The following is a 72,089-nucleotide window of genomic DNA, read 5'->3' on the forward strand; positions in this document are numbered from 1 at the left end:
AAAGTTATTTAGGGTGGCGCCTGTGGCTCAAGGAGTAGGGCGCCGGTCCCATATGCCAGAGTTGGCAGGTTCAAACCTAGCCCCGGCCAAAAACCAAAAAAAAAAAAAAAGAAAGAAAAGAAAAGAAAAGTTATTTAAGTTGGATAAAAGGAAGTTAATTGATCTCTCTCATATCATAAATGACATGACTTCATATATAGAAAATCAGAAGACCTTGTCTAAAAAATTATTAGAACTGGTTCAGCACCTGTAGCTCAAGTAGCTAGGGTGCCAGCCACATACACCGGAACTGGCAGGTTCGAATCCAGCCCGGACCTGCCAAACAACAATGACAACTACAACCAAAAAATAGCTGGGCGTTGTGGCAGGCACCTATAGTCCCAGCTACATGGGAGGCTGAGGCAAGAGAATCACTTAAGCCCAAGAGTTGGTGGTTTCTGTGAGCTGTGATGCCACGGCACTCTACCCAGGGCAACAGCTTGAAACTCTGTCTCACAAAAAAAAAAAAAAAAAAAATTAGAACTAATAAGCAAGTTTAGAAAGGGTGTAAGATACAAATAAATGTACAAAATTAAAGTGTATTTCTATATACTTGCAATGAACAATCCAAAATAAAGAGAACAATTTTATTTAAAATAGTATGAAAATGACAAAATACTTAGGAATAAAGTTTTATAAATAAGTACAAAATTTATACTCTTACAGGGCTGTCCAGCTTTTGGGCCACATTGGAAGAAGAAGAGTTGTCTTGGGCCACACATTAAATATAAAACACTTAGGAAAGCTGATGAACAAAAAAAGTTCTATGCATAATTTTCATGATATCTACTACTATATATAAGCAAAAAAAGTCCTCATATAATCTACATGGGGCCCATGGACCACAAGTTGGACACCCCTGTGAGTGAAACTACAAAACCTTTTTGAAAGAGATTCAGAAATTCCAAATAAATGGGGAAAGCAATTCTATGGTCATAAATTGAAAGATTTATTATTGTTAAGATGGTCATTGTTATAAACTGGATTATGCCTTCCCCAAAATTTATATATTGACATCTAATCTTCAGTACCTCAGATTTTAACTATATTTTGACACAGGGTCATTAAGTTAAAATGAAATTATTTTTGTGGGCCTTATCCAATATGAGTGGTATATGTACAAGAAGAAAAAATTTGGACACGGACACATATAAAGTAAAAATGACATGAAGACACAGGGAGAAGATGGCTGACTATAAGTCAAGAAGACAGGTGTCAGAAACTACAACCTACCTGACACCTTGATCTTGTTCTTCTAGCCTCCATAATTGTAAGAAAATAAATTTATATTGCTTAAGCCACCACGCTTCTTGTACTTTGTCAAACAGCCCTTACAAATTAATACAGACATAGTTCCTAATAGACCTATAAATCTAATGCAATTTCCATCAGAATCCATGCTAGCTTATTTGTAAAATTAACAAGCTTACACTAAAATTCATATTGAATCTCAAATTACCCAGAAATTGTAAAAACATTCTTGCAAAAGAAGACCAAAGGCAAAGGAGTCACTCTTCTCAATAGCGAAATTCTTAGAAGACACTCATAGAGTTAAGTCTTACATCCTGTATTTGAAAATATTTTCTTAGATAAGACACAAAGAGCATAAATAACAAAAGAAAATACAACAAATTTTATTTTTCTCAAAATTAAAGATCTTTTGCATCAAAGACACTGTAAAAAGTGAAAAGACATCATGAAGAATAGGAGAAAATATTTGTAAATCGTATGTCTAATGAGGGAAATATATAGACTATCCTAAAAACTTTTGCAACTCAATAAGAACCATTTACTTAGTTTAATGATGAACAAAGGATTTGAAAAAATATTTCTCCACAGAAGATATATAAATGACCAATAAGCACATGAAAAAAATGTGAACATCATTAGTTATCAGAGAAATGTAAATTAGCAGCACAATGAGATACCACCACCTCATACTTACTAAGATGATTATATCAAAATGACCAATAATAATAAATGTTAGAAAGAATATGGAATCAAAACCCATGAACTGCTGATAGGAGTGGAAAATAGTGTAGCCACTTAAGAGAATTGTCTGGCAGTTTCTTAGATTATTAAACATGGAAGTATTATTTGATCCAATAATTGCACTTTAGGTATGTGCCCAAGAAAAATACAGTTATGTGCACACTGTACTGCAGTTGCCCACTAATTTTTATAGCAGCATTATTTATAGCAGTCAAAAGGTGGAAACAACCTTGAGTCCATCAACTGATGGATAGGCAAAATGTGGTATAATCATATACTGGAATATTTTTCAGCAATAAATAGAAATTGAGAGATATAAAAATAATAATATAATCATATAAAATGTGGTATATTGTGATAAGCTTCTTACACTTAGTATAATGCTTTAACAATGTGTTTTTCTGCATACAATATGGAGAAAAACATATTGTTAAAGTAATATACTATATTTTATAATGAGCGTAAGAAGCTCACCACATTATACCACATTTTATATGAAATGTCCATAATAGACAAAGTCTGTAAAACAGAGAGTACTTTAGTGGTTGCCTAGAGGTTAGAGGGATGAAAGGATTGGTTGAAGGAGAGGATAGTTAAAAGATACAGGATTTCATTTGCGGGTGAAGAAGATATTCTGAAACTGATCACAGTGATTGTTGGATAACTCTGGGAAGGCTATAGGACTTAATTCTATGACACTCCAATTGAGTTTCAATAAAATTGTTACAAAAAAAATATTTTCACTTTTTCCTTTTTCAGAGAGTACAAACAACTGTTGTAATTATAATAAAAATAGTGATGAAAATGTATACACGTAGGATGTCAATGAAACCTAAAATAAATAGATACCTTACAAAGACTTGAAAAGTCAGAGATGGATGCCAGGAATCATCTGAACTTATTACTGAAAAAGTGTTAAGTCATAGACAAAGAGTTCCAGCAATTCACGAGGGCTCATATAAGTTCTGGAGAGAAGGGATGCTATATGGCAGGAGCAGGGACCTCAAATTATAATCATGCAATATGCCTAGAAAAAAAATTATAGGAAAAGAGATAAAAACTTGGGGATGAGATAGGTAGGGATCAGACTGTGTCACTGATTGGCAGAAGTGGAGAGTAAGAGTTACTGATTACAACTAGGAACAGACGAATTCTGCAGTGTCATTTGTCTTACCCCGTGTCCTTCACTGCTGATGACTTCCCACTTTCTTGTGTCTTACAAGTGTTTATTATAGATGTCAGAAATTCATGAAACATTAGAAAAAAACTTACTTGTAGTTTATATTCAAACACTCTGAAATACCATTTTTTTAATATCAAATATTCATGTTTTCTCTTCAAACCAAATTGTGTGGTATCGTTTTCTATAGATTTTTCCACTGTTATTGTTTAACATTGGTTTTCTTCTCCCACTAGAATACAAAAAAAATATGAAAACATAAAACCTATTGTTTTCTTTACTGATGTATTTTCAGCACCCTGAATGGTATACATAAAACATGACACTCAACATATATATATATATTTATATATACACACACACTTGTAGGATGAATGAACTTACATTATTCTCCAATTAGTTTCCAATTTGATTTATCTGTGTAAGAAATTGTAAAAATTTCTTATACATCCATTTTTCTTAAAATCTTTATACATGTATTTATAAAGATTTCTCGTGGGTGGAAGAGGAGTTGGTGAGAGGGTGAGAGGGGAGGTGCTAGGAAAAGGTCAGGAAAACTGGTTGTTTATCTTAAATCTTAGTTTTTTGAAAGATAGATATCTTATTCTTGGGAAAACAGAGAACATAACATTGACTGTCTCTTTGCTTCTGGAAGAGTTTCATCAAAGTATTGACCTTTGGAATGCATGTCAAACATAAATGATTTACTTAGGTTAGCAAGATTCCAAAGCTTCATTTGAATTGTCTATTTTACTTTGTAATATTTAGTGTCCAGAAGCATGACTTACATGGTTGCCATGGAAATGAGTGAAATGGTGAATCAAGAAGCTTTCAGAAATAAAGTTCTGTATAAATGTAATAAAGGGCTATATTTATTAATATTTTTTGAAAACTATTGGTAAATCTCACAGTACAGAAGATTGTACAGAAAAGAAAAGAAAAGCTGATTATTATAACCCACACTATTTTATGTAAATGCTATAAAAAATACATTGTTGCAATGAATAAAAAAAATTGGAAGAATTATTCTATATTCTGATTTTACTATGTAAGTGAATACATTATAAATCCCCTGATATAATGACAGTTCACTTGTGCATATGTATAGCTTGTCTAATCTCAGCCTCATAAAGCATTTCCCCTATACTTTCAATTTTAGCAAACAACTTTTCATTTTTAAAGCCCAGTTCTTTTTTTTTTTTTTTTTAAAGCTGGCATCTTCTAATGTAAGAAGAAACAAGTGTAGATCCGTGAACCAAACAAGGCAACTATAGGGGGAAAATAAGTTACTAAAATTTCAAAAATATTGCAGGAAGTATTTATTAACCATTTTGAGGAACAATGAAAAAATCCACCGCATACAGTCAGATCTTCCAGGTGGAAAATTAACACCAAGGAGCAACATAATTTCATTGTCTTTGGCTTACAGAGAAACTTTCTTTCTTAAATTTATTTTAAATTGGCTTTATTCAGAATATATGCAATAGCTATAGTCAATCAATGAGATGATTCCAACAATGATTAATGAGATAGTAGACTGAGCTAATACAAAACCATTTGATTTCAATTGAAATTATTAATTGCTTTTAGGGCTACTAACTACTTAGAACACTGTTACAGTCTCTGAATGGTGTTTATTAAATAGGGTATATTTTCTTTTTTTTTCCCCCCCCAAAGCTAATTTTTGGAGTTTTTTTGCAATTTTAGAAAATAAGATAACTATGAAGTTTAGTAAGCTAAGGTGAACCTAACTACAATTCAGTAGTTTTTCTGAACATTATGGTATAATTGCCAAACAGCACTTCCGTATATGATGTTAAAGAGTCTAAAATAAAAATTCATTTTCAGGCTCAGTGCCTATAGCTCAGGGCACCAACCACATACACCAGAGCTGGCGGGTTTCAATCCAACCCGGTCCTGCCATACAACAATGACATCCACAACCAAAAAAAAAAAAAATAGCTGGGCATTGTGATGGGCAATTGTAGTCCCTGCTACTTGGGAGGCTGAGGCAAGAGAATCACTTTAAGCTCAAGAGCTGGAGGTTGCTGTGAGCTGTGATATCACAGCACTCTACCCAGGGCAACATAGTGAGACTCTGTCTAAAAAAAAAAAAAAAAAATTCATTTCAATTTAAGCGTTTCAGCCCTGGATGATATTATGGAAGTCCCTTCTATAAGAACTGAAAAATTTCTTTTTTACTAAGTATATAAAAATTTAAGGGGTACTTGTAAGGGTCCTGCAATTATAAATTGTTTGAGTTTGATAAGCTTCATTTCTCCACCCAAGAATATTATGGTTGATAAATAATACAAAATACATTTTCCTGATACAGAAGGTCAAGAAAAGTAATTTTCCTTTAGTGATAGAGAGGACTATTAGGAGAAGAAGATAATGTTCAAGAGATTGCATGTGGTATTTGAAGTTACCTGTCATGATAGAATAATCATAACTAACTGTGAAAACCTTCATTTGATCATTCTTGCCCCACTGCTCATGAGTGCTATTAAATATTCTCTTGGTTCCTCAGCAGGTTGTCTTTGAAGTTGCCACATGAAATATTTCTTCTGCATGAAGGATTATAATTCACAAAAAATTGTGATACTAATGAGTAGCTACATGATAAAAAGAGATACAAACTTACACACAGCTCATCAATTGCTCGCTGACCTTGGGTTACAAGATTATTTTTATCAAAATATGCTTCTCTCCTCTTGAGAAGTCAGTTGCCAAATGGCCAATCACATCCTATTGCTCATTTAGCTGTACTGGACGTAGGGAAAACATTTAAATTATAGCTGTACAGTACATGTGAGTCATTCATAAAAATGCACAGTATATTTTCTCATCCAAGTATTTTTGTCGGAAATTGTGATAAATTAAAATTAGTTATTATGTCACATTTTCCAACAAAATTATTAATGGAAACATTTGCTGAGTCAAAATAAAAACTTAGCATCACTTAGAGTGCCATGATATTGGTGCTTCTAGAAATTCTAAATTTGTTAGAAACATGAAGCAGAGCATGAATATTGGCTTAAAAAGAGGAATTTTATGCACAATTGCCAAAAAAGTGTGGTTAAAAGCTTTGAAATAGCTCATGCTTACAAAAATCCAAGATCTTGAAGAAAAATATGCAATTTATGAAGGAAAATGAACCCTACATAATGTCAGGGTCAATTGGAGGTTGTTGTCCTGGTTCTTTGCTTCTTGCTTGGAAGAATCACAAGCTGGGCTTTTGTGATGTAATGAACACAGACACAAAGCAATTCCACACAAGTTTCCTTTACTGTGAAGGGAAGTACATTTCAGAAGGAGAAGAATGGGTCTGTCTCCAAGAGCAGAGAAGCTGCCAAAGTGGGGAAGAGGTCTGCTTTTTTATCCTACCTTCTTAAATAGACTAAGCTGGAAGTGGATTCTTCATGAAATTTCTGGGAAAGAAGTGAATTCGTAGAATTTTGATTCCTCCTGTTTTCAGGTTTTATAAGGAAGTTTCCAAAGATTACAATGGCATTTGTAAATTGTCCCGGTACTAGTGGGTGTGACTTTTACTGTGCTATGAAGAAAGTTTACTTCAGGTCTGTGGGGAAGAAATCCTCAAGGCCCTAACAAGAATATAGCCACTTGGGGAAGGCAACTAGTCAGAGGAAACAGGCCAGAAACCAAATTGCATAATCCCCACACTCCTGGAATGTTTCAAGGTCACTGTTCCCAGGAAACAACAGAACAGGCACCAAAGATTAGTTCCTGGTATGAAGATCTGACCTTCTACAGAAGGGAGTGACTCTAAAATTAGCCCATGGTGCAAAGATCAATCCCTCTGCAGAAGAGATTAACCCCCCTAGGAACTCCCTCTCACATTCCATCTACACTGAGAAGATTAATAAAAGCCTCTTGGAGCCTTGTGACAGGGAGCTGACTTTTAGCCAGACTCCTTTCTGTTCTTTCCTCCTAATAAGACTTCTAGTTGATCCCCAGGCTGGCCTCCTCCCTTTCTTTTTTTTTTTTTTTATTGTTGGGGATTCATTGAGGGTACAATAAGCCAGGTTACACTGGTTGCAACCTGTTAGCCAGGTTACACCCCTTGCAATCATGTCTTGCCCCCAGAAGGTGCGGCACACACCAAGGCCCAACCCTTCTCCCTCCTTCCCTCTCTCTGCTTTTCCTCCCCTCCATAACCTTAATTGTCATTAATTGTCCTCATATCAAAATCGAATACATAGGATTCATGCTTCTCCATTCTTTTTTTTTTTTTTTTGAGACAGTAAAGAAAATGTTTTAAGATTTTTTTTTATTAAATCATAACTGTATACATTGATATATCATGGGGCGTCATACGTTCGCTTCATACACCATTTGGCACATTTTCATCACAATGGTTAACATAGCCTTCCTGGCATTATCTCAGTTACTGTGCCAAAACATTTACATTCTACATTTACCAAGTTTCGCAAATACCCCTGTAAGATGCACCACAGGTATAATTCCACCAATCCCCCTCCCTCTACCCACCACCCCCCTCCATCCCCTCCCTTTCCCACTTCCCCCTATTGTTAGGTTGTAACTGGGTTTAACTTTCATGTGAGAGCCCCAAATTAGTTTCATAGTAGGGCTGAGTACATTGGGTAGTTTTTCTTCCATTCTTGAGATAATTTACTAAGAAGAATATGCTCCAGCTCCATCCATGTAAACATGAAAGAGGTAAAGTCTCCATCATTCTTTAAGGATGCATAATATTCCGTGGTGTACATATACCACAATTTATTAATCCATTCATGGATCGATGGGCACTTGGGCTTTTTCCATGACTTAGCAATTATGAATTGGGCTGCAATAAACATTCTGGTACAAATATCTTTGTTATGTTGTGATTTTTGGTCTTCTGTGTATATGCTCAGCAGAGGAATTATAGGATTGAATGGCAGATCTATTTTTAGATATCTGAGTGTTCTCCATATATCTTTCCAAAAGGAATGTATTAATTTGCATTCCCACCAGCAGTGCAGAAGTGTTCCCTTTTTTCCACATCCACGCCAACATCTCTGGTCTCCAGATTTTGTGATATAGGCTAGTCTCACTGGAGTTAGATGATATCTCAAAGTAGTTTTGATTTGCATTTCTCTGATGATTAAAGATGATGAGCATTTTTTCGTATGTCTGAAGGCTGTACGCCTGTCTTCTTCAGAGAATTTTCTCTTCAAATCCCTTGCGCAGCCTGTGATAGGATCCCTTGTTTTTTTCTTACTGATGCGTTTGAGCTCTCTGTGGATACTGGTTATTAAACCTTTGTCAGAGATATACCCCGCAAATATCTTCTCCCATTCTGATGGCTGTTTGCTTGCTTTACTTACTGTGTTCTTGGCTGTGCAGAAGCTTTTTAGTTTGATCAAGTCCCAGTAGTGTATTTTTGAAGTTGCTTCAATTGCCCGGGGGGTCCTCCTCATAAAATACTCGCCCAGAACAATTTCTTCAAGGGTTTTCCCTGCACTCTCCTCTAGTATTTTTATAGTTTCATGTCTTAAGTTTAAATCTTTAATCCAATGAGAGTCTATCTTAGTTAATGGTGAAAGGTGTGGGTCCAATTTCAGTATTCTGCAGGTTGCCAGCCAGTTCACCCAGGACCATTTGTTAAATAGGGAATCTTTTCCCCACTGAATGTTTTTAATTGGCTTGTCAAAGATCAAATAGCGGTAAGTAGCTGGATTCATCTCTTGGTTCTCTATTCTGTTCCAGATATGTACTTCTTTGTTTTGGTGCCAATACCATGCTGTTTTGATCACTATCGATTTGTAGTAAAGATTGAGGTCTGGTAGTGTGATTCCTCCTGTTTTGTTTTTATTTCTGAGTAATGTCTTGGCTATTCAAGGTTTTTTCTGATTCCATATAAAACGAAGTATTGTTTTTTCAAGATCTTTAAAGTATGACAGCAGAGCTTTAATAGGAAGTGCGTTGAAATTATATATTGCTTTGGGTAGTATGGACATTTTAATAATGTTGATTCTTCCCAGCCATGAGCATGGTATGTTTTTCCATTTGTTAACATTTTCAGCTATTTCTTTTCTTAGAGTTTCATAGTTCTCTTTATAGAGATCTTTCACATCTTTTGTTAGGCAAATTCCCAAATATTTCATCTTCTTTGGCACTACTGTGAATGGGATAGAGTCCTTGACTGCTTTTTCAACTTGACTGTTGTTAGTGTATATAAAGGCTACCGAATTATGGATGTTGATTTTGTAACCTGAGACGCTTCTGTATTTCTTGATCACTTCTAGGAGTTTTGTAGTAGAGTCCCTAGTGTTGTCCATATACACAATCATATCATCTGCGGAGAGCGAAAGTTTGATCTCTTCTGACCCTATATGGATACCCTTGATCACCTTTTCTTCCCTAATTGTGGTAGCTAAAACTTCCATTACAATGTTGAAAAGCAATGGAGACAATGGGCAGCCTTGTCTGGTTCCTGATCTGAGTGGAAATGATTCCAATTTAACTCCATTCAATATGATATTGGCTGTGGGTTTGCTGTAGATAGCCTCTATCAGTTTAAGAAATGTCCCTTCTAGACCAATTTTCTTGAGTGTTCTGATCATGAAGAGATGCTGGATATTACCAAAGTTTTTGTGCATCGATTGAGAGAATCATATGGTCTTTGTTTTTTAATTTGTTTATGTGCTGAATTACATTTATAGATTTACGTATATTGAACCAGCCTTGAGACCCTGGGATAAAACCAACTTGGTCATGATGTATAATTTGTTTGATGTGTTGCTGGATTCTGTTTGTTAGGATCTTGTTGAATATTTTTGCATCTATATTCATTAGTGATATTGGTCTATAATTTTCTTTTCTTGTTGGGTCTTTTCCCAGTTTGGGCATCAGGCTGATGTTTGCTTCATACAACGTGATGGGTAGTCTTCCTTCTTTTTCTACCTTTTGGAACTGGTTGAGTAATATAGGTACTAATTCCTCTTTAAAGGTTTGGTAGAATTCTGACGTGAAACCATCTGGTCCCGGGCTTTTCCTTTTAGGGAGGTTTTGTACATTTGATGCTATTTCTGAACTTGATATTGGCCTGTTCAACATTTCCACTTGATTCTGGCTAATTCTTGGAAGGTGGCTTGCTTCCAAGTATCGGTCAAGTTCCTTCAGATTTTCATATTTCTGAGAATACAGTTTCTTGTAATATTCATTAAGGATTTTTTGGATTTCTGGCGAGTCTGTTGTTATTTCGTCTTTGTTGTTTCTGATTGATGATATTAGAGATTTTACTCTTTTTTTTTGAGATTAGGTTGGCCAGAGGTTTATCTCTTTTATTGACCTTTTAAAAAACCAGCTTTTTGATTTATTGATCTATTGTATTATTCTTTTGCTTTCAATTTCATTTAGTTCTGCTCTAATTTTGGTTATTTCTTTGGTTTGGGGTTGCAATGTTCTTCCTTTTCCAGTTGCTTGAGATGTCCCATTAAGTTGTTAACTTCCTCTCTTTCCATTCTCTTGAGGAAGGCTTGCAGGGCTATAAATTTCCCTCTTAGAACTGCCTTTGCAGTGTCACAGAGGTTCTGATAGTTTGTGTCTTCATTGTCGTTTTGTTCCAAAAAATTGGCGATTTCTTTCTTAATCTCATCTCTGACCAAGCTATCATTCAGTATAAGGTTATTGAACTTCCATGTTTTTGTATGAGTATGCAGATTCCTGTTGTTACTCAGTTCAAATTTTATTCCAGGATGGTCCGAGAAGATGCAAGAAATAATTTCTATTCCTTTAAATTTACTGAGGTTAGACTTGTGACCTATAATGTGGTCAATTTTGGAGTAAGTTCCGTGGGCTGATGAGAAGTATGTGTATTCAGTTTTGTTGGGATGAAATGTTCTGTAGATGTCTGCTAAATCTAAATATTGGATGGTTAGGTTTAAATCTAAGATTTCTTTGCTCAGCTTCTTGCTGGAGGATCAATCCAACACTGCCAAAGGAGTGTTGAAATCTCCGACGATTATGGAGCTGGAGGAAATCAAGTTACTCATGTCTGTTAGAGTTTCTCTTATAAATTGAGGTGCATTCTGGTTGGGTGCATAGATATTAATAATTGGGATCTCATCATATTGAGTAATACCCTTAACAAATATGAAGTGACCATTCTTGTCCTCCCTTACTTTTGATGGTTTAAAGCCTACTGTATCTGCAAAGAAAATTGCAACACCTGCTTTTTTCTGATTACCATTTGCCTGAAATATGGATGACCATCCTTTCACCCTGAGTCTGTATTTGTCTTTTAAGTTAAGATGTGACTCTTGTATGCAACAAATATCTGGCTTGAGTTTTTGTATCCAGTCAGCTAACCTATGCCTCTTTAGAGGACACTTTAAGCCATTCACATTAATGGAGAGTGTTGATAAGTCTGGTGGAGTTTTGGGTATCAAGTTTTTCAAAGGTCCAGTGGACATTTTTAATCCTTTCGCCAGTGTGGAAGTTGGAGTTTGATCCAAAGTTTCTGAGTGAGTTTACTTTTGTGGTATAGGATTGAGTTCATCATTGTGGAGGATAGGTCTGAGAATATCCTGAAGAGCTGGTTTACTTATGGCAAATGTTTTCAACATATGAATGTCATTGAAGTATTTAATTTCTCCATCATAAATGAAACTCAGTTCAGCTGGATACAAGATCCTGTGTTGAAAGTTATTTTGCTTCAGGAGATTAAAAGTCGATGACCACCCTCTTTTGGCTTGAAAATTTTCAGCAGAGAGATCTGCAGTTATTCTAAAATTCTTTCCTTTGTACATAATGGTTTTCTTTCGCCGGGCTGCTTTGAGAATCTTTTCTTTCTTATTAACTTTAGTGAAGCTAATTATGATATGCCTTTGGGATGACTTATTGGGGTTGAATCGTGCTGGGGTTCTGAAGCAGTCTGCTATCTGATTTCAGATTCTCTATGCATGTCTGGAAATTTTTCTTTCATAATTTCATGCAGAATGGCCTCTGTGCCCATCGAGGCCACTTCATCATTCTCAGAAATCCCAATTATACATATATTAGTTTTCTTCTAATTATTCCAGAGTTCTCTGAGTGAACGATCTGTTTTTGCTCTCCATTTCTCTTCCTCTTTGAGAGATTGGGAGCGTTCAAAGACTTTATCTTCAATGTCAGAAATTCTTTCTTCTGCTTTCTCCTTTCTATTGCTGACGGATTCTATTGTATTTTTCATATCTTTGAGGGCTGTAAATTCTTGCTTCAGTGTGTGTAAGTCTTTGGTGGTTTTGTCTTTAAATTCGTTAAATTCTTGAGACAACTTTTGAATTTCTACTCGAATTCCTAATTCCATTTTATTACTCTTGTCTGCAATCCAAATTCTGAATTAGATTTCTGACATCTCAGCCAGTTGTTTATGAATGGTATCGTCAATGACATCTGCTGTATCTTTTCTTGTGGGGGTTGATGTATTGTGGTTATTCATGTTACCAGAGTTTTTCAGCTGATTCTGCCCCATGGTTATTTTACTCCCTTTGATTTTCCCCTGAGGCTTTATCGAGGGCCCATACAGTGTTGTGGCCTGAGAAACTGGGGCCCTGTCTTGTGTGGTGGGGCGAAGTGGTTCTGTCTTATTTTCAGCTGGTTTCTGTTCGACCCTATTGTAACATTTACTTTGGCTTGAAGTCTCAGCTGTGTGGAAAAACCAGCAATTAAGTCACCCCGCACACCCACCTCTGGCAACAATTTGAAAAGGAAAAGGAAAATCAAACCTTCCTACAACCGCATACCCAGGACACTGCCTGAAAAGTCCTCAGTCTTTTAGTTCAGTTCAAAATGTCCAAATCGTTTGTCTCAATCAGCACCTGTCTTGGGTGGGAGAGTTCAAGAGGTCTCTGGGAACTGGATCACAGGGGTCTGGTGACTCTTCTGATATGGCTTATTCCAGTGTTGTGTGGAGTCAGGAGGAGCCACCTAGCAAATAGATAAGTCTAGGTAGGTTGATGTCTCCTTCCCCACTTTCCCCCTCCGTCGGACCCAGTCACTGGTATCTCTGCAGATGGCTAACCCAGTTGCCTGTAGTGAACTGATACTCCAGGGGTTTGCACCTGCCTGAATTGCAAGGAAGTCTGCCAGGCCCCTGCAGTCTGCAGCTATCTGGCAGGAGGAGATGGGGCTTGACATCTTTGAGTGCTTGATGCAGGTGTTGGGGGGGGGAGGTGTTCACTCAGGCTTAGCCCATCCCTGATTGATGTTGCTAACAGAACACAACAGAACAGAACAGACAACTTTGTGGGGTTCTGTCTCTGTTTCTTCTAAAATCGCCTGCAGTAGATGGGCTGTTCTGAATTCAAACGTCTTTGCTGCTGGAGGTTTATGTCCGATTACCTTTCTGAGTTGGCCCTGCCCTGGAAGCTTCCCAGGTTTATGAGCAGCATCAGGCAAATCCTTTGCTCACTGGTGGCCTCCTCTGGTTGCCCAGGGAGACAGGGAGTGTGGCTTCAGAATATCCAGAAGTGAGCCGTTTTGCTTTTGTTTGTGTCCTTGTGATCACAGCTTGCCTCAGCGGTGTTGATGTGCGTTCTTCAACTTTCTCTCTTGGTGTGGCTCAAATCCACCAGGATACTTACTAAATTCCTGTCCCTTAACTCTCCTTCTGGACGGGGGCCTATGTTTTAAGCTGGCTTTAGTCTGCCATCTTATCTCTCCCCCATTACCGCTTCTCCATTCTTGTGATGCTTTACTAAGAATAATGTCTTCCACGTCCATCCAGGTTAATATGAAGGATGTAAAGTCTCCATTTTTTTTTTAATAGCTGAATAGTATTCCATGGTGTACATATACCACAGTTTGTTAATCCATTCCTGGATTGGTGGGCATTTAGGCTGTTTCCACATTTTGGCGATTGTAAATTGAGCTGCAATAAACAGTCTAGTACAAGTTTCCTTATACTAAAAGAATTTTTTTCCTTCTGGGTAGATGCCCAGTAATGGGATTGCAGGATCAAATGGGAGGTCTAGTTTGAGTGCTCTGAGGTTTCTCCATACTTTTTTCCAGAAAATTTGTACTAGTTTGCAGTCCCACCAGCAGTGTAAAAGTGTTCCCTTCTCTCCACATCCACGCCAGCATCTGCAGTTTTGAGATTTTGTGATGTGGGCCATTCTCACTGGGGTTGGATGGTATCTCAGGGTGATTTTGATTTGCATTTCTCTAATATATAGGGATGATGAACATTTTTTCATATGTTTTTTAGCCATTCGTCCATCTTCTTTTTGTGTGTGTGTGTGTTTTAAGCAGGATTTGAGTTTTTTTTTTTTATTTTTTTTTATTAAATCATAACTGTATACAATGATATGATTATGGGGCATCATACTCTCACTTCATAAACCATTTGACACATTTTTATCACAGTGGTTAACATAGCCTTTCCGGCGTTATCTCAGTTACTGTGCCAAAACATTTACATTCTACATTTACCAAGTTTCGCAAATACCCCTATAATATGCACCACAGGTGTGATCCCACCGATTCCCCTCCCTCTACCCACCCCCCCCTTTCCCACTTCCCCCTATTGTTAAGTTGTAGCTGGGTTATAGCTTTCATGTGAGAGTCCCAAATTAGTTTCATAGTAGGGCTGTGTACATTGGGTATTTTTTCTTCCATTCTTGGGATACTTTACTAAGAAGAATATGTTCCAGCTCCATCCATGTAAACATGAAAGAGGTAAAGTCTCCATCTTTCTTTAAGGCTGCATAGTATTCCATGGTATACATATACCACAATTTATTAATCCATTCGTGGATCGATGGACACTTGGGCTTTTTCCATGACTTAGCTATTATGAATTGGGCTGCAATAAACATTCTGGTACAAATATCTTTGTTATGTTGTGATTTTTGGTCTTCTGGGTATATGCCCAGCAGAGGAATTACAGGATTGAATGGCAGATCTATTTTTAGATCTCTGAGTCTTTAGAGAAGGTTCTATTCATGTCTCTTGCCTGTTGATATATGGGATTGTTGGCTTTTTTCATGTGGATTAATTTGAGTTCTCTATAGATCCTAGTTATCAAGTTTTTGTCTGATTCAAAACATGGAAGAACAAATGGAAGAACAAATCCTTTCCCATTGTGTAGGTTGTCTCTTTCCTTTGGTTGTTGTCTCCTTGGCTGTACAGAAGCTTTTCAGTTTAATGAAGTTCCATTTGTTTATTTTTGTTGTTGTTGCAATTGCCATGGTAATCTTCTTGAAGTCTTTCCCAAGGCCAATATTTTCTAGTGTTTTTCCTATGCTTTCTTTGCGCACTTTTACTGTTACATGCCTTAAAGTTAAGTCCTTTATCCATCTTGAATCAATTTTTGTGAGTGGGGAAAGGTGTAGGTCCAGTTTCAGTCTTTTACATGTAGACATCCGTTCTCCCAACACCATTTATTGAATAGGGAGTCTTTCCCCCAAGTTATGCTCTTGTTTGGTTTATCAAAGATTAGGTGGTTGTAAGATGTTAGTTTCATTTCTTGGTTCTATTCCAAATGTCTATGTCTCTATTTTTGTGGCAGTACCATGCTTTTGTCTTGACCACTATGGCTTTGTAGTACAGACTAAAATCTGGTATGCTGATGACCCCAGCTTTATTTTTATTACTCAGAACTGCCTTAGTGATATGTTTTTGTTTTTTTTTCTGGTTCCATACAAAACGCAGAACCATTTTTTCCAAATCTTGAAAGTACAATGTTGATATTTTAATAGGAATGTCATTGAATAGGTAGATTGCTCTGGGAAGTATAGACATTTTAACAATGTTGATTCTGCCCATCCAGGAGCATGGTATGTTCTTCCATTTGTTAATATCCTCTGCTATTTCCTTTCTGAGGATTTCATAATTTTCTTTAATAGAGGTCCTTCACCTCCTTCATTAGGTATATTCCTAGGTATTTCATTTTCTTTGAAACTATGGTGAAGGGAGTTGTGTCCTTAATTAGCTTCTCATCTTGACTGTTATTGGCATATACAAAGGCTACTGACTTGTGGACATTGATTTTATATCCTGAAACATTACTTTATTTTTTGATGACTTCTAGGAGTCTTGTGGTTGAGTCTTTGGGGTTCTCTAAGTATAAGATCATGTCATCAGCAAAGAGGGAGAGTTTGACCTCCTCTGCTCCCATTTGGATTCCCTTTATTTCCTTGTCTTCCCTAATTGTATTGGCTAGAACTTCCAGCACTACGTTGAATAGTAAAGGTGACAGAGGACAACCTTGTCTGGTTCCAGTTTTAAGAGGAAAAGCTTTCAGTTTTATTCCATTCAGTAAAATATTGGCTGTGGGTTTGTCATAGATAGCTTCAATCAGTTTTAGAAATGTGCCACCTATGCCTATACTCTTCAGTGTTCTAATTAGAAAAGGATGCTGGATTTTATCAAATGCTTTTTCTGCATCTCTTGAGAGGATCATGTGATCTTTATTTTTGCCTCTGTTAATATGGTGGATAATGTTTATAGATTTGCGTATGTAAAACCAGCCTTGAATCCCTGGGAGGAAGCCTACTTGATCATGATGAATGATTTTTTTGTTGATAAGCTGCAATCTATTGACCAGGATTTTGTTGAGAATTTTTGCATCTATATTCATGATGAGATTGGTCTGAAATTCTCCTGTTTTGGTTGGGTCTTTTCCTGGTTTTGGTATCAGGGTGTTGTTTGCCTCATAGAATGTGTTGGGGAAGATTCCTTCTTCCTCAATTTTTTGGAATAATTTCTGCAGTACAGGAATAAGCTCTTCCTTGAACGTTTGATAGAATTCTGGTGTGAAGCCATCTGGACCAGGGTATTTTTTGGTTGGAAGCTTTTTTTTTTTTTTTTTTGTAGAGACAGAGTCTCACTTTATGGCCCTTGGTAGAGTGCCATGGACTCACATAGCTCACAGCAACCTCCAACTCCTGGGCTCAAGTGATTCTCTTGCCTCAGCCTCCTGAGTAGCTGGGACTACAGGCACCCGCCACAACACCCGGCTATTTTTTTGTTGCAGTTTGGCTGGGGCCGGGTTTGAACCCGCCACCCTCGGTATATGGGGCCGGTGACTTCACGACTGAGCCACAGGCGCCGCCCTGGTTGGAAGCTTTTTTATTGTTTCTTTAATCTCAGTGCTTGAAATTGGTCTGTTCAGGAGCTCTATTTCTTCCTGGCTAAGTCTAGGGAGAGGGTGTGATTCCAAATATTGATCCATTTCCTTCACATTGTCAAATTTCTGGGCATAGAGTTTCTGATAGTATTCAGAGATAATCTCTTGTATGTCTGTGGGATGAGTTATTATTTCCCCTTTATCATTTCCGATTGAGGTTACTAAAGATTTAACTTTTCCATTTATCATTAGTCTGTCCAATGGTTTATCTATTTTATTAATTTTTTCAAAAAACCAACTCCTTTTTTCATTAATTTTCTGAATGATTCTTTTGTTTTCAATTTAATTTATCTCTTATTTGATTTTGGAGATTTTTTTTCTTGTACTGACATTAGGCTTAGATTGTTCTTCTTTTTCCAACTTCATAAGATGGCTTGTGAGTTTGTTGATGCGCTCTCTTTCTGTTTTTTGAATGTAGCATCTAAAGCGACAAATTTTCCGCTCAAAACTGCTTTTGCAGTATCCCACAGGTTTTGGTAGCTTGTATCTTCATTGTTGTTATGCTTAAGGAAGTTAATAATTTCCTGTTTTATTTCTTCCTGCACCTATCTGTTATTCAACAGAAGATTGTTCAATTTCCATGTCTTCGTGTGGGGTCGAACGTTTTTGTTAGAGTTGAGTTCCACCCTTAGTGCCTTATGGTCTGAGAAGATACAAGGTTAAATTTCAATTCCTTTGATTGTGTTGATATTTGTTTTGTGTTCCACGATATTATCAATTTTGGAGAATGTTCCATGGGGTGATGAGATGAATGTGTATTCTTTATCTTTGGATGGAGTGTTCTATATGCATCTATCAAGCACAGTTGTTCTAGGGTCTCATTTAAGACCCTTGTATATTTGTTTAATTTCTGTTTAGAGGTTCTGTCCAGCTCTGTAATAAGAGTGTTAAAGTCCCCTGTTATTATGGTATTATCAGATATCATATTGCTCAGACTGAGTAAGGTCTGTTTCAAGAATCTGGGAGCATTTAAATTGGGTGCATATATATTTAGAATTGAAACATCTTCTTGTTGTATTTTTCCCTTGACCAATATAAAGTGACCATCTTTGTCTTTTTTGACTTTAGTTGCTTTAAATCCACATGTATCTGAAAATAAGATTGCAACTCCTCTTTTCTTCTGAATTCCATTTGCCTGAAAAATTGTCTTCCAACCCTTGACTCAGAGCTTTATTTTGTCTTTTGAAGCCAGGTGTGTTTCTTGCAGACAGCAGATGGATGGCTTGTGTTTTTTAATCCAGTCAGCCAATCTATGTCTCTTCAGTGGGGAATTCAAGCCTTTAACATTTATTGAGATAATTGGTAAGTGTGGTAGTGTTCTATTCATCTTATTTTGTGAGAGTCCATTGCTTAGTTTTACCTTTTGCATCAGTGTGGAGGTTAGGTTCTGCCCTTTAATTTCTGAGTTCTTACTTTGCTGTTGATCCATTTTGGTGGTCAATGTGTAGAAACAGGTTGAATTATTTCCTGTAGAGCTGGTCTTGTTGTGGCTAATTTCCTCAATGTTTGTATATTCGTAAATGATTTGATTTCTCCGTCAATTTCAAAGCTTATCTTAGCAGGGTACAGAATTCTTGGCTGGAAATTGTTCTGTTTAAGTACATTAAAGGTAGATGACCATTGTCTTCTTGCTTGTAGAGTTTCATTAGAGAAGTCTGCAGTCACTCTGATGGATTTGCCCCTGTAGGTCAACTGGCACTTACTTCTGGCAGCTTGCAGAATCTTTTCTTTTGTCTTGACTTTGGACAGGTTCATCACAATGTGTCTTGGAGCAGCTCGGTTAGAGTTGAGGTGACCTGGGGTCCAATATCCCTCTGAAAGCCGTGTGTCAGAATCTTTGGTGATATTTGGGAAATTTTCTTTTATAATATTCTCTAGTATGGCTTCCATTCCTGTGGGGCATTCTTCTTCCCCTTCTGAGATTCCTATAACTCATAAGTTGGAATGCTTCATAAGGTCTCATAATTCTGACAGTGAATATTCTGCTTTCTCTCTCTTCTTTTCTGCCTCTTTTACTATCTGAGTTATCTCAAGAACTTTGTCTTCTACCTCTGAAATTCTTTCTTCTGCATGGTCTAACCTGTTGCTGTTACTTTCCATTGCATCTTTATGTTCCCTAATTGACTGCTTCAGTTCCTTCAGTTCTACTATATCCTTTCTATATTCTTCATATCGTTCATCTCTTATTTGATTCTTTTTTTGGATTTCCTTTTGGTTATTTTCCACTTTAGTAGCACTTTCCTTCATTGTTTCCATCATTTCCTTCATTGTTTTCATCATGTGTATTCTAAATTCCCTTTCTGTCATTCCTAACATTTCTTTATTGGTGGAATACTCTGCAGTAGCTACCTCATGGTCCCGTGTAGGAGTTGTTCTGGACTGGTTCTTCATGTTGCCTGGAGTTTTCTGCTGATTCTTCCTCATGAGTGATTTCTTTTATCTGTTTCCTTGCCCTAATTTTCCTTTCACTTCCTTTTGCTCTTTAAGTTACTGTGTCTGTGGACTAAGGTTTTGATGAGTCCTTTTGGTATAGGACCAGAAGGATGAGAAGGTTGAAAAGCAAGAAGGGGTCAAAAAAAGAAGGAAAGAAGAAAAAAAATAGAGAAAGGAGATGGGGTGGGTAAAAGGAATATTGACAAAAAGAAGAGAGGCACAGAAAGAGGGAGACAGAGCAATATAGGTGTACAGTAGGGTATTTTGACACAACCTTAAAAAACCCCAACCTCTTGCGGTGCCCGGTTGGGTTGTTCCCTTGAGGTCAGCAGCTCTTTGCTAACCTGATCAGTCACAGTACCCCACCTTCCAAGTAGAGAGAAAAGACAAAAATGCTATAAATCAAACCCAAACAAGCAAACAGACAACTTTACTGGATAAAATTGGGAGAAAAATCAAATAATGGGGGGCAGAAACACTAGCAAAAATGAAGTTCTAGTTATTGAAAAAGGCAGCAATGGGAAATTGTATTTATACTAGAAAACTGGAGAAAGAAAAGAAAAAATCTGTATGGAAAAGGTTGAAATTAAAAAACAAAACAACAACAGCATCAAGATTAACAATAAACAAACAACACAAAACAAAACAAACAGAAAACAACCAAAATCAAAGCAGTATATATTTCTTGTTGAATATTGTATGAGGAACAGGTGATCTTCTGGAGTATGAGATGTTAATTACAATGCTGATACAACTGATTTCTCAAATTTCCTCCGCTAATTTCTCAAACCCCACAGGGTAGACACCCTAGGTCTCTCTTCAGCCCTCTTAAAAGGCACTTTAAGCTTCTAAAGTTGCTAAGCAGAAGCTTTTCCAGGAAAGTTCTTGTTGCTGGAATCACTGGTGAAGTGGGTATCCACTTTCCTAGTGTGCCAAAACCAGTTTCACTCTGCCCCTAAGGGTTAGGCTGTAAGGCGGCTCAGGCCCTGCCTTTAGGCTGCTCAGTCCCTAGGTTACTAGGCCCTGCCCTATCTTTGCTCTGCAATCCCTAGGGCAGACCTTGTTGGGGCAGTTCTCTCACAATGGCTCCCTGTAGCCCACAGTCAAACACTATTAGCTCTGTCTGTCCAGCTCAGCATCTCAGTCTGGGGTCTCAGACAATGCCCAAAATTCTCCGCACTCCCGCTCAAGCTCACCCCAAGGCCGTTCAACTGAGTGCCAAGTCCAAAAACACCAAAACAGTTTACAGCTAAGGTCTTTCCGGTTTGTAGTCTCACTGCTACTGCACTTACAGTTGTCTGTGGGATTAGACTGATGGAACACACGCGACTACTTGCCAGTTTTCCACTGTTTTTGTCCTCCTCTTGGGGTCCAGGAGTCTCTCACTGACTCCCTGTATCCTCAAAGGGATGATTATAGGCAGATCCCACCAGCCAGAGATGCCTGGAGTCTTATCTCCCCAGACTCACGGTGCCCAGATGCCTCCTCCCTTTCTTACGGACTATCACCTCAACTCTACCCTTGAACCCCTCAAGGTCATGACCTTGTTAATTCTGCTCATGCTCCTGGCCAAAGTTCCTTAACCTCAAGTTTCTTCTGTCATAGTTTCTTTCAAAGGACAATGTGGCTAGCATAATTAAAGATTTATTTGTTGTCACGTTTTTAATGGTTAAGACAACCATTAAGAAATTGAACACAGATTCAGTTAGAATAGGAATAACATTAACAAAGTTAATCAATAAGCATTATAATCATTACATTGGGAAATGAAGGGCAAGGCAGAAGTTAAGGCTGGCACTAATCTTTCTGGCATAGATTTAAAGTGATAATGCCAATAATCAAGATAGGAAATAGAAGGAAAGAAGGTAGTGAATTCTATTTTTGATATTTTAAGTTTGAATTACAAATTCAGTTGGTTTGGGCTACAAATACAGAAGGAGAGGGGTCGGGTGCAGGAGATGTTGTTAGAATAAACAGTTCTAGATGGTACTTGAAATCTTGGGAGTAAATGTTATCACTCAAGGAGAGGACGAGGGAAAAAGAAAAAAAAAAAAGAACCAAAGATATCAAGGAATGAAAGAGAATGAGGAGCGGTCAAAAGTCAGAGGAAAGCTATGGGCATGGAGGTGAGGAGAAGACGGGTAGTGAAATTTAATGATTTTCTGAGAGCCAGGAAGATTCCTCCAAGAAGGAAAGGCAGGAGGATTGTGCAAGATTAAAAAAACTGAAGAAAAGTGGCAGCACCTGTGGCTCAAAGGAGTAGGGTGCTGGCCCCATATGCCAGAGGTGGTGGGTTCAAAACCAGCCCCAGGTAAAAAAAAAAAAACAACAAAAAAACTGAAGAAAGGTCAAAGATGAAATTAAAACAGACCAGTGGATGTAGCAAATGGAAAATAAGCCACTGGAGTTTGAAAGAAGACTTTCTGAGTAAGAGGAATACAAACTAGGTGTTCATGGGCTGTTCAGTTGAAATAAAATGATGATGTGGGAAAACTAATGGATCTGGAAGTTCCAGCAGAGTAGAAGAGAGTAAATAAATGGAGTCTAGGTAAAGGTGTTAAATGTGAGTGTAGGCTTACTGTTGTTTTATTTTTTTCATAGATGGAGGGGTCAATAGGAAGACCTAAGTGTGCTTTTTAACAAGGGGCCTTTAAAGTGACTGGAGAGAGAGGCAAAAACAAATGCACAAAGTCCTATATTTGTAATATAGGCTTAATTTTAGCAAAGGTAATAGGAGCACTGCTCAAGGGCACATGTAATGTTAGTTTATTTCAAAAATAGGAAGGAAAAAAAGAAGTAAATATTGTAACACAATAGCTTCTATTTTGTTTGAAATGGAAGTTTCTCATCCCCTCAAAGTTGTGTATCAGAAAGGTAGGAGCCTACAAATCATATTGCAGCCCAATAATTGGTTGTTAATTTGGTGATTAGAAGCTTGAATATTTTACTGAGGAAGTCTATGAAATTCAAAATTATTCAGAGTTGGGGTTAAGAGTCATTTTTCTACACTAAACATATCTCACCTCCCCACCATACACATATGCACACAAACATATTTCACTCCAGTTTGTCTGCATTTGCTCAATGAACCCAAGTAGGCAGACTTAATTTTCTTTATAAAAAAAAGTTCTCTTGGGCGGCGCCTGTGGCTCAAGGAGTAGGGCGCTGGTCCCATATGCCAGAGGTGGTGGGTTCAAATCCAGCCCCAGCCAAAAAAAAAAAAAGTTCTCTTATCTTTTTGTTGTTGTTGTTATTCTACCTTAAGAAGAAAATCTGGAAAACTAGTTTATTCAAAATCATTTCTTTAAAGCAGAATTAAATCATAAATGGAAAAATTATCCCAAAGCTAGAAAAGGGCAAGACAGACTATTGAATATCTTTCATGATTGTTTCACATTGTCTAATGGATACCCTGGATTCTATAAGAGGAACATCTTGGTCTGACTTTCTACTGAGTTTGCTATTTTACATCTCTCTAATGGCAGAAAGTAACTTGAAGAAGTCTGATAAGAACATAAATTATTCTTACTCATCACAATGCAAATGAATTTTGTCAGGTAGATATCCAATTGATTTATGCCTTGTAAAATAAGATAACAAACATGATATTTTATGTCTTACATGATATTAAGAATTTTGAATTTATTAGCAAGTTCCTATGTATGTTCTTACTCATATAGGTATAGGAACTTTCCAAGTTCTTCTTTAAACTAGTTTTAACATCTTACTAATTAATGAATTAATTAAAATCTTTTGACATATGTTCGTTTCATATTTTTAAAGCCATGAGTTTATTTTTTGAAAATTGTGCTTTTAGCACAAAATAGTTAAGTAAACTGGATGACTACATTTTTAAAATATCTGTCTCAAAACTTGTCCTCTAGATCTTTGAAATAAACTTCATTATATTGATGTCACAGCATTAATAAAATAGATTTAAAGATATAGTCTCTCACATTTATATGGATTCACCACTTGAATATATTCATTTTTGTCAAGCAAAAATAAAATTAAGCAAAATAAAATTAGAACTCTGCATATTTCTATAAATAATAGAACCACCATTTTATTGAGAAAGAAATATTATACAGAGTGAATATTAGCTAACATGTTGAAAAGTATATCCTTAGTTACTGTGGAGCTGTTTTTACAATATAACCTTCAATTTGTCTAACAAGTTCCCTCAGGAATTAAGAAAATAAAACATACTGGCATAGAAAAAAACAATAGTTGAAAATTTTAGCACAACTACACGGACTACCTTCACATTTGGAGATAAATATTCATAACATATAATTAAGGCCTTAATTTTTCTTGTAATAAAATGGAAGAAATTATTCAATCTCTTAATTTTAAATGTAAAAAAAATATACGTAAAAACTGCTATTTAGAATAAGAAAATAAACCACAATGTTTTAAGAAAAAGGTATAAATTTACTAGTGCCATAAAAATAACTTATTTTATGAACTCCATTTTAGCTTAAAAATAAACATGTTCATGATTCAGGGGATGTATTGTTCTGGATACTTGTAAATGTTGACCTTATGTAGTTAGCAATTCATATGGACAGACTCACCATCAGAATAAGCCATTTCAACAACAAACCAACAAACTGACTCTGCACTTGTAACTCAGTGGCTAGGGCGTCAGCCACATACACAAGAGCTGGCGGGTTCAAACCCAACCCAGGCCTGCCAAACAACAATGACAATTACAACAAAAAAGAAAACAGGCAGGCATTGTGGTAGGTGCCTGTAGTCCCAGCTACTTGGGAGGCTGAGGCAAGAGAATCACTTAAGCCCAGGAGTTGGAGGTTGCTGTAACCTGTGATGCCACGGCACTCTACCCAGGGCGACATAGTGAGACTGTCTCAAAGAAACAAAAAAACAAACTAAGCTACTGTATTATTTCACACTAAACACATGGCTGTGCAGATGAGGCTTTCTAGTACAGACACTTGAAGGACAATTCTGAGTGTACGGCCAACATACTTCGTTTTTTTCTACCTTAGGGATTTTGCCTCCATCCATGTTTTAATAATTTTTGTATAGAGTAAGTAAGTATTTATGTTCATTAAAGAATAGTAAGGATATAGTTTGAAATGAAAAGCTTACTATACAAAATAGTTCAGAAAATGCCAAATGAGTAAATATAAATGTATATGTATAAAGCAGATAGTGGATGGATAGACACATACATGCTCATGTGTGTATATATACATATACACACACACAAGAACAAATATGCATATGTGTGTATATGTAGAAAAAAAGACTGGAAAGAAACCTTCTGAACTATTGACAGTAATATTTTTCTGAACCAATCTATAGTACATGTATTTTGTCACTGCCTTCATATTTTTCTCATTTTTTCTTAAATTTTCCACAGTGAAATGAATTTTATATAAAAGAAATCCTTGCTTTGCAATTTGTCACAACTTTGAAGAGACAAAAATAAGTGCTATGCATTTGTCTGTCTTCAAAGTTTTCATCTGCCATTTCCTAGCTTCTAAAGTTGAATATTCATGCTTCTATTGTTCTTACAATTGTTTCTATTTTGTAATTGAATTGAGTTCACTGACCGTGGTTCATGAGATTTCAGCCCTGGCAGGTTTGCTCATTAGCACCTTGCTCCTGAGTGCTGTAAATGCTTTGCTTCCTTTTATGCTTTTTTGAGTAAGTCACATGGCGTGACTCTCCATTTTTACAAGAACAAATCCCCTCCAGAGCGATACCAGTGGCAGAGTAGGAAAACACTGCAGGGTCATTTGTAAACTCAGCATCAAACTGGTTATTTTCAAGGAATTAACATAATTTTAGTAGTAATTAAACTAGAAGCAAATGATATAGCAGATATTTTGTTTTTTTAATTATTATGTTACTTCTACATGGTTGTAAAATAACCATGTAAAATAAATGTGACATTTGCAGAGGCATTTTTGGTATCGTTGAATGAGAAATATTAGTTAGGAAAAGTCCATGGAAATTCAATGCTGTTTCAGCAGTCAAGGGGTTATTGGAAGATGGTTGCTAAATAAAGCAGAGCCTGGTTAGCCTCTCAGTTCTCACCTGGCCACTTGTGCTGAGAAGCAGTTACTAGGAGACAGACAGTTCCTCTGGAACAGAGGTAATCTGGAGAACAGCATCAGAAAGGCCTAAGACAGAAACTAAATCACTAGAGCAGACCTGTTCTTAAAGCCCAACCACTAAGTAATTGCTAATGAATTGACTTGAGACCACCTTGTGCATTTGACTAGGCCATGACATCAGCCCCCCTGAACAGAGTACAGTGATGCCCACTGAACACTTATGGGTTGCCATCACTTAAAGAACCCAGCAGCTGGTATCCAAAGAAGAGTCACCACAAGCTTCAAATGAACAAGCAAAACAAGCTCTAATATTCGAAGGATATTAAAGCTTCTGGGGAAGAAGGATAACAATATGATCAAACTTCAAATGACAATAGAAGAACACACCAATACATTTAAGAAAAGTATTGAACAAGTTCCTGGAAATAGAATATATCATTTTCAAGCAAAAAAATTTGCATTCCTTTCAACAATGCATGAGAGTTTCCCTTTCATCACACCTTTGCCAGCATTTGTTATCTTTTAACTTTCTGATAATAGCCATTCTAACTGGGGTGAGATGATAAAAGTGATATCTAATTGTGGTTTTGATTTGTGTTTTCCAGATAATTAGTGATACTGAAGTTTTGTTCATACACTTGTTGGTCGTAGTATGTCTTATTTTGAAAGATGTCTGCACAGGTCTTTAGCCTATTTTTTAATCTGATTATTTGTATTGCTTTTATTTATTTATTTATTTTTCGCTATTGAATTGTTAAATGTCCTATGTATTCAAACTAGCTAGAAAAGAAGAGTTTGATGATAGAAATGCTAACTACTCTGATTTGAGCATTATACTTTGTATACACATACGTAAACGCATATACATATAATACATATATAAATACATATCTCAAAACATTTTTAATTTTTATTAAATCATAACTATATACATTTATGAGGTACAATGTGATAATTTGATATACAATGTGGAATGCTTAAGTAAAACTGATTTACTTATTTTTTTGTGATAAAACATTTATACTATACTCTCAGTTGTTTTGAAATGTACACTTGCATTGTGTACATTAAGTGAGATCCCACCAAATACCCTCCCTCCCTCCTCCTCTCCCCTCCTTCTTGTGGGCTATATTTGTGTTTTATCATTCATATGAATATGTAAGTGACTATATATTGGTTTCATAATAGTATTGAGTACATTGTATACTTTTTTCCCCATTCTTGAGACACTTTACTAAGAAGAATATGTTCCAGCTCCATCCAGGTAAACATAAAAGATGCATATCTCAAAACATTTTATGTTATCATATAAATATTTACTCTGTGTCAATTAAAGTAATAAATAAATGAGGAAATAAATAAAACTATTCTTAGTAGGGCAATATGATCTGCCCAGACTTTCTAATGACTTCCTTTATTGTTCAAAAAGAAATTCCATTTCTTACCAGGGCTTGCAAGTTACTCAGTGTTTTACATTTCACTACTCTCTGACATAGGTTCTGCTTTCTCTCCCTTTACTCTATTCCAAACATACTTCTTGTTCTCCCTTAAACATAATATAAGCATGATCAACCAGACTTTTCCACTTGCCCTTCCCTCTACATATCTTCGAGGTAGTCACATCTCTTGCTCCCCCATTTTATTCAATTTTTACTTCATTCAAGTCCCCTTGATTTCCCTGACTAAAACAGCTATAGCCTTCCCCTCTCACTGCCCTCCAGACCCTTTTTCATCTTCATTTCCTTCTATAGTATATAGTATTGTCTGGTATATTTTTAATTATTCATTTTTCAAATTTGATATCTTCCCCTCCATGAGCGTGTCAACTGAATTTCTAGTGCCTAGATCAGTGTCTGGCACATAGGAAACACTCATCAAATATTTCTCATCAGTGAATAAGTAGGGGATTGAATAAATGAATAAATGAATAAATCATGTGTAAACTTCAACTAAAATTGGTCTTTCAATGTCTGTGATGCTTGATAGGGTGCTGATCTCTGTGGAGAGCAAATAGAAGCCCTGTGGAAGTGAATCCTTATGTGAGGGCTGAAACTGTAACGTTAAATACAGCAAAGAGCAGTGGACGCTGGGCCAATATTTATTAGTGTGGCAGATTTTATTATGTATTTACAATTATATGCTTCCTCTACACCCTTTCCATGCTTCTTTACAGGTAGGTAGACTACAATTCCTTGCTCCATTCCATTGATTTCAGGCTAGATCATATAACTTGTTTTCCCACCAATGGAATATGAGCAAATGTAACGTTAGCTGCATTTGGGAAGAAGCTTTGAAAGGCAATTGGGTAATTTGGTGCTGAGCCTTTTACTCTGACAAATTCATCATGGGAACTACATGGTTCAGAAAGTATGCTGGAAATTCCTTCATCTTGGATTCTGAATGAAAAGACACACAAAGCCCAAGTGACACCATCAGAATTAAAGCCTTTTTGCAGCTTAATAACAAGAATAATAAATTAATATGCATTGTTACATTCTACTGTGTGAATATGATTATTTTTGGTGCAGAAAAAGCTGATTAGTACAGCAAAGTATTTCAGAGATTAAATATCTTTGTGAAACCCATTATTTTTATTTATTTATTTATATCCCCACTAGCTAAAACTATACCTGGTATCAATATATTCTTACATTTATATTCAGTGTCATTTTAATTTGCATATACTTTCCTTCATTGATTTTGAGGTGGTTCCCTTACGCATAACAACCAAATGAATTTTTATTTGATTTGAGTGAGTCTCTAAACATTCAGAATTACACAAATTTTCCACATAAGTCTTCTTTAGTAAGTACAATAAGAACAATGAAACTGACTGCCTTTAAGATAGGTGTATCTTATTGTATTTTAATGTGTTCATAAAAAATAAAATAATAAAAATATATGTATCCAATGTGAGAATAGGTGTTCATGCACATTCTTGAATGAAAAAGTAAATAAAGGAATTTTGTAGTCATCGCTAGGAATGTTCTCTACAAATACTTCCTAAATTTCTGTGTCTGATCTTATGGTAGAATTAGAGTTCCTAGTCTCCTGTAGCTGGGTGGAAACAGGCAATGAGTTGTGAGTGGAAGTTACTTGAGTCCCTGCTAGGCCAACACACTTACTTGCTGACTTATGACAGTAAGAGCTCTTTTTTATGACTAGCATGGGTTTCCAAGGGACTGCAAAGAGTAGATCGTTCCTGCCTACCAATCTATGACATGTGTGAATAAAAAAAAAAAAAGAAAACTACATTTTGGAGGTTGTTAATCATGCTATGATCTAGCGTAATCTAATTCAATAAAATGGATACATTATGTACATATAATTGATTGTATATCATCAGGATATATGTGCTATATCAACATAATAAACCAAGAAGAATATAAAATTATTAATAATTCTCACTAGCAAGTGTAAAATGAGTTTAACATTTATATACTTCTTTATGCTTATTTTTATAATGTGCATGTCATAATATTACAAATTTTTAAAATAATTTATTAAAAAAAATACAACCTTTATACCCTGGGTGGGGAGGAGAGGAAAGAATCCTTCTAGTGGAAAAGGATAGGAAATAGGACAATTAATGGAAGCTAAGTTTGGATTAATATGCAGGAACAGAATCTCAGAAAGGTCAGGTTATCAGTGATGTGCCTCTGATTTCTCTCTTCTGTGGTATAGGGGATGAGCAGACTATAAGACTCCTGTTTTACCACCATGTATTTCATGTAAACAGTGATACGTAAGATGTTTTAAGTGAAAGATAAATGTATTAGTAAAAATTTGATAGGCAAGGTATGGTGGTGTGTGCCTACAGTTCCAGCTACTCTGGAGGCTAGGGTTTTATCATAATTTATAATTATTAATTTATTTCTTTTTTACTCGTTTATTGGTTGCCATCCCTCTGTGATATATATTTTCCAAGGGCAGAGATCATGGCTATTCTTGTTAATACTTTATCCCCAGCTTTAAACAGTGGTTGATACATAGTATACACTCATTGGACATTTATTTGTAAATAAATGAAACATTAAATAAATCTTATTTCTATTATTCCATATGAAAAATAACTCCCACTTTAACTAACTGGGATAAAATACGAAAATATTGATCATTGCTTCTCAGCCTTTTGGCTAAGATTATGTGAAAATATTGATCATTTTACTTAGACTTCCCACTGTCTTAGAAAAAACACAAATCATTTTTAATGAATTTCATGGTTATCACACACAAGGTAAGTGGGTTTATTTTTGACTTTTATTTTACATATTACTATTATGATTTTTTTTCCTACATTTTAGGGAAATGTGTTCATTCTGTGGAATTTCATTCTGGTTAGGGGTGGGGAGAAATTCATGGACCATGCCTTGAAATTTACATAAGAGTTCAACATTTTTTGAAGACCTTTGAGATTTTGCCAAAATCAGTTTAAATTGCACATTTAAAGAATGTGTTTAAACCATAAAATTCTCAAGTTTTTATTTCTGAATGTTTGCCTTTTGAAAGAATTAATTCTAATAGCTAAGGGGTTTGTTGTTTCTTTGCAAGTTGTTCTGAATACCTCTACAAATTGGACTGTTGTTGTTTGAACCTTTAATTGGAAATCTCAAGGAACTTCTGAATTTTTAATTTATACTAATAATAACTCAAAGAAAGACATTGTGTGCTTAGATGATTTAAAAATTTAATTAAAAATGAATTTAAGAAACACTCTGAGAAATCCTGAAAGTGATACTTGAATCTATGTCATTTGAGGGTATTAGATACCCTAAAGCCCTTGCTTACTGAAATATACTTTCAAGTCATTTTTCACATTTTCAAAAAACAGGTTTAAATTTAATTTATTTTTTAAGATAGATTTTAATCCTCTTCAGAAAAAGTTCAACCTTAAAAACAGTTTGCTCACAGAAATTTTTTTTAAATTGAGTTCTCTTTCAGATAAAATGCTTTTACCAGTAAATATTTGCTAATTATTTTTAACATTGAGGCTAAAATTTTATTTTAATTCCCTTACTAGAATAGGGCTTCATAGCCACCATATCAAATGCAAATTACAAGACCTGGCCTTGTTTTAGTTAGCAAAGAGAACATTAAACTGTACAATTTTCAGTACATGAAGTGCTGCCCCTCCAAGTACACTCATCTACATTTACCATAATAATGGATTCAATGACAAGTTGGTTGACCTTCTAAAGTTTTTGCTGCAAATCAATATTCATGAGTAAAGACTGTAAAAGTCTTCTATTTATATTCCAAAAAAACTGTCATGGTCAATAGCATTTCTAAATTCTGCTTATTAAACCACTAGACTGTGCTTCTATAATTGATAGAGGAGAAAGCTTGCTCTGAATTATCCAGATAAGCACTTAATTCTGTAGGACCAATGTGAATGTACTGTCATTTTCAATAATGTACACATTAGTTAAACTTTAATACCATACAGTTCTAGCAAGCCACATTCAAATTGTAGACTTGATATCAGAGTAAGAAAGAAAACATAAATATATCTTGCACTGTGGTTTTCAACATATATTCCCAGGACCAGCAATACTGGCATTACCAGGGCACTTGTTATAAATACAGTTAGAATGAATCTGATCCAGTGTCGGTAACATGACAGGTCACTGTAGTTAACTGTATACTCAGTACAATTTAGTATACATTTTATAATAACCAAAAGAGTAGAATTGGGATATTTCTAACACGAAGAAATGATAAATGCTTGAGGTGATGGAGACTCTGATTTAATCATTACACATTGTATCAAAACATCACATGTACCCCATAAATACATATAATTATTATGTACTCATAATTATTAGAAAGAAAAAAAGAATAAATGCTGTTCTCAAGTCCTGCCACAGGTCTATAGAATCAGATACGCTGAGTATGAGTGTATGGTAACTTGTGCTTTAACAACTCTCTAATTTATTCTGATGCTAGAGTTTGAGAACCACTGCTTTAGTATCTTCTACATTGGTCCGTGGACCCTTTCGAGTGCTGGCATCTCACCTTGCAGTGGGCCTGCAGCTTAGCATTCCTCTGACCTGGAGAGTTTCTCCCTGTACATGGAATTTTTTGGCCCATGAGTTTATGGTGAGTAGCTGCACTGGTCTCTAATGCTTTTATCTTTAACTGCTGTGTGACTGTGGCCATGCTTGGTGCCTGATTAGAGGGTTCATTGAATGAAATCCAGCTTGATCCAAGCCAGAGTTGGCATTATCAAACTTAGACCAACATTTTCTGTCCAAGCCCAGCTAAGTGATAGTCTGAAAAAACAAACGAACCAGCAACCGTCCTATTGTTGAACTGTCCTTTATATGTGACTGGTGCTTCATCACCTTTCTCTGGATAATCTGGATCTCTGAATAATTTACTTGCAGTATCAACACATAGGAATCAGCTGTTCACTGATGTTTCACCAAAATTACTTTCACTCAGTATTTGCTTTGAGATTTCAGAGGGAATTGCTTGTATTCTGACTGATAAATACAGGAATATGGCATTTGGTCCATAGGGTCGTTTGCCACTAAAAAATTTTGAAAGCCACTAAATAAATTTTGAGAACTGCCGTTTGATATAAGTATATGTTTAAGCAGCATTACCTACACATATTTAAATTCAGTTTCTGTGTCTTCTTCTAAAATAGTGAGTCCCTTCAGACCACCATTTATCCCATATAAATACAATCTTTCACAGAGCAAATGCTCATGCTGAGAAAGTATGAATATTGTTTAAAACCCTGAAAATGTGTGACATAAATCTGAAATGGTACGAGACCAAGGACATTCAACACTGCCTCTAAGGGGTCAAATTTAAATGTGAACCGAGAAGGCAGCTGAAAAAGAAATGGCAATTTCCAAAAGCCTAAGTCAAAAACAGTATCAGACATTTCTCCTAAATTGTCCTTGTTCTCTCTGTGGAAATACAAACTCCCAAAAAAGAGTCCTGTTTGATGACACTTTCCACGTGGTGGGCTTCCATACCTCGTGGCATCATTTGAATAAGGGTAGTGGTGTTAATTGCCCTTCCATTTTCAGTTGCACTTTGACTATTTTCAGTGAAATGTGACTACTCTTCTGCCTATGGCAGAATCTTAAAGGTGAGTTTTCAATTTAAAAATATTCAGGAAATTGTCTAAGTTTTGACATCGAAAAGATTAGTCCACACAATTTAAAAATGGGAAAATACTTCTTTGTTTCTGCATTTGTCCCTAGTGTTACTGATTGTCTTATATGTTTTTTTCCTGAAGCTAATAATCTAAGCTATAATCTAAGCTTTAAAACTCATCGTGAGAAGCAAGGTGGTTTATTCTGAATTTTTGACTCAGTTTAAATGTAACTAGGGAAGTGTCCTAGGCAATGTTTTTCAAACATTTGATGTACAATTATTTTTAAAATATTATTTTTAAGTAACACACTGAGACAAATGGTCTAGAGTAATTTTAGCTCCTCCAACATCACCTACCACTGACCACCCTGAATCACACAGGAACATTACTACCTTGTTCAATACCAAATTGTATACACAGAAAGGAGGAAAAGAGAGAAAAAGAAAGGTGGAAATAAGCCAAACTTTTTTAGTATTGTAATAAAATAATATTAAGTTTTAAAGAGTACTTAGTTATAAAGAATATTAAATGGTGAAAAGTATTCTCATGATCTCATGATCTTGATTTTTCTGTGCTCTATGCCATAATTTTAATATATCAACTGCATTTCAGTAAGATCCAGTCCAAAGACTTTTTTTAACTATAACTTACTATGTACATGAAGTTTAAAAAAAGCAGCAGGGTAATGACGGAAATTTCCAACTATTGGGGTAGGGGAACAGCTTTCAATCTCTTTAATGAAGTAACATTTTTAGAACTGGGGCAGAGCCCTCTACTATACAAAGGATAATTCTTCCTCCCCTTCCTAATCATTCATAGGAAGTTTTCTTTGTATAAAAAGAAAAGGTCCTAAGTTAACAACTTATCTTTTTGTGTATCTGCACACACACATACACAAGAATATCCACTGACTCATCATTCTTCTATAATTGTAGTGATGTTTCCAAACATTTGGTGAAATCCAAAGGCAACTGAGTAACAACTTCATCGCAATGTCTTTTGACTGATTTAAATCTTCATTCAAAAAGGAGTCCCCTTGTAAAATTTTACCTTTCATTTTGGAGGCTAAAGATTGAATAGGAGGATTAAATGTCATTGCTGCCATGCAATAGGCCTCAAACAGTTCAGCAGCTGATCTCCATTCAACTCGACTCTGGTTTGATGGCTTCAGAAGCCTTCAGAAGGGGCTCCAGCAATCAGGTGAGATGCAAATTTCTGCACTATGGGATGATAATGTCTCTGAAGTGCATGCAATTCCCACAGAGCAGTGTCTGGGCATTATAGTACGCAGGCTCATCTGGCTCAGGGAGGAAAACTCCACTTCCCTGAGATTCATTGTCAAGCAACAAATGTGTTTTGGGAGAGTATGCATTAATATTCTGGTAGTTGCTAAAATGCCAATGCTTGAATGGAAGAACATGAAGAGCTAGGGTACAAAGGTGCTTGATGAAGGCAAAGGCTCGCTGCTGAGAAACTTGCTTTCTGCGCTTAGTCAGCATGACATCAAGGTACTGGAGTACAATCGCAACACCTTCATGGTTAGCACCTGCATGTAACTTGAACAGTGTTTTGTAGACATGTGTATAGAATTTCATTGGCTCAATATTCAGAACATCATCTTGTCCAGAAAGAATATGAAAAACAGTCTGGACACAGTGAAGACTTTCCTGATAGCTTAGGTCTCGAGATTCAATGAGAATATGAAGAACTACTAATAAATAATCAAAAACTCCACATTTATAAGGTGAGCAAACTTGGCAAATCTTCTACAACTGCTGGCAGAAGGTGACCTCTGGGCCTTATTCAATATTCTGAAGTAGGTTATAAACATAATATTCAGAGTCTCCGTGTGCAATTTAAGCTTTTTCTCATTACTCTCTGAAGCTTCTGCCTCCCGTAGCTCTTGTTCTAGTTTCTCTTCTGCTTTTTTCCACTTTCTCTGCATTGTTGATAGAGTCTTTTCTTTTCCTTAAAAGTCATAAACGTTTTTGGTTTATTAACGTCTTCTGTATCTTTTTTCACGTCTACTTCCTTGATTCTTAGGCACAAAAATGTTTTTAACATCTCTGGTCTAACTTCATAATTTTTGCCCTTCACAAAACCAGAAATTACTTTAATTACAGAGAAGCTTGACCTAATTTATCTTGTTTAAAGAGTTTCTTTACTGCCTCACAACACATTTTGGATATGAATTTTGACATGTCATTCATAAGTGGGACAATCAAGTGAGGCAGTAAAGATGCCTCAATGATGTTGTTGTGGAAATTAAAATGAGGTAGCTCCAACAATAGCTCACACAGGCACTTCACAGCCACTTCTGCCAGTCCTTTGTATGCCTTCCCCAGCCCATTCAGGAGAGTGAAACTTCATCTCTTATTCCTTTGTAAAATGAGTTTGCTACGTGCCAAACACCTCTTAGAGGATTTTTCATGTAGTACCTTATTTAACGAATATAATAGCCCAGTGAGATTGGTATTGCTATCATACCCATTTTTCCAAATGGGGAAACTGAGACAATTCAAATTGGGAGTTAATCCCAAATCATCTGACTCCAAAACTTTTCCTGTTCTCATTATTACACACAATCACATAATTAGATACCCCTTGGCAAGTTCTCGGCAGAAGAAGGAGAAGGTGAGCTAATATCAGATTTGTTTACTAGTTCCTCAGTTTCTCATATCTCCTCATCCTAAAAATAGTAGTGGGTATAAAATAACTGAAAAGATATAGAAGGTAGTGGAATTAAATTAATTCTAGTCGAGTTTATTGAAGGTACTTTGAAAGTTAAATTTCTTTATCTACATTCAAGTTCTTTTAAAAAAATCTTCTATATTGGAGTAATTTTAGACTCACAAGAAGTTGCAAATATAGTACAGGGAGTTCCTGTATAACCTTCACTCAGCTTCTACTGTATTAACATTTTACCCAACCATACTATATTATTAAAACCAGGAAACTGATGTTCATAAAAGATTCATTTAGATTTTATCTGTTTTGGCGTGTCCTCATTGTATGTGCATGTGTGTAGTTCTGTGAAATTTTATCTCATGTATATTTTCATGTAACCATCATCACCAGCAGCATTCATAAGTTTCAAAACCTCTCTTTATACATGTATAGGTCTGACAATTAAGTTTGAGAACTCGTCCTAGAAAAAGTGCTACATACCTCATTGCTAAATATCATGGTCACCTTTGAAGTACTCCCATGGGGAGACTGTGTATCAACTCCTTGTCTACCTTTCACAACACTTTTTCTAGAGGCCAGGATTATGGCTTATGCTGGTAATCCCAGCAATTGGGAGGCCAAGGCGGGTGGATTGCCTGGGCTCACAAGTTCGAGACCAGCCTGAGCAAGAGTATGACCCTGTCTCTACAAGGGTATTGTGGCAGGTGATGAAGTCCCAGCTACTTGGGAGGCTGAGGCAAGAGAATTGCTTCAGCCCAAGAGTTTGAGATTGCTGTGAGCTGATGCGATAGTACTCTATTGTGGGCAACAAAGTGAGACTCTGTCTCAAAAAAAGAAACAAAGCACTTTTTCTGGAATACTTTCAGAACTTAATCATCATATTTTCATATAACAACAGCTCTGATGGCCAATCCAAAAAAAAAAGTTCCAAAATTGTTTTAAAGGATGGACCGGGTTCTGGCATCAGTGTATAGCCTCCAAATGGGAGTATTTCAAAGTTTACTACAGTAAGATTCAGCAATGAGGTGTGTAGCACTTTTTCTAGGATGAGTTCATGAACTTAATTGTCAAATCTCATACAGCATGCCCAGCACAAGCACTTTCTTTTTTTGGGTTAGGCTTCTCATGTAAGTAAAAAGGTTTTGGTTCACTGCTTTTACAGCCACTTCCATTAAAAATCACCATAAATCTATTTTTAAGCTATGATAAATTGTATGTAAATTTTTTTTTAGATGTTACGGTTTGTGGAAATGTATATGCTTCAGTACCTCAAGTGTCTAAAACACATAGATGTGCTGAACTGTTGCCAGGGAATTGTTTCTTATAGCTACCGGTCAAATTCCTAAAAGAGAGAGAGGATAAGAGCTCATAAATAAATTTTTGTTTTTAATTAAGCAGCTAAAACTGTAGAGTTGTGCAGATAGAGACAGACATGGTATCATATGTATGGCTCTTTAAACATGCAAAGTTTCTTAAGAAATGTTTGGTAGAACCCCTTAAAAGATTATATAAGATTTTAAGTGATTTGCCCACATCACAACACTGGTTGCCAACATGCATACTTTCTATTACACCTCATTGGCCTTTTATAAGCAAAAAGAAGGAATATTCAGTACAGACTAACTTCATAAAGGTAGTGAAGAACCTCATAAGAATTGAGCTTTAAAATCAGACCAGGTTTAGATAAAATATAGATTCATAAGACTGACAGATTTATAAGGGAGTTGTCTGATTACACATGATGTTTAAAAAAAAAACTTTCCACTTTTCATGTTAGATTTGGTGATATTTTAATTTAAAGTCATTTTTGATGAGTGAGCTGACTAGACATATGGTCCGGTAATATTTAAGCCACAAGGAATCATTGAAATGTGATAGGTGGATATGCAACAAACTGAACCAACCATTTAAATATTAACACAATTCATGACAATTAAAGCTGCTAATCTAAATGTATAAGAATCATCACTTCTTTTTATCCAAAAGACCATTTTTACAACCATTTTCAGTTCTGATTTCTCTAATGTCTTACTTAGCTCATGTGAGTCTAACTTTAATCTACCCTACTCTTTATAGTCTGTATCAAAGAGTTAAATAACTGATTTTTTTATATTCTTTCCTATGTATTCTCTTACCAGTACAAAGAACACTTTGCAAAGGAGCTGATGTTTAATGCTTTTATTATCTGAACTGGTCACAGAGCAAGTGATCAGTAACTAAATCCTAAATATTTTGACAAAAGTAATCCATAGAGGTTTTAGGTGTTCTAGTAGGAAAAGTGACTTATTTTATATAAACTCTGAAATCCTATATCAAGACACCAATTGAAAAGAAAATTAATATTCTGAAAGGGCTGATAAAGTAAGATTAAACATCTGACAATGAATCATCAGTAATTTATGCTCAGAGCAGCATTAGAAAATTTACCTCACACACTGCACAGCGTTTGTTACTGCAAAAGGATAGTGAGGAAACTAGAAAAATGTCAAGCTTGGCCTTTTGTTCCAGTAAGTTGCATGACCTTGGGGGAAAATACATAATTTGTTTAAGCCTCAATTGGGATTGATCTCTAATGTACTTCTAGCTTTAAAATATGATGATTTTATTTAAGTTCTAAAAGCATCCCTTTTGCATATAGAAGAGGAATTTAATTTATAGCAGAGCTTATAAAACCAAATGTTTTAGAATATCTCAGTTTCAATATAACATAACCCCTACTCTAAGTTAATTTGTCAAAAGTTACTTCAGACATAAGAACTGAATAAGGAGAATTCTGATGATTTTTAAAACAGAGAAGCTGGTATCAGCTCACATGAATTTAGGACCCTGCGTGACCCTAACTAGTCATTAGAACTTGAAGAAACTGTTTTTCCCTCTCTTTGCTTGTTATCTACAAATAGGTGCTGGTGGTAGTGACAGGGGGCATTATTCCAATAAATATTCCTTAAAAACTTTTCTAGGTTTTTTTATTAGATTATATGAAACTGGTGCAACATTTCAATACAACCACTATCTCTGAAGGTTAAATAAAGAGGAAAAATCTAGTAAAAGGAATGAGTGTGGAACTAAATTGGTCATAGCTCCGATGAGAAGCTAGAAGGCAGGAGGGTAAAACGGGACCTGCAAATAGGGTCAAGTCATATTAGAAAAGAGCTAGAAAGCACTCCTGAGAGACAATTTAAATTTTAATGTAGTCCTGCACCAAGGCTTGCCTACAGATACATACATATGTACATACACACACACATACACACATATATTTATATAAAAGAGAATAGAGCAGAAAAGATGTGTAATATTTAGTATAGTATCATATAAGAGTGGCCATAAAGTTCACGTGCAATTTAAAACAATTAGACACAAACTTTATGAACACCCTGTATTTTCTAAATGTATCAGCCTTTCTCCTACTTTGCCCTGGGTGGCTCTACTTGATCAGTTCCCTCCAGGAACTCCTGATTCTGGAGTAGACCAACCTCATTTTCCTCACAGGAGTTTTGTGTAGACTTTCTCTACTTGCTCCATCTGGTGAGCTGTTTCCACTCTTTTCTTGGCCCACTCCACTCCCCTTCCTGTGGCCAGTTTTTTTCTTTTTCATCCTTGCAGGCGTCCTCAAACTTTTTAAACAGGGGGCCAATTCACTGTCCCTCAGACCGTTGGAGGGCCAGACTATAGTTAAAAAAAAAAAAAAAAAAACTACGACCAAATTCCTATACACACTGCACATATCTTATTTTGAAGTAAAAAAACAAAACGGAAACAAATACAATCACACCGCCTCATGTGGCCCACGGGCCGCAGTTTGAGGACCCCTGCTTAGGGATTTGTCTGATGCCATCTTGACAGAGAAACTTTCTTGATCACCCTATCAAAAATAGCTTCCCTTTAAGTATTACCTAAATACTTAATTCCCTTCACGGCACTTACTACAAGGAACAGTTATTTAACTAATCTCAATCTTTCTTTTATCCAGAATATTGAATTCAAGGTTGAAAACAAATGTCTCATTCACCATTGTTTTCTCAGTACTTAATCGAGTATAAGATTGGCACATGGCAAACATTTGTTAAATAAGTTACCAGGTGTGCTGGGAAATTTTCTCATCAGAAACAAGTTGAATTTTCTCATGAAAACCAGTGACAAAACTAAATGGCTTTACGGTCATTTTCTCTAATTTCTTCTTTGCCGGATTTATTCCACTGGGTAAGGGAACTTAAAATGAGATAACAGATATTGTGGTTCACTTATTTTCTTACCACTTTGATAACTGGAATTTGTGTTCTTATTTCACATGACTCAACACTTTCTTAATCTCTTTCATTTAGATATAGGACCATATCTTATCCTTAAAGTTTTGAAGAATCTGACATGAATATTTTCATTCCTTGATGGACTCTCCTAAAAAAAAAAAATTACTGCAGTTCAGAGTTGCTAAGTACTATGAATGTTCTTTGGTTCCCTGGTTTCTAGTGTCAAGAATAATTACTGGCATTGAGTTGAGCTGTCAATGGAGTGACCACAAACACAAAGCAATCTTAAACAATTTATCACACACAAAAAATAAAAAAAAGAAAGAAAGAAAGAAGGAACATGCACAAATTAAAATAAAGTGAAATATATTTCAGAGTGACAGGAGCAGGTCTCCAGAAATGAAGAAAGACTAGCAGTCTGAGCAGAAGACTCCTTTTATAGGCCTACTAGTTTGTCCCATCTATCCCCTGGCAAGATTGATTGTTGTTTCCCCTCTTTGGGGTGATGGATAGGTTGAGGTTATATAACAAATTACATAATAGGTTAAATAGCGGTTATATAAGCGTTTCCATTTCTAAGCAGGCATCTTCCCTAGAATTCTTCATGTAACTCTACCCATGCTATGGTAATTAGATGGTAATGAGCTCTAGGCCAGTAAAAGGACACAGGGACCTCATCATGGTCTATATTCCCATTAGGGAACAGTTTCTAGCTACAATTCATTTCTGACTCTGCCCCTTACCACTTCCCTGTCACCTGTTTACCCAGCTCTAACAAAAACTACTTATTGGATATATATATATTTTTTTTTGTAGTTGGGGATTCATTGAGGGTACAATATGCCAGGTTACACTGATTGCAATTGTTAGGCAAAGTTCCTCTTGCAATCATGTCTTGCCCCCATAAAGTGTGACACACACCAAGGATCCACCCCCTTCCCTCCGTCCCTCTTTCTGCTTTTCCTCCCCCCACCCATAACCTTAATTGTCATTAATTGTCCTCATATCAAAATTGAGTACATAGGATTCATGCTTCTCCATTCTTGTGATGCTTTACTAAGAATAATGTCTTCCACTTCCATCCGGGTTAATACGAAGGATGTAAAGTCTCCATTTCTTTTAATAGCTGAATAGTATTCCATGGTATACATATACCACAGCTTGTTAATCCATTCCTGGGTTGGTGGGCATTTAGGCTGTTTCCACATTTTGGCGATTGTAAATTGAGCTGCAATAAACAGTCTAGTACAAGTGTCCTTATGATAAAAGGATTTTTTTCCTTCTGGGTAGATGCCCAGTAATGGGATTGCAGGATCAAATGGGAGGTCTAGTTTCAGTGCTCTGAGGTTTCTCCATACTTCCTTCCAGAAAGGTTGTACTAGTTTGCAGTCCCACCAGCAGTGTAAAAGTGTTCCCTTCTCTCCACATCCACGCCAGCATCTGCAGTTTTGAGATTTTGTGACATGGGTCATTCTCACTGGGGTTAGATGATATCTCAGGGTGGTTTTGATTTGCATTTCTCTAATATATAGAGACGATGAACATTTTTTCATATGTTCATTAGCCATTTGTCTGTCATCTTTAGAGAAGGTTCTATTCATGTCTCTTGCCCATTGATATATGGGATTGTTGGCTTTTTCATGTGGATTAATTTGAGTTCTCTATAGATCCTAGTTATCAAGCTTTTGTCTGATTGAAAATATGCAAATATCCTTTCCATTGTGTAGGTTGTCTCTTTGCTTTGGTTGTTGCTCCTTAGCTGTACAGAAGCTTTTCAGTTTAATGAAGTCCCATTTGTTTATTTTTGTTGTTGTTTCAATTGCCATGGCAGTCTTCTTCATGAAGTCTTTCCCCAGGCCAATATCTTCCATTGTTTTTCCTATGCTTTCTTGGAGGATTTTTATTGTTTCATGCCTTAAATTTAAGTCCTTTATCCATCTTGAATCAATTTTTGTGAGTGGGGAAAGGTGTGGGTCCAGTTTCAGTCTTTTACATGTAGACATCCAGTTCTTCCAACACCATTTATTGAATAGGGAGTCTTTCCCCCAAGGTATGTTCTTGTTTGGTTTATTGAAGATTAGGTGCTTGTAAGATCTTAGTTTCATTTCTTGGTTTTCAATTCGATTCCAAGTGTCTATGTCTCTGTTTTTGTGCCAGTACCATGCTGTCTTGACCACTATGGCTTTGTAGTACAGACTAAAATCTGGTATGCTGATGCCCCCAGCTTTATTTTTATTACTAAGAACAGCCTTAGCTATACAGAGTTTTTTCTGGTTCTATACAAAACACAGAATCATTTTTTCCAAATCTTGAAAGTATGATGTTGGTATTTTGATAGGAATGGCATTGAATAAGTAGATTGCTTTGGGAAGTATACGACATTTTAACAATGTTGATTCTTCCCATCCATGAGCATGGTATGTTCTTCCATTTTTAACAAATCCTCTGCTATTTCCTTTCTGAGGATTTCATAATTTTCTTTATAGAGGTCCTTCACCTCCTTTGTTAGGTATATTCCTAGGTATTTCATTTTCTTTGAAACTATGGTGAAGGGAGTTGTGTCCTTAATTAGCTTCTAATCTTGACTGTTATTGGTATATACAAAGGTATTTTTAACACATGTGTCCAAAGTATTGATGGGTATATAAGATCTTATAACACTAACATCCTACAGCACTTATCTTTTGACAGCTATGTAATTACTTCTTTAGGATAAGAAATAGTTCTCTAACAAGATGGTGCAGTAAATTAAACTTGCTTTAATTTGAATCTTAAGTGATTTTATTTAACTCAACATAGGGTTTCCGGTAATAAAAAGTGAAATTTTTATTAAATAGTGCTTTAATAAAGTTGTATCTAAATTTATAAGTTATAACTAATTTATATTCTCAAAGAATCAGTTTTTACATAAATCCTACTATAAATTAAAATAAGTAGGGAACAAAGAGTTAAACAAATTAACCCCAGTAAAGGCAAGGAATCTGTGACTAGAACTATTAATATGAACCTTTGGGTAGCCAATGGATTTGTATTTGTATATGATAATACTTTCACCTAAATTAAGAGCAGCTACAGGCATGAACAATTTTATTACATGAACCCTTCTATAAAAAAAAATCTAACTTAACCAAAATCTAACAATTAAAACTAAGTTGGAGAAAACTGTTAAGAATTAATTAACTCTTAAGTCTAAGTAGGAGCTAATTATGAACTGTAAAAAACAGGATAGAACCTGCAAAAAATGCCTGAGGCATTTCAGATATAAGAGTGAGAATAGTTTAAGTTTTCTTAAATTAGTCAGTTTATATTTTGGGTGATGGAAGAGAGTTTTTTATCATTGTTCTGATAGATTCACTATTTGAAAATACAAAAAAGCCAATATATTTTTAACTATTGTGAAGGTACTAATGGTGAACATGATTGTAGACACAAAAAAATTAGATTCTAGAATGTGGCATAGGACTAAATATAATACAAGGTAAGAAGCATTTCCAACACAGCTGCCAGAGTGAGCTCTTGAAAAAGTGAGTCAGATCCTGGCATTCCTCCATTTAAAATCCTGCCTTGAGTGTCTCCTCCTTATTCAGATCAAAGGCAGACTCCTTAACAGAAACTTCAAGCAGATCACTCATGTCATCTTCTCCCCTACACCCTCTCCACATCCACAGCATTTCCACTCCCCTTCAAACTTACCTCCTCTCTCCTCCTTACTCCCCACCAGGTGCAGTGGTCTCCTTGCTGTTCCTTCCCTGTTCCAGGCATCCTCCCACCTGAAAATCTTCATATCTCCTGTTTCCTCCATCTGAATTCTCTTTCTTCACTTGGTAGTCACAAAACGAATCTCCCACTTTATCACTCTTGTATGCCACCTTTTCAAAGAGTATCTAGCCACCACATTTGAATTTGCAAGTTGCCTGCCCTTCTACACTCTCAATCCTTATTCCCTCTTTAACTTTTTATTTTTTAACCGAATGACATGTATCATTTTCCAACATTTTATTCAATTTAAATCTTTATCAGATTTATTGTTTGCTATCTATCTCCCTTACTGGAATATAAGCATCATGAGAACAGGGATCTTTACCTGTTTTCCCCCCAAATCCTTACAAGAGTGCCTTGTACATAATAGATGTGCAAAAGATAATTGAGTGAATGAAATCTATGATTCTCCTTTAAAAAATTAAGTCAATGGGAAACAATGTCTGAGCCATGACTCAAAGCCAAGAAGACCTAGAACAGATATAGAACCCTAGGCAAATAAGGAAGAAAAACCAACACTGGAACAAGTTGGGTTGGAGTAACTGGACAACGCAATTCTAGAACAAGGAAGTTTAGAGACTGTAGGTTTCCCAAAGCTAGGCTTTCTCTGTGTCACTTCTAATTTTTTTACCTACATCCTGTAGTAATCTATTTGATATCAAGAAGCCCACAATAATATTTTTGACACCAAGAAGCATTTTCTGTGAAAGTGTTGCAGAAGAATAATAAGAAGAAAGTAGGGCTGTGTCTATGTGGCTGCAAATCAGCAATCCAAACACTAATGGGAAAAGGCCCAAGTGCTAATGGGAAGAAGCCACTGTGAATCTGTGGTGTTTTCCTCAAGACCATGACTCTTAAGATGTTGTTAACTAATAAAAACAATTTTCTTTTCATCCAAATTGGCATGTTGTCTATAATTAGGATTTTTGTGTGAAACTTTAAGATACTTTTTAAGTCTTCTAATTAGAACAGCTTCTCTATCCAAAAGTTGACTTTAACTTTATTTTTTAAATTTATTTATTTATCTTTATTTATTTATTTATTTATTTAATGACAGAGTCTCACTATATCACCCAGGGCAGAGTGCCGTCATGTCACAGCTCATAGCAATCTCAAACTCTTGGGCTTAAATGATTCTTTTGCCTCAGCCTCCCAAGTAGCTGGGACTACACAATGCCAGGCTATTTTTTGGCTGTAGTTGTCAGTGTTGTTTGGCAGGCCCGGGCTGGATTCGAAGCTGCCAGCTCTGGTGTATATGGCTGGCACCCTAGCCACTGAGCTACAGGACAGGAGCTGAGCCAAAAGTTGACTTTAACTTTAAAATTAGACTTAGATAAACTTAAAAGAGATCTCCTTAAAAAGGAGGAGAGAGGAAGTGAGGTAGAAGGGGAATGGAGATGCTGTGGCTGTGGAGAGGATATAAAGGAGCAGATCACATGAGTGAGATCAATAATGAAAATTGCTCCTTCTCTAAATCTTTATCAATGAATTTTAATCACTTTTTAAGTCCCCACAATAAAAATTAATTAAGGTCCCTAGAAATTTCATGCATATAGTAGGCAGCCAATTGTGAGATAGTGAACTAATGATCAGGAAAGATGCTAACACTGGTGGGAAAAAAATGTAGCTAAATTTTATCGGAGAAGGAAAATTAAGGAGTAGAGGAAAAAGAACAATTTGCATTTTCTGTAATGTCTATTATTTAAATTTTATAATAAATATGCATTAAGTTAAAATGTATCAATTTTCGAAAAATAATTAAGGGAGAAGCTGAGAGCTTTATGTGAAATTTTCTTAATCATGTCCTTTATCCAGCAAGAAAAGGATATTAACAGTTCTACAGCTCACAGAATGACTTCTCCTTCCAAGACTAACTTTGAGAACTCTTCTTAGAGGAAAATAACTTGTCCTATACTACAAGCTTGTCTTTAAAGAAGAAAAGAAATGACACAAGTGGTCATGAACAAACCACTAGAAGACCAGATAGGAAACTATAACCAGTGAACCACATTGGCAAATAAAATGAGAGATTAGCAAAGTTAAAAGTGAACAGAAATCAAAATGGAAAAGGCACCTGAGGTCTGAATCAGGCCCTGAGTTTTTGACCTGAAAAACTTCAGACAAAATGAATCCAAATTGCCAGTCAAAATAGCTATTTGAAGATTCTGAGGACAAGGCTTAGGGACTATCATATACTTGGCACCCACAAGACAGCTTATCAATTACTTCTATTCCCTTGTTTTCCTGGCTTTTGATACATGACATTCTCAAGCTTCTATTTAATGGAGTATGGAACAAATCCAGCCCTAATTTTCCTAATTTTGGATACATGTGGAGATTTGAACTTTTTCCAAAAAGTTTCTTGATCTAATATCTTCTAAATGATGATACTCTAATGTTTTGTCTTTAATTCTCTGTCATGTTATGATTCAGAATTAAGTACTGTGCACACAACCCCATCCACTTAAATACTAAAGCATACATCTTTTATTCATTCGTTGAATAAATAATTATTGAAAGTTTGTAATGACATGGGCACCATGCTAAGTGCTTAGTATAAAATGAGGATCAAGATATAGAGACTTTTCCATCAGAAAAATGGAAAGGTTAGGGGGAGAGAAAGAATATTTGAATATTACACAAATGTTAATTTTAGCTGTGGACATGATAAAATAGATACTTGAGGTTCAGTAAGAACTAGTAAGTAATGGTTAAGCTTTATTTTTTAATATACCTAATCAACAGAATACGAATCATTCACATATTTGAGATTGAGATTATTTCTACCTTTTGGATTGGGTTGTCTTTTATTTTTTTTCTTGAATAATTGCTCTGTCTAGGAATTTTGGTATTATAGTATTATCTTTGCTTTATTCCTTATCTTACAGGAAAAGCTTTCAGTTTTTTCAGCATTGAATACGGTGTTAGCTGTGGGCTTGTTATGTACAGACGGAATTATGTAGACATACAATCTATATACACCTAGTTTTTTGAGCATTTTTATCATGAAAAGGTGTTCAATTTTGTTAATGATTTTCTGCATTCATTGAAATGATTATGGATTTCCCCCTTTATTCTGTCGTGTCACATTAATTTTTTCCATAAGTTGAACCACTCTTGCATCCCATAGATAAATCCAGCTTGTTCATAGTTTATGATTACTTTAATGTGGAATTCAGTTTGCTAGCATTTTATCAATGATTGTTCACATCTATATTGATCAAGAATACCAGCCTGTAATTTTCTTTTCATGAGATGTCTGGCTCTAGTATCAGGGTAAATGCTGGTCTGGAAAATGAGTTTCATTCCTTCTACTGCTATTTTTTGTAAGAGTTTGAGAAGGATTGGCATCAATTCTTCTTAAATGTTTGACAAAATTTACCAGTGAAGCTATCTGGTTCTAGACTTTTCTTTGTTGAGAGGGTTTTGGTTTTTATTTTTTTAAATTTTTTTTTCAAATTAATATGAGGGTATAATATTTAGGTTACATTGTTCTCACTTCAGGGTAAACTTCCATTTGTAGAAGAGCCCCTCACCCAGGGGGAGCATTAGACTCCCTCACAATGTGCACATTAGGTGAGATCCCGCCTCATGCCCTCCCTCATTCTGCCATACATCCTCTGCCAGGGGTCCTCAAACTGCGGCCCACGGGCCGCATGAGGAGGTGTGATTGTATTTATTCCCGTTTTGTTTTTTTACTTCAAAATAAGATATGTGCAGTGTGCATAGGAATTTGTTCATAGTTTTCTTTTTAAACTATAGTCTGGCCCTCCAATGGTCTGAGGGACAGTGAATTGGCCCCATGTTTAAAAAGTTTGAGGACGCCTGCGCTCCGCCTTGTTGGGAGGTTTTTGATTCCTAACTCGAAATCCCAATAGTTATAGGTCTGCTTAGACTTTCTATTTCTTCATGATTAATCCCAAGTCATTTGCACGTTACTAGAAACTTATATGTTTCTTCTAGGTTATCCAGTTTGTTGGCATGTAATTGTTTATAGTAATTGCTTTTTATTTCTGTGGCATCTTTTGTAAGGTCTCATTCCCAATTCTATTTATTTGAATCTTCTTTTATTTCTCTAGGTGAACTAATAATTTGTTGGTTTTGTTTATCCTTAAAAAATTCTCAGTGTTGATTTTTTCCAATTTTTTTTCTATTTTTTTTCTTCTTTATTATTTCCCACCTATGGATAACTTTGGGCTTAGTTTGTTCTTCATTTTCTAGTTTCTTGAGGAGGTATAAATTTAGATTACTCATTTGGATCTTTCTTCTCTTGTAATATAGGCATCTATTACTATGGAATCCCTCTTATTACTGTTCTATCTGCACCCCATAAGTTTTGGTAAATAATGTTTTTTCTTTTTTTGAGAAAGAGTCTCACTATGTTGCCCTTGATAGAGTGCTATGGTGTCACAGCTCATAGCAACCTCCAACTCTTGGGCTTAAACGATTCTTTTGCCTCAGCCTCCTAAGTAGCCTGTATTCCTACAAGTGCCCACGACAGAGTCTCACTTTGTCATCCTAGGTAGACTGAAGTGGTATCATAGCTCACAGTAAATTAAAACTCTTCAGCTCAAGTGATCCTCTTGGCTCAGCCTCATGAATAGCTGGAACTACAGGTGCCTGCCATAATCCCTGCCTATTTTGTTGTTGTTGTTGTTATTGTTGTAATTGTCATTGTTGTTGGCAGGCCCAGGCTGGGTTCAAACCAGCCAGCTCTGGTGTATGTGGATGGTGCCCTAGCTGCTGAGCTACAAGTGCCAAGCCGGTAAATTATGTTTTTATTTTCATTTTTCTCAAGACATTTTCTAATTTCTCTTTTCATCTCTTCTTTGACATAATGGGTGATCAAAAGTGTTATGTTTAACTTTTATACATTTGTATTTTTTTTCAGATTTTGTGCTGTTATTGATTTCTAGTTTTAGTTCTTTGTGACCAGAAAAAATACTTGGTATAATTTCATTCTTTTTAAATTAAGACTTGTTTTTTGACCTAAAATGATATTGCTGCTACAGACTGTTACATGTATGCTTTAAAAGAATATATATTCTGGGCAGCGCCTGTGGCTCAAAGGAATAGGATGCCAGCCTCATATTCCGAAGATGGCAGGTTCAAAACTGGCCCCGGTCAAAAACTGTAAAAGAAAAAAAAAAAAAGAATATATATTCTGCTATGACTGGGAATGTTCTGAATATGTCTGTTATGTTGATTTGGTCCATAAAGTTATTAAAGTCTCCTATTTATTTGTCAATATTCCACCCAGTTGCTCTGTCCATTGTTGAAAGTGGACATTGAAGTCTATTACTCTTATTTTATTGTTGGCTATTTTTCCCTTCGGTTCTGTCGGTTTGCTTTATATATTTAGATACCTTGCTGGTAGGTGCATATGTGTTTATAATTATTATATCTTCCTATTGAATTGATCTTTTTATCATTATATAATGCCTCTCTTTATCTCTTGTAACAGTCTTGACTGAAATTCTGTTTTGTGTAATGTAAGTACAGCACCCCACTCTCATTTGGTACCATTTGCATGGTGTAGACAGAATATATTTGGATCTTGTTTTATAATCATTCAGTCACTTTATTTCTTTTGAAAGGGAAGTTTAATTCATTTAAATTTAAAGTGATCATTGTTAAGCATTTACTATTACCATTTTCATTGTTTTATATTATTTTATAGTTCTTTTGTCCCCCTTTTCCTCTCTGGTTTTCTTCCTTTGTGCTTTGTTGATTTTGGGGGTGGGGTTGGGCTATGATTAGATTTCTTTTTCTTTATAAATTCTATGGGAATTTTCTTTGTACATACTGTAGGGCTTACTGAACATATATTATAGTTATCATAGTCTATTTTAAGCTGATAGCAACTGAAGTCCATTACATACAAAAATCCTGCACCTGTGCTCTTTCTATTAACACCACAACGTACATCTATTGTATTGTGTATTCATTAACATTTTAGTATAGCTTTTAATACTTTTGCCTTTTTACTTTTATATAATAAAAACTGATTTACCCACAACCATTACAGTAATATAATACTCTGTATTCGTGTATATATTTACCTTTACCAGATTTCACGTGCTTTTATGCTACCGTGTTGCTCTTTATCATCATTTTGTTTTGACTTGAAGAACATTCTTTAGCATTTGTTGTAAAGTAGTTCTCACCATGATGAACTCCCTTAGCTTTTATTTATATGGGAAAGTCTTTATCTCTCCTTCACTGCTGAGGAAGAGTTTTGATGAGTATAGATTTTTGTTTATTGTATTTTTTTCCTTTTAGTACATCAGATGTACTTCTTCCAGAAGACCCTGCCAATTAGCCTTGCCAGAGATTCTGTTGCTACTATCTGCTGATCTGCAAAGAGTCTGATGAAAGACCTGCTGCTAATGTCAAGGGGATCTCCTTGTATGTGAAAAATAAATTTTCCTCTGTTGCTTTCAAAATTCTTCTTTAGTTAATACTCAACAATTACGTGTCAGTGTGCATTTCTTTGGAGTATTTTTACTTGAAATCTTTTAAGCTTTTTTAAATCTGGGTATTCATTCCCTTCCACAGAATTGGGAATTGGATCCATTATGTCTTTGAATAAGATTTGTGATCCTTTCTCTCTATTCATCTTCTGCAATTCCCATAATGCACATTTAGTCTTCTTGGTGGTATCCCCTAAGTACCTTAGGCTTTCTTGCTTCTTTTTCATTCTTTTATTTATCTAAAGACTGAATAATTTCCAATGACTTGTTTTTAAATTTGCTAATCTTTTCTTCTGTTTGAATCTCTTTTAAATTTGCTAATCTCTTTTCTTCTGTGTGAATCTCTTCAGTAATTTTTTCTTTTGCTCAGTTATTATATTCTTTTTCATGATTTCTATTTATTGCTATGTAAATTTTCTCTCTTGGTTAAAAGTCTAAGTTTTCTCATGCATTGTTCTCCTGACATCAGTAAGCACCTTTATGACAGTTATTTTGAATTCTCTGCCTGGTACCTTACATATGTCCATTTCATTAGGGTCAGTATCTGAAGATTTATCTTGGTCTTTGTTTGGAATGTATTTCTTTTGTTTTTCATTTTGCTTGACTCTCTGTATTGGTGGCTGGGCATTAACCAAACTACTTACCTCCCATAGTCTTCAACTACTGCCTGACACAGAAGACCCTGCCAATTAGCCTTGCCAGAGATTCTGTTGCTTCTCAAATCTTTATACTAGTCCAATTTGAGCCCTTTGTTCCTAATTATCCCAGTTGACTAGAGTTCTGAGTGCCACCAGCACTCTGTCAAAAGCAAAACAAAAGCCAATTTATCAGGCATTCTTCAGAAAAGTGCAGTCATTGGATGCTTTGTCAAGCTCTTCACCTCTGCAGGAAGAATCTAGGGGCTAGGGTTTTCATCTAAGTACTTCGTGATAAGCTAGAAAAGATACTATGTTGATCATCAACCCAAGCCACTTTCCTGTTCTCTCTGGCTTTTGGGCACTAGAGAATACCAGGTCCCATCAGTGCTCTCAAATAGGCTGGAAAGAAGCCAATCTTCTGGGTAGTCCCAGAGAAGTTGGGACATTGAACAGTTAGTGTTCCTTTTTCCCTCCCCAGTGAGAAGCTGGGATCTAGGGATTTTTGTCCTAATCGTGAAGGTTTAGAAATTATGCCAAGAAGTTGTCTTGAATTTGCCCACGATTTTTTTTTTTTCCAGTTTTTGGCCAGGGCTATGTTTGAACCCACCGCCTCCGGCATATGGGGCCAGCGCCCTACTCCTTTGAGCCACAGGTGCCACCCACCCACCATTTTTGATGTGACTAGTTTTTCATTCACCAGGGGTGCAGGAACCTATTAACTAGTTTCTTGATTTCTCACAAAGGAAAACTATCCATGAATTGTTATTGACATCAGTGTGTTTTAAGATGGAAGGAAGGAGGGTCCAGGGCTTTCTATTTCACAACCTTGCTAATGTCTCTTTCCTAAATTTGAGATTTGAAACTTGAGTTGTTAAAAACACAAATGCCAATTGGAAAATCAGGTTGTTTAAATGATTAAAGTGGTAATTAGTAACTAAGAGTCATAAAGAATTAGTAACTAAAGTCGTAAGGTTACCACCAAAAGGGATAGCTACATCTCAACTCCAAAAGTCAGTGGGGTCAAACAAGAAACTCTATGCAGAAACATAAATTTCTATGTGAGATATACTAATACTCATATCCTCCTATTATCATAAAAAATTACCATAGATTTAGGGGCTTAAAATATTCCTTTATTATCTCACAGTTCTGTAGGTCAGAAATCCCGGTACAACATGAGTCCTTTCCTTGGAATTTTTCAAGTCTGAAATCAAGATATTGGCAAATGTCATTTCTTTCTAGAGACACTAGGGATGAATCTGCTTCCAGGTCATTCAAGTTTGGCCAAATTCAATTTTTTTTTTTGGCTGTAGGACTGAAGTTCTTGCTTTTGGAAAAGATAATTTTTGCTATTAGAGATTGCCCACATTCCTTCTCATGGTCTCCGTGTGGTCTCCCTCAGGCAACGGTGAGATGTTCTCCAATGCTCTGAATATCTCAGACTTTCTCTGCTGCCACATCTCCAGGCTTTTATAGGGAAAGTTCTTTGTTTTTAAATGTTACTGTGATTAGATTGGCACTTGGATTGGATAATCAAGAGTAATTTTAAGATCTGTTTCACAACCTTAATTATACATGAAAAGTCCCTTTTTCTGCACCATGTAACATATTTACAGGTCTTAGAGATTAAGGCATGGAATTTGGGGTGGGGGTCATTACTCTGCTCACCACAATCCCAAATCCCAAATATAGGCAAATAGTTATTAATGCTACCTAACCCAGACAAAACACATCTGTGGTCCATATCTCAGAGGCAAAATTTGGGATATCTACTTTAGAAGATAAATGTCAACAAAACCAGTATTTGGATATATATTTTTAAATAGAATGCTCTTGAATTAACTAACACAAAGATAAACATATTATTAAGAAGAGAACAAATATTTAGTTTCACATTCTTTGATCATATATACTTTTATTAGTACTACTATAGGTCAAGGTCCTTTAGCATGAAATTTGTTAATATTTGCATGACTGATAATCAATATTTGTTTGCAACTTTCCTATCTTCTGTAACACTATTGAGTTATTTCTATTGTATACATTGGACTGAAGAGATTTTAAATAAGTTGTTTTCTTGCTGGGCTTGATTTCTATAATCTATTAAACATTTTTATTGGGTCAAGATACAAAATTAATATTAACCTACAGAGTAATTTGTCATTTATTTGTTATCATTATGTTTTCTATAACATTAAAATATATTAGTATTAAATTTTTTCTTTCTTTAACATTTTATTTATATCTCATATCTTTAACCTAAATTTTAATGAAAATTTTAAATGCTGATATTTTAAGAAGGAAGATGAACAGTAGGATTTGACAATACTTGACAAGACTGACAAGCTTAACACTTTGCCTTCATCATAGTTGCCTTTAAATACATGTATCTCCTTATTTTATGGGAGGAAAGGTCTAAGCCAGGGAAGGCCAGGGTAAGGCACTATCTAGTTGGCTAATACCACACATAATGCTGAATTCCCTGAGATTCAGCCCTGCTGCATTAGAAAAGCGTTACTTTTCCAGTGATGAGGCCAATGGGGAAAACCAAAGTCCCTGTGATTCAAATCCAAGGGAAGAACCCTCAATCAGCTGGTTCCTAAGTGACTAGGCAGAGCAAAGCCCTCTGCCTATGGTACATGCAAAATGAGCAAAAAGTAAATTTAATTAGATTAAATCACTAGTTTCACTAGTTAACAGGATTACTTGTTACTTCTAGCTTGTCTAGCCTTCCCTTACTAATATACTTCATTGTAAAGATGAAAAAACAGGGTTGCAGGGAGTGGAAGTGAATAGTTCAAGATAACTGAGATTTGAACTAAAACTGAACACCTCTGACACCTCAGTGCAGAATCCTTATTATACTAATCTATTTGGTTTTAATGATCAAAGCAGAGTGATAAGTGATGATGTTGGTGGTAGACATAAAGATTACCTAATGCAAACTTCTCTAAATTCCAAATGACAGATCATCTAGATATTGCTAAAAACTAGTGATGGATATCTCACCATTTCCAGAGTTGGTCTGGATAATTTGGATAATTGTCATTATAAGAAAAATTTTTAAATGACATGGCATTGTAAATATTGGAGCAACAAAACTAACCACTCAATCAATAATTTTTGAGCACTTAGTATATGATAAACACTGTAGTTGCTTAGACAACATAACACTAAAAAGCAAATATAGATACAGAGATTGCAGCCAAATGATGTGACAAATATATATTCATGACATAATATTTAACCTAAATCTATGATCACAAAATTTGTAAGTTCTACAAATGAAAAATCTCACAGTATCGTGAAAGCACAAAACCAATGACCTGACCTGACTGATGAGCTTATGGGGAGAAAGAAAGGTACAATGCACTGGGATATGGCAATTTCCTGAGGAAGGACACAACTACAACTTGGACTTCACAAAAGCAAACAATGTAACCCAATTGCACATACCCTCGAATTAATCTGAAGTAAAAAAATAAAAGAGGGAAGTAGCAAGGACAACACATTTCTGGCTTTCCCATCTTGACAAATGAGAGCATCATTTCCTGAAATGTAGACACTGGAATAAGACCTAGTTTGGGGAATTGAGAGGAGTGAGGATAAGGAAATAATGGGCTCCGTGTGAGAGCATCTGGAGTTAGAAGTGTCAATACAACATCCACACAAAAGTATATGCAAGAATGAGAGGAGACTTTGGAGGAGTAAATCTCTCTACAGAAAATCTCTTAAAGAAGAAGAAATTGGGGAATGACAACATTTTTACTTATGTGGAGCACAGACTACCCTTGGCCATTCCTTTGTGGGTCCCTGGAAGCAGAGGCAGAGTGTTGAAGATGAAGTTCAGAGCAGTTACTCCTGTCACCTCAATTTTCACATTTGCCTGTGGTGCCCGTCTGTTGGGTGATCGACCCTGTCAGTGCCGGCATCAAAGAGCTGCTTGAATCAGGACACAGAGGAGGTTGACCTAATTCACACCTTCATCTTGCCATACTTCAAGCCAGGTGTGTTCCAGGACTAAATAAAGGGCTAAAATTCTGAATTTTAGAATCCACCCAAAGGATTATCATACCAGCCTGTATCTTGTGGCTGTACAACCTGAACCTTCTTTAACATCTCTAGAAAAACTACACAGCTGCCACTACTTGTCAATCTGTTATTATTTTCTTTTTATATTTTTAAAGGGAAAAAAGCCTTTAAAAGTTTTGCAATTAGAAACATTAGAAGGCAATCACTGGCTCCTGAAATCTGAATCAAAACAGTACTAAAAACATAGGATTTGAATGTATCAACAATCCAAGTTTTGGAAGCCAGCTGTGAAACAAGCTACATGGCCTCAAACAAGTGATAAAATCATTCTGGGTCTCAGTATCATTATCTATAAAATTGGGCTAATGCCCCATTTTAGATTTTTGTGAATGGGAAGCAGTTTTAGTATGTACTGGTTACCAACTTGGCTGAGTTTGGTAAGATAGAAGACACTCATGAGCAAGTCACACAAAGCAGGTTTATCACTTACAGATAGTCATCCAGGGACAGTAGACGACTAGGATTCATTGTGACCTGGTAAATCTGCTTTTACATGGCCCACTTATAGCATAGTTGAGGAAGACTGAAAAGCAGCCCCAAGCTTGGGCTTTAAACCCCAGAGCAATGTAACTAAATAAAGCTCTGAAGGACATCCTGTTCCAGGAGTGGACTGGCACAGAGCCTGAGCTGTTCCAGCTAGTTCTGCCTTATCTTAAGATGTATTATGAGCACATTTTACTGTTATTCTTAAAAACTGTAAGCAAGAAAGTAGGGAGAACTGAGTCAATCCAAACGTACCTAAAGAATTGTCTGGTAGTGATAATTCTAATTAACATAAGGGCTTCTTTTTGGATGGCATTTGGAAGCTTAATGCATTTATAATCCACATTATCTTATAAACTAATTTGTTTCTGCCTAATCATGTAGAAAATAATAGCTACCATTTATTAAGTGTATCCTTTATTTCAAGGCACTTTCCTGTGCTTTATGAATATCAGTTCATTTATTTTTCAGAAAAATCTATGTGATATTTACTATAAATATCCTCATAGTGTTCCAGGTGAGAACACTGCAACACACAGAATTGCTTGCTCAAGGTCACAGAGGTTATTAATGAGGGCAGAAGGTTCTAAATGTAAATAGCCTTAGGAATCCAGATTCATATTTATTAAACTACAATGCCAAGGCCGTAAGATTGAAATGTCATTAGAAGTAGATATACCTATGTTCTGCACACCTCTTGTTTTTAGGGTCAATGTAAATGTTTGAAAGTGTTTCTGTAAAATTGCAAGTGCATCCTTCCTCAGCCAGGCTAGATGGGTAGAAATCTATGTTGCAGGGAGAGATTAAAGAGGTAGGGCAAAGGTTTCTGGGAGATTAGCAGAAAGAATGAATATTTTGACTAGTTAAGGACAAACTTATGGCTTTGAGGTATCTTTTTTTTTTTTATTGTTGGGGATTCATTGAGGGTACAATAAGCCAGGTTACACTGATTGCAATTGTTAGGTAAAGTCCCTCTTGCAATCATGTCTTGCCCCCATAAAGTGTGACACACACCAAGGCCCCACCCCCCTCCATCCGTCCCTCTTTCTGCTTTTCTTGAAAGCACACTGAACTGGAAGCCAGGAGACTCGTGCCCTAGTTCCAGCTCTACCACCACATATCATCTCACATCACATAACCAACTCTCCCTTGGTACTCTCATCTAAAATCAGAATTTGGGTCTAGAATCCAGACTAAATTAAATTAGACTGATAATCTCTGAAGTTTCTCTCAGTTCTAATTTAATAGTATCACAGTGTTATATTAAAATAGAAAAGAAATATCATTTTTAGCCACAAAGGCCATGAGCAATATCTTTTATCTTTGTAATAGGATTTTTAAAAATTGAGTTTTTCATTAATTTTAATAAGTACATGTTACTTTACTTAATTCAGGAAAAAATGAATAGATATTATTTAAATATAAACTACAGAATTCAGTACCTATGTGTGAGTTTGTGAAATGCAACTGTGTGAGACTCTTGGACTCATTTTCAATGGTGAAACTCAGTGTTCTGACTGGCAGAGGTAACTTCTGCATTCTTTTCCTGGTATAACACTTTATTCATGGTCCAGTTTTAGCTAAATTAGTAAACATTTGCAAGCAAACGTGTCTTATCTGTTTAACTATTTATGAAAAGTGCTTTAAAATCTATTACTTTCAGAGGAAGCAGAACTGTAAAGATAAGCAGCTGGAGACAATATGTGGGACAAATCTACCATTAACAGATAGGAAGCCTCTGGGATTGCCTCTTTTCAAAAGTTCCAGGGTTAAGCCTTCCAATTTTCTGATTTGTCTGTGTAGGAAACTTTCCACTATTAGTAATTAGTATCCTCTAGACATCTGTTTCCCAGGAATAAAATACATAAGCCACAGAAAGATTAAATCTGATTATTATTATTTCCATTTCTAGGACAAGGCTTTTTCATAAATAATTATGTCTTAGTGCATAACTGGCAAATTTTAAGCACCGGCCCTATCATTCTTGATAATGAATAGATTTATAACCCACAAGCTCATTAACTACAGAAGACTAATTAAGACTTTTACCAAGAACACCACTATGTAAATTTCTCACTGAGGTTATCATGGCATTTTTGGCTACCAATTCTCACTTACTACCAAATGATCTTCATATCCAGACCCCAAGGGCAAGAGTGAAGCAGTGTCTGCAGCAGTGGAAAGAGGAATTTATAGCTCGTGGGAAGTGCTTAACTTCGTCAGAAATACAAATACTCTCAGAGGCCGTATTTTGTATTCCTGAAGATGTCACTTAAAACATGTGCAAATGGAAATCATATAAGAACAAAATAAGAGAAATAGCAGTGGACGAGCATGAGAAGACAGAAACCACATGCTCACAGAAGGACAAGACTTTCAAGAAAATAAAGCAAAACATTAAAATATGCACAAGGGATAACAGTGAAGGTGTTCAGACTTTTGTCTGAGTTTTTCTGTTATGTTTAAAACATTTATAATAATTTAGTAGTTTTTTTCTCCCCAATCAATGGAGGTTTATTTAGCTAGTGTTTGAGGTCATGCCAAGGAAAGACACAAGCAGTTTAGTAGTTTAATAGTTTCCTTTCTTAGATTTAAGTCTTTAATCCGTTTTGATTTGATATTCACCTATAATAAGAACAGGGGGCCTAGTTTCATTCTTCTGTGTATAGATATCCAGTTTTCTAGCACCATTTATTGAAGAGACTGTCCTTTCTTCATTGTGTGCTCTGGTGCTTTTCTCAAAAAATGAGTTGGCTGTAAATACGTGTGGATTTTTGTGTTCTCTGTTATGTTTCATTGGTATATATGTCTGTTTTTATGCCAGTATCATGTAGATTTGATAACTATAGCTTTAGAGCACATTTTAAAGTTAGGTAATGTGATGTTTCCAACTTTTTGCTCAGGGTAATTTAGGCTATTTCAGGGTCTTGTGTGGTCCCATATAAATTTTAGGATTGTTTTTCTATTTCTGTAAATAATGTCATTGGCATTTTGATAGAGATTGCATTGAATCTGTAAACTGTTTTGGATAGTATTGGAAATTTTAACAACATTGGGTAAGCACTCCAGGACATCAATCGGGGTGATAATTTTTTTATGTAAGACTTCAACAGCACAGGTAAAACAAAAATAGGCAAATGGGATTGCATCATGCTAAAAAGCTTCTACATAGCAAAAGAAACAATCATCCAAGTGAAGGCACAATGCATATAATGGGAGAAAATATTCATATGTTTTCTGACAAATGATTATTAACCAGAATACATAGGAAGCTCAAAGAACTCAATAAGAAAAAAGCATTTGTTTAAATGCTTAAAAGATTTAATAGATATTTCTTAAAAGACAACATAGAACTGCCCAAGAAGTTGACAAAAAATTGTCAATATCACCAAACATCCAAAATATTCAAATCAAATCCACTTCAACCCAGTTATGTGGCTTTTATCAAAAAGATAGGGAATAATGAATGCTGGCAAGGATACTGAGAAAGGGTGGCAATGTAAAATACTGGAGCTACTATGGAAAACAGTATGGAGTTTCCTCAAAACTAAAAATAGAAATACCATGTTATCTAGTAATCCCAACACTTGGTATATAGACCAAGAAAGGAAATCAATATATCAGCAAGATATCTGCACTCTGACCATGTTTATTATTATAGGAGCCTAAGTGTCCAAAGTGGATGAATAAAGAAAATGTAGTATATACACAATGAAATATTATTTAGCCATAAAAGTAATGAAATCCTGTCATTTGCAGAGACCTGGATGGAACTGGAGAGAATTGTGTTAAGTGAAATCAATCAAGCACAGAAAGGCAAGTACTGCGTGTTAACATTCACATGTGGGTTCCATGAAGATAGGCAGTAGATTGGAGATTAACAGAGATCAGAAGGAAGGGGGTTAGGGAAATGGAAAGAGGTTGATTAATGGGTACATATGTATAGTTAGATAGAAGAAACAAGATCTAGTGTTCAATAGATCAGCAGAGTGACTCTAGTTAACCATAATTAATTGTGCATTTCAAAATAGCTAGAAGAGAATAATTCAAATGTTACTAGCATTTAAAAAGATACATGTTTAAGGTGATGGATGTTCAAATTACCATGATTTGCTCTTTACATATTGTATGAATGTATCAAATAATCACATGTACTCCCCAAATATACGCATCTATTATATATCAATAAAAAACCCTCCAAAAGTCATGATCACTTAAAAGACTTTAAAAAACCTATCATTCTAGGTTTTGTTCCACACCTGGATTGCCGATTACTACTCCTTGGCTTCTCCTCTGATACCATGTGCTCTACTTTAGAATTCATAAATGCTATCTTCTGATATTTTGTTAGATTACTAATTCACTGCAAGTCCTGTTTGCAGAAGAAACTTCTTGCATTCTCCCCTACAGAGTGTAGTTCAGAGCTTGCTACTTGCAAGTGCTCTGTACCTATTTTATCTATTTCCACCATTATACTGAACAATTTTTGTAGTTATGTTGAAGAACATTTGTGAGGGATTGCTCTCACTCAATCAAGAGAACAGCCAGTGCAGTTTAATTTAGTAGCCATAAAGTAGTCTGCAAAACAAAAGAGAAGGAGAGAAACGAACGAATGAGGCTTTAGCTGCAGACCAGACAAGCTTATAATTTATGATGTGTTTCCAGTCGGAATTTACTCCCAGTAGGTAATAAATGGTATACACACCAACAAATCACCGTTTATAAACTGTGTCCTGCCCAGCTCGGAGCAAGCACAGTCTGTTAATCTATTGCCTTTTAGTCCATTCTGCAGTGCAATTTGGTGAATTAGCAATGAGGTCTGAAGTATATTACACACACAGTTAGCCATAATAAAGCATACACTATGTTTCATTTACACAATATTTTACACCCATTTCTAGGGGTTGATTTTACTTTTTATTAATGATTCAGTGTTACTTGCGGAGCTAATGTAAATCAATGCCTTAGTAACTTCATCCAATGTCTCATATATTTTCTGTGTAGGGATTCCTAGAACTTTCTTTGAATTGCTATAAAGGACAAAAAGAAATAATTCCCAACTTCCAATATGCCAATATACCTTACAGTAACCATTCTCACAATTGCAAATAAAAATAAAATCTTAAGGCTCCCCCTCAGTGACTGACTGACTGGATCCCCTCTTGGCAAAAAGGATTATCAAAACTGAGTTGCTAACCTAGAGAAAGGAGATCAGACATGCCTCATCACGGGCTCCCCCCTTTTCCTACAGATGTCCTCTGGGACTTATTAACAGGCCTAAGGCTATGCAAGACCTGCCTGCTGGTCCCAATATACACAACAAATCACTTGATTCTGGGCATATGTTCTATGCTTTATCTCTGCTTAATAATCTTTATCTTAACTTAGCATTTCTTTATGATAATTCCTGATCTATTAGACAAAGCCTACTCTTTCAGCCAGTTGTGAGCCAAAGAATCTTTAAACCTACCTATAACCTGTAAGCCCCTGCTTTAAGATGTCCCACCTTTTGGGGCCAAACCAATGTATACATATATTGATTTATGACTTCACCCATAATTCCTGTCTCCCTAAAATATATAAAACTGAATTGCAAACTCACCACCTTGAGTTCACTTGCTCAAGGCTACTTGGGCGTGGCTCCTGGTCGTGCCCTCAAATTTGGCTCAGAATAAACCTCTTTAAATTATTTTTTAGAGTACAGCTTCTTTTCTTTTGACACTATACATCATCCTATGAAAAAAACTTCCAGGGAAGATTTTATAATTTTTAAAGCAAACTGAAAAAGTAAAAATAAAAACAGAAGAAGAATGAGAGATATGTAGGTGACTCCAGAATCTGTTCCAAGATCATTCCCAAGCCTCCGTCTTTCCTCCAATCTGAAACACTGACCTCTCTATGCAATGTGTGGCTCCTTTCAGAGATGGCTCTTTCTTATATTCTGTCCTGAAAGAAAATAAATTTTTGGTTGGTAAATATTTACTTCAGAGAAGACAGCTCCAGGAAAAAAAAATGCAAATCAGATGTGCTGCTATTAATTTTCAGAAGGCCACAGAAAGAAGCTGTTCTCAATTTTCTCTTGGTCTCACAATCCCTTTGCAGCCTTAAAAATTATTATAGAGGGGCGGCGCCTGTGGCTCAGTGAGAGGGGCGCCGGCCCCATATGCCAAGGGTGGCGGGTTCAAACCCAGCCCTGGCCAAACTGCAACCAAAAAATAGCCAGGCCTTGTGGCGGGCGCCTGTAGTCCCAGCTACTCCGGAGGCTGAGGCAAGAGAATTGCTTAAGCCCAAGAGTTAGAGATTGCTGTGAGCCGTGTGACGCCACGGCACTCTACCCGAGGGCGGTACAGTGAGACTCTGTCTCTACAAAAAAAAAAAAAAAAAAAATTATAGAGTACTAAAAACCTTTGTTTATGTGAGTTTTATCTAACTACATGTATTCCATTTGAAATTAAAATTGAGAAATTTTAAAATATGCATTTATTAATTCATTTCAAAATAATAGTAATAAACTTCTTACATGTTTGCATGAATTGCATACTTTGATGAAAAAGTAACTACATACTGTAAAACCAAAATAATTTAGTGAGAATTGCATCATCATTTCACATTTTTTCAAACCTCTTTAATGTCCGACTTGATATAAGACAGCAGCATTCTTTTATATTCTCCTAAATAAAATCTGTTGGGATTTCTTGTTTTAGTCAAAGCATACAAAGAAAATTTAGTATCACACAGATAAGAGAATTGACAAAAGGGTACTTTGTGGAAAAAGGGACTAGCTCTGCTTGCAATGCAGGTGATAACCATACTCCAGTATGAAGCAGAAGCGTTTCATGTGCACTTCTGTCTTGTCACACAGAATATTAAAAAGATGTATACACAAGGGTTGAGATTTACTAAAATAAAGATTCTTTGACTGTTCATCAAGGGTGTAAAATCAGCCTTATATTTAACCAGGAGTGCATGGTAGTGAAGAATATAATGACTACCAATATACTTTGGTGGCACTGCATTGGTTTGTCATAAGCCTCCAGCAATTTTTATCTACTACCGTTTTTGCACTTTTTTTTTTTTTTTTTTTGCAGTTTTTGGCCATGGTCTGGTTTGAACCCACCACCTCCAGTATATGGGGCTGGTGCCCTACTCCTTGAGCCACAGGCATCTTTAAGGCAAATTTCAGACACCAAAAATTAGCAAGTTATATAAAAATATTATTATAAAAATAATTTTGATTTTTTTGGATGTCCTCACAATGTTTCAGGTATATTTAAGGCATCAAGGATCCTACTTTGAGAACCACCATCTCAGAATTTAGCACACATGAAAACTCTGATCTGTATGGTGCTTTATGGTTACATATAAAAATGAAATTGTTAATGGTCTACACCTTTTTTTCCTCTAAAAACAAAAATGTTTTTACTTAACATGATTTTCTCTAGAAACAAAAACGACCCTTCAGATCACCCAACTATTCCATTACTGGTAACCTAAAGCTGTCACAGAAATAAAGCTTAAAATAATAAAATTATCTAATCTATGTGCTTTATACATGAAGAAATGGTGATGAAGAGGGAAATATCAACCAGGCAGAGGCTATAATTTTAAGACTTCTGATTAGTATCCAAATTACATTTCACTTTTGTGTATGTGGCTATTCAAACATTCAGTTTTTCTCTCTTTAGCATGTTCACCCCCCAAACTCATGTTCTCCTTGTTTTAATCAGACACACTCCTAATCACAACAGCAATGTCCCTTGCTTATGTTTTGGTAGTTCAAACGGAAACATCTTTAAAGTATTATCTCTAGGAGGTTTGACAACATTTAAAAACTGTGTTCTAGCCCACAGCAATTAAAAATGGTTTAGTCTAAATCTCTGAGTGATAAAGTTTAAGGCGAAAACAAAATGCATATAACTCCTCATTATCTTTGCATGAATTTAAAATCTTTCTGCAGGACAAAATTTTTTAAACATGAATAATTGCAGTGGAGAGGAAATGAGTTCACCCTGGAATCCAATCTCTGAAGATAGCAGTTGACACCACCCTTCAGTGGCTTGTAACCTTGCCTAAATTAAATATAATGAGTAAGAAACTATTCAGAAAGGAGAGCAGAAAGTACAAGAGAAAAAAGCAATCGATATTTTCAGTGCTAAATTAGAGGTTTACTAATCTAGCTGTACCATATTGCAGATGTGGCTTGATTCATTATATGTGAACCACAGCAAATTTCCTCCCACACAGAATAAAATTGTTATCTTAACCCACAAAAACATGATGAGAGATGAAGTGACCACCAAACATCGGAGAACAGTTTTAAAAATGTTCCCCTCTGAAATCTATGCTGCCTTTGCTACTAAAATGTAGTTAATAGTTCCCTTGTCAGTCATTTAAGAGCTATTTAGGTCTTGTTAACTGAATTTAAAAAGAACATTTAATAATAGAGAATAAAAAAAATGGTTAGGTTGGATTTGAATATCTTTCCCGAACTAAACTTGTTAAAGGACTTATGTCCAGTGTTTGAGACAGGCTGATAGGTGGCCTATTTCAGATAAATAGAAATATCTAGAAAGTAGGGTGTCATGATGCTTCTAAGAGCAATATAATAACCTGAATGCCAAGGACCCTACCAATCCTAGATTCTGTAAAGACAGTTTATTTTTATAGCGCATAAAGACAGGATTTTTTTATTTTTATTTTTTTTATTAAATCATAACTGTGTGCCATTATGAGGTACAAGGTGCTAGTTTGATGTACAATGTGAAATGCTTAAATCAGACTAATTAACATATTTATGTTTGAGAATTATATCTTAGGTCCTTCTAGGCTTTGTGGATAAGATGGATGCTGGCTTATACCAGTTGAGCATACTGTTCACCACACAGTTCTGGCTTGTAGTAAAACAGACATGTCAGCTCCTGTCATTCTTTCATAGTCATTAATGACTCAGATTGGGTGAGAACAGTGTGGTAGATCTCTGTTGAATTACAAAGGTCCATTAATTAGGTGTCCACAGCTGTAATTTTAATATATAATAGCATCCAGCATTTAGATGTTAGCCATAGCAAATTGTTAACAATTAGAACTCTTTTTTTTGTATTATATGTTATAGATTATAAGGACTTATCAAAAATTGCAGCTTATTTCTAAAATATAAGTTCAAATAATTTTGTGACATCTTTTGCTGACCCAATAATTTTTTGCCAATCCAAACCTTCTACAATCTAAAGGGAAAACTGGGACAGTGAGTGCTACTTTGAGGCTGACCCAAAATCATTTTTCCCTGCAAGTATGGGCTAAAAAACCCTTTGGACTAATGATAGCAGTAGAAGGGCTCCCGAGGACCAACCTTGCAGGTTAACTTTATTAACTACTGATAGAACAGAACACTAGCAGGTAATTTCCAGTGAGCCACGGTAAAGCCAAAGCCACGCCAAAGGTGATGATTATAAAGGCAGAAATGAATACCCCAAGTGCAAAGGCTGGACTGAATGGAACAAGAATAAATGTTTGAATATTCAGCTTTGTGAACCCAGACAGAGAACATCACCCTGGAAAGAGGACTCAACTCTCAGCCACCAATTTGGAGTGAAATTAAAAGTAGAAAAAAGAGAAAATGAGACAATTTACCTATGTTCTTTAGATCTGTTCTATTTGAAAAACAGCAGAACTCCCTTGGTTCAAATGTCACTCAATTCTTAGGGAAGATAAAAGTATATTGAGACAAAACTGGCTCAAAGAAGCAGGAAAGAAGAGGATAGTTGAATTTATGTTTTAAGCATATTCCAGAATACCAAGAGAATGCGGATGTCAATAGTGACTACATTTATTGAGCATGTGCTATAAGCATGACTCCATCCTTCCTGTACCAAATGGGACTAAAGACAGATAATAAAATGTTCTTTTTACAGGTAAGTAAAGGAGTAGTAAATACAAAAAAGATAAGACTCTGATAATAAAAATTTCCAGTAGAAAAACACACTGCTCAGCTCTTCAAAGTTTTGCACCCAAATTCTATCATCTGTGTTATTTAATTCGACTGTCAATCTATGAAAATTATCAGTTTTGGGCGGCGCCTGTAGCTCAGTGAGTAGGGCGCCGGCCCCATGTGCCGAGGGTGGCGTGTTCAAACCCAGCCCCGGCCAAACTGCAACAAAAAAATAGCCAGGTGTTGTGGCAGGCGCCTGTGGTCCCAGCTGCTCGGGAGGCTGAGGCAGGAGAATGGTGTAAGCCCAGGAGTTGGAGGTTGCTGTGAACCGTGTGATGCCACGGCACTCTGCCCAAGGGCGGTACAGTGAGACTCTGTCTCTACAAAAAAAAAAAAAAAAAAAGAAAGAAAATTATCAGTTTCTACTTCTACATATACCTAGTATATATTTTTAAAATCAATATATATGAATCTATATCAATATGTATATCAGTATATAAATACATATCAATATCATGCATATAAATATATACATATTTACATGGAGATATAGAGATAAATAGAGTTGTGTGTGTGTATCTATAGAGAGAAAGAGAAGACAGGCAGAAAGACAGAAAAGATCCTATAAATCTTCAAACTTACCTCTGTAGTTTAATTCCCTCAGTTAAGGGCAAAGAAATTGGGCCATAGCTCTTTTTCATTAAAATTGTATTTGAACTATTATATTTGGCCTAAATATGATTGTACTCTTTTCCCAAATGAATTTGGTCCTTGAAAAAAAAAATGTGGATTCTCAGCACTGATTCACAACCTTGAGTCCATTCTGAGCACACTTTTATTATTAAAAAGAAAAAAGGTGCTAACTCTGTCTCTAGGAATTGTAAAGTTATGCTTTCATAAGTGTAAGAATAAAAGTTAGACTTTTTGCCAGTGAAAATGGCAGTGGGAAGGAAGATACAGAGATTTCTCTGTAACACCCAACATTCTGAGTCTTAGTGACTAATAAATGTGCAAAAAAACATGGGACTACAGAGAACCAGACTAATCCAAAGCATCTAAACTAAGGCAGGGCCAAGATATACCTCAATCCCATAAGTAAAGTTGCATAGTGACATTTAAAACTAACTTGAACATGTATTCATGTGACTAGAAATAAATTAGAGTACAGGTAATTCTTTAAGCCTGGGACTCAAACTAACACATGGTAAAGGCTGCATGAGAAAGTTGAAGGAACCTGGAGGCCCAATTTTCATATCCACAAAATTTCTACACTACTGTTTCGTCTCTACAAGATCAATCAGTCTGAACTGGTAATTCTGATCTTCTTGTTTGGTAAAGCAGACTCTTGCCTTAAATGAAAAGAACTTAAAGATATAGATAATTGTAAACTATAAAAAAGTACAAATATAAAAGTGATTATGGGTGCTGTGGTCAATTGCTCTATTCCAAGTTAATCATTGGAAAAAAATTTTTTTTTTAGCATGTATTTAGAATCATTAAAAATTATAATATTTATAATTATACTTTAAATCAAAACTATTTACACGAAATAATGCAAATATTTTACTTTGAATAAAGTGCATAAGAAAAAAAACAAAAATCATCACAGTATTTAAAAAAAAACCTGGAAAGGATTATATACTTTTTCATTATTTTTTTCTTTTTATTATTAAATCATAGCTGTGCACATTAATGCAATCATGGGGTACCATACACTGGTTTTATATGCCATTTGACATATTTTCATCACACTGGTTAACATAGCCATCCTGGCATTTTCTTAGTTATTGTGTTAAGACATTTATATTCTACATTTAGTAAGTTTCACATGCACCCTTGTAAGATGCATCGTAGGTGTGATCCCACAAATCACCCTCCCTCCGGCCATCCTTCTCCTCTCCCCTCCACTCCCTCTCCCCATATTCTTAGGTTATAACTGAGTTATAGCTTTCATATGAGAACCATAAATTAGCTTCATAGTAGGGCTGAGTACTTGGAATACTTTTTCTTCCATTCTTGAGATACTTTACTAAGAAGACTATGTTCCAGCTCTATCCATGTAAACATGAAAGAGGTAAAGTCTCCATCTTTCTTTAAGGCTGCATAATATTCCATGATGGGCACTTGGGCTGTTTCCATGACTTAGCAATTATGAATTGGGCTGCAATAAACATTCAGGTACAAATATCTTTGTTATAATGTGATTTTTGATCTTCTGGGTATATACCTAGTAGGGGAATTATAAGATTGAATTGCAGGTCTATTTTTAGATCTCTAAGTGTTCTCCAAACATCTTTCCAAAAGGAATGTATTAATTTGCATTCCCACTAGCAGTGTAGAAGTGTTCCTGTTTTTCCAAATCCACTCCAACATCTATGGTCTGGGATTTTGTGATATAGGCTAATCTTACTGGAGTTAGATGATATCTCAAAGTAGTTTTGATTTGCATTTCTCTGACGATTAAGGATGATGAGCATTTTTTCATATATCTGTAAGCCATGTGCCTGTCTTCTTTAGAGAAGATTGTCTTCAAGACCCTTGCCCAGCCTGAGAAGAGATCCCTTGTTCTTTTCTTGCTAATACGTTTGAGTTCTCTGTGGATTCTGGTTATTAAACCTTTGTTGGAGACATAACCTGCAAATATCTTCTCCCATTCTGAGGGCTGTCTGCTTGCTTTACTTACTGTGTTCTTGGCTGTGCAGAAGCCTTTTAGTTTGATCAGGTCCCAGTAGTGTATTTTTGAAGCACCTTGAATTGCCCGGGGTGTCCTCCTCATAAAATATTTGCCCAGACCGATTTCTTCAAGAGTTTGCCCTGCACTTTCTTCTAGTATTTGTATAGTTTCATGTCTTAGGTTTAAATCTTTAATCCAGTGAGACTCTATCTTAGTTAATGGTGAAAGGTGTGGGTCCAGTTTCAGTCATCTACAGGTCACCAGCCAGTTCACCCAGCACCATTTGTTAAATAGGGAATCTTTTCCCCACTGAATGTCTTTAATTGGCTTGTCAAAAATCAAATAATGGTAAGTAGCTGGGTTCATATCTTGGTTCTCTATTCTGTTCCATACATCTGCCTCTCTGTTTTTGTGCCAGTACCATGCTGTTTTGACCACTATTGATTTACAGTATAGTCTGAGGTCTGGTAACATGATTCCTCTTGCTTTGTTTTTATTTCTGAGTAATGTCTTGGCTATTTGAGGTTTTTTCTGATTCCATATAAAATGAATTATTATTTTTTCAAAATCTTTAAAGTATGACAGTGGTGCTTTAATGGGTATTGCATTAAAATTGTATATTGCTTTGGGTAATATGGACATTTTAACACTGTTGATTCTTCCCAGCCATGAGCATGGTATGTTTTTCCATTTGTTAATATTTTCAGCTATCTCTTTTCTTAGAGTTTCATAGTTCTCTTTATAGAGATCTTTCATGTCCTTTGTTTGATAAATTCCCAAATATTTTATCTCCTTTGGCACTACTGTGAATGAAATAGAGTCCTTGATTGTTTTTTCAGCTTGACTATTGTTGGTGTATGTAAAGGCTACAGATTTATGGATGTTGATTTTGAGCATGAGATGCTTCTGTATTCCTTGATCACTTCTAAGAGTTTTGTAGTAGAATCCCTGGTATTTTTCAGATATACAATCAATCATCTGTGAAAGGTGAAAGTTTGATCTCTTCTGACCATATATGGATACACTTGATTGCCTTTTCTTCCCTAATTGCAATGGCTAAAACTTTCATTATAATGTTAAAAAGCAGTGAAGACAATGGGCAACCTTGCCTGGTTCCTAATCTGAGTGGAAATGATTTCAATTTAAGTCCATTCTATAGGATATTGGCTGTGGGTTTACTGTAGATGGCCTCTATCAGTTTAAGAAATGTCCCTTCTATACCCATTTTCTTAAGTGTTCTGATCTTTAAGGGATGCTGGATATTATCAAAATATTTTTCTACATCAATTGAGAAAATCATATGGTCTGTGTTTTATAATTTGTTTATGTGCTGACTTATATTTATAGATTTACGTATATTGAACCAGCCTTGAGACCCTGGAATAAAACCGACTTGTTCATGATATATAATTTTTTTGATGTGTTGCTGGATTCTGTTTGTTAGGATCTTGTTGAATATTTTTGCATCAATATTCATTAGTTATATTGGTCTATAATTTTCTTTTCTTGTTGGATCTTTTCCTGGTTTGGGGATCAGGGTGATGTTTGCTTCATAGAATGTGTTGGGTAGTCTTCCTTCTTTTTCTACCTTTTGGAACAGGTTGAGTAATATAGGTACTAGTTCCTCTTTAAAGGTTTGGTAGAATTCTGACATGAAGCCATCTCGTCCCAGGCTTTTATTTTAGAGAGATTTTGTATGGTTGATGCTATTTCAGAACTTGATTTAGGCCTGTTCAACATTTCCACTTGATTCTGGCTAAGTCTTGGAAGGTGACATGTGTCCAAGTATTGGTCAATTTCCTTCAGATTTTCATATTTTTGAGAATAAATTTCTTATAATAGTCATTAAGGATTTTTTGAATTTCTGAGGAATCTATTGTTATTTCGTCTTTGTCATTTCTGATCGATGAAATTAGAGATTTTACTTTTTTTTTCCTGGTTAGGTTAGCCAAAGGTTTATCTATTTTATTGATCTTTTCAAAAAAACAACTTTTTGATTTATTCATCTGTTGTGTAATCCTTTTGTTTTCAATTTCATTTAATTCTGCTCTAATTTTGGTTATTTCTTTTCTTCTGCTGTGTTTGGGGTTGAAATGTTCTCCCTTTTCCAGTTGCTTGAGATGTCCCATTAGGTTGTTAACTTCCTCTCTTTCCATTTTCTTGAGGAAGGCTTGCAGTGCTATAAATTTCCCTCTTAGGACAGCCTTTGTGATATCCCATAGGTTCTGATAATTTGTGTCTTCATTGTTTTTTTGTTCCAAAAATTTGATTTCCTTCTTAATCTCATCAAAGACCCACCTATCATTCAGGATAAGGTTATTTAACTTCCATATTTTTGTATGAGTATGCAGATTCCTGTTGTTACTGAGTTCAACTTTTATTTCATGCTCGTCCGAGAAGATGTAAGGAATAATTTCTATTCCTTGAAATAGGTTATTCCTTGAAATTTACTGAATTGAGACTTGTGACCTAAGATGTGATCGATTTTGGAATATGTTCCATGGGCTGATGAGAAGTATGTGCATTCAGTTTTCATGGGATAAAATGTTCTGTAGATGTCTGTTAAATCTAAATGTTGGATGGTTAGATTTAAATCTAAAATTTCTTTGCTCAGCTTTCTTATTGGAGGATCTATGAAACATTGCCAAAGGAGTGTTAAAATCTCTATTATGGAGCTGAAGGAAATCAAGTTGCTCATGTTGTCAGAGTTTCTCTTATAAATTGAGATGCATTTTGGTTACGTGCATAAATATTAATAAATGAAATCTCATCATATTGAGTATTATACTTAACAAATATGAAGTGACCATTCTTATCCTTCCTTACTTTTATTAGTTTAAAGCCTATTGTTTCTGTAAATAAAATTGCAACACCTGCTTTTTTCTGATTACCATTTTTCTGAAATATAGATGAACATCCTTTTATCCTGAGTCTATATTTGTTTGTTTGTTTGTTTTCACTGTTGGGGATTCGATAAGGGTACAATAAGCCAGGTTACACTGATTGCAATTGTTAGGAAAAGTCCCTCTTGCAATCATGTCTTGCCCCCATAAAGTGTGACACACACCAAGGCCCCAAACCCTCCCTCTGCCCCTCTTTCTGCTTTTCCTCCCCCCATAACCTTAATTGTTATTTATTGTCCTCATATCAAAATTGAATACATAGGATTCATGCTTCTCCATTCTTGTGATACTTTACTAAGAATAATGTCTTCCACTTCCATCCAGGTTAATATGATGCATGTAAAGTCTCCATTTTTTTTTTTTTTTATTGTTGGGGATTCATTGAGGGTACAATAAGCCAGGTTACACTGATTGCAATTGTTAGGTAAAGTCCCTCTTGCAATCATGTCTTCCCCTCATAAATTGTGACACACACCAAGGCCCCACGCCTCTCCCTCTGTCCCTCTTTCTGCTTTTCTTCCCCCCCATAATCTTAATTGTCACTAATTGTCCTCATATAAAAAATGAGTACATAGTATTCATGCTTATCCATTCTTGTGATGCTTTACTAAAAATAATGACTTCCACTTCCATCAGGTTAATACGAAAGAAGTAAAGTCTCCATTTTTTTAATGGCTGAATAGTATTCCATGGTATACATGTACCACAGCTTGTTAATCCATTCCTGGGTTGGTGGGCATTTAGGCTGTTTCCACATTTTGGCGATCGTAAATTGAGTTGCAATAAACAGTCTAGTACAAGTGTCCTTATGATAAAAGGATTTTTTTCCTTCTGAGTAGATGCACAGTAATGGTATTGCAGGATCAAATGGGAGGTCTAGCTTGAGTGCTTTGAGATTTCTCCATACTTCCTTCCAGAAAGGTTGTACTAGTTTGCAGTCCCACCAGCAGTGTAAAAGTGTTCCCTTCTCTCCACATCCACGCCAGCATCTGCAGTTTTGAGATTTTGTGATGTGGGCCATTCTCACTGGGGTTAGATGATATCTCAGGGTTGTTTTGATTTGCATTTCTCTAATATATAGAGATGATGAACATTTTTTCATGTGTTTGTTAGCCATTCGTCTGTCATCTTTAGAGAAAGTTCTATTCATGTCTCTTGCCCATTGATATATGGGATTGTTGACTTTTTTCATGTGGATTAATTTGAGTTCTCTATAG

At 35.7% G+C, this 72,089-nt stretch overlaps 1 pseudogene; it reads right to left on the bottom strand.

Moving 5' to 3' along the window:
* Window positions 1-33,907: 33,907 nt before the first annotated feature.
* LOC128568560 (nucleolar complex protein 3 homolog) lies at window positions 33,908-43,684 on the bottom strand (annotated as a pseudogene).
* Window positions 43,685-72,089: the final 28,405 nt, after the last annotated feature.

The sequence above is a fragment of the Nycticebus coucang genome, chromosome 17, assembly GCF_027406575.1.
Source record: "Nycticebus coucang isolate mNycCou1 chromosome 17, mNycCou1.pri, whole genome shotgun sequence".
In the NCBI taxonomy this organism is placed as follows: Eukaryota; Metazoa; Chordata; class Mammalia; order Primates; family Lorisidae; genus Nycticebus; species Nycticebus coucang.